The sequence below is a fragment of the Nelumbo lutea genome, chromosome 3, assembly GCF_056320005.1.
Source record: "Nelumbo lutea isolate HS-2025 chromosome 3, American lotus-T2T, whole genome shotgun sequence".
Classification (NCBI taxonomy): Eukaryota; Viridiplantae; Streptophyta; class Magnoliopsida; order Proteales; family Nelumbonaceae; genus Nelumbo; species Nelumbo lutea.
The window spans coordinates 93734193-93792873 of NC_142686.1; the positions used below are offsets into that span (position 1 = coordinate 93734193).

Genomic DNA, 58681 nt, shown 5'->3' on the forward strand with positions numbered 1-58681 from the left:
AATTTATTCCTATGGGCTTTAATTGAAGGACCATGAATAAAACCTAATAACCAATCCTCAAGAGCAAGAGGAGAGGATATTTTAAGAAAAAACAATATACCTCGAGTGAACCAAAAAGAGAGAAACAGGGATACCAAATTTCCAAAATACAACTATCCCTCCAATGCGCCCTTCAGGAGGAATTAAATAAGAGTTAGTGTAATGAAAACGATTAGCTAGATTTTGCATTATATTTGGTGGAATTTTGGTCTCACAAAGGAAAATAAAATCCAGATTATATTTTCTAACCAAAATTCCTAGACCTTGAACTGCCTTATGGCATTCTGCCCCATGATAGTTCCAACTCATAATCAACATTGGCAGTGTTGTGATTGTTTGGGGCTAGCCACCACTACCCATTTTAGTAAAAAAGAGTCAAAACTTAGACAGAGATAACTGACCAGTTCGGACGTGCTTGTAGAGGGATTCTATTAGTCTGATTACTTCTACATGAAGATTCAGGCCTATCGTAGAGGGGAAGATCAGGAGTATCTTCAATCTCAATATTTTCTAAGATCAGTCCTAGGACGTTTTGCCCTAGAGGATGAAGCACCTGGAGTGTTAGAAAATAGTAGGCTGGTGAGGTTGTTCTGGGGCTGTTGGGCTAGATGGTAGGTTTGTGGGGAGACTTTCATAGTGGAAGGATGGCTAGTGGAAGGGTTTGTGGTAGGATGGGATTGAGGTAACTCTAGCAAGGGTAGAATTGGGATTAGGAGTTGCATGGTGGGGTTGTGATGGGGGAGTAATGAGTTGTGAAGCCGCTGGGGGAGGTTGTTCATTGTCTAGTTGAGCAGGAATATGAACAAAGTCAAGGAAGGAGGGTCAACACCAATTATGTCGCATAGGAAGTTCTACTTTCATCCAAGGACCAGGAGGATGCATGGACCCTTGATTAAAATATTGTTCAAATGACTGACTAGAAATATGGGGAAGGGGTTGCGAACATCGCTAGTAATTAAAGATGACTAACACGACCACAAAGATAACAAGTTGAGGGGAGATCTTCATAACTAAAAGTAACCCAGTTGATAATACTATAGAAACATCCAGCTTTGAGAGATTGGTCAATAGTAATGTAAATTGTAGCTCGAATGTAGTTTTGAATGACCGAAATATGATAGGTGGGACCTATATGTTCAAAGATGGGTCTACCTATGTCTTTTAAAAGGATTTCATAAGGTAGATCATGCAATTGAACCCAAACTTTGATCTGATTGAGCTGCCATTCATATTGAGGTCTACTAGGCACCCAAGGTTTAAGAACAATCCATTGACCATTAAGCATCCAAGGTCCATTATCTCTAATCCGGATGAAGTCTTCCTCAAACCTAAATCTTAATATGAAATGGCCACGTGGAAAGGGTGCCATAAGGAGACGATTCGGATCTAAATTCCAGAGGGTGTAAAGGCCATGTTCGAGTCCATAGAATTGATCAGTAAGACGAGGAAATAAGCAGCAAATAAAAGAAAAGCTCCAACCATCTTGGAGATTTTTTAGGCAAATGTAGGCGGATATCAACAAGATCAATACCCAGAATATTATTGGCATGAAGCATGTTTTGAAAGAATTCATGGAGTGCATCTAACTCATCCATAGTTGATTGCAGGAAGTAGAAGGACAGGAGAGAAGGGAGAAGAAACAAATGGTGTAACTAGAATGTAATAGAGAGAAAGGAAGAAGGATTAATCGTCTGAAGAGTGATTCACTAAATCTTGAAATAATGACACCTACTCAAGTGGGATATCTTCATCCACCAGGTGGCAAAAAGTAACTAAGAGAAACAGATAGAGGTAAAATCAAATTAATGATCGAAAATGCGAAAGGACATTTAGAAAAAGACCGGAATAGACTGTAACTAAGACTTGAGAAAATTATAGTTTGATGTCAAAGATGAAAAGAAAGAAAACCAACTAACTAGTCAGAATGTAAGTAGAACATTAAGAGAAATATAGCAAAGAAAACTTACTAGTTTAACCAAATCTATATTACATGTCACAAGATTCATTATGTTCAATACTAACTAGAAATAAGCTAAACATTCATCAAATCAATAGATTTGGAAAGAAAGTGCTAAGCATAGATACTCCCTGGTATGTTAGTAATTCATAATGATGCAGTAGTTGATAGATTGCATGGAATCTAATATCTCAAAGAGCTCCGCTCCTATTGATTGGTGCTTCTCCTAGTGTTGGTGTTGCACCCATAGTTGTCAAGGCGATGCCTAGACGACAAGGTGCCCTTAGAGGCTTGCCTCGCCCAATCGCCAAGCAGTTTTGTGTACTAGGTTATAAAATACTTTTATATTTTTAAAATTTTGATATTATAATTATAAAATAGACATTATTAAACTAGAATATTCATTTTATGTGTTTATATACTAATTTCTTTTTATTATTTTCTTATTTTGTTAGGGTTTAATCAACACAAACATTGCTAATTGTTGTATTGAACCAATGGTTCAAAGTATCGATACACCTCTATGTATTGGCAGAGGTGTACGTGTATTGGTACTTATAACGATACCCCCCTATTTTTTATTTCTTTGGTTTTCGATTTCATATATATATATATTATTTAAAAAAATGGGTATCCAAAAACACCTGTAAACAGTTATCGGGACCCTCAAAGATACAATACAATACATCAAATACGGGATGTATCGTACGTATCAAAATTTTGATCCTCGATTGAACCCTTAAAAATTTCAAAACCTGAACCAATTAGCAAGTGAAGAACATAAAATTTTGTATAATCAACAGATTTTCTTCTTCCACATTTTCTTTTCTTCTTTCCAATAACAAAGTAGGGATGCATCCCTTATATTTTTTGAATTTTCTTTCCTTTATTCTTTTTTTTTCTCATAAAATATTGATTCTCTAGACTTAAACATGAAATTTATATTTCTTTTATAAAAATTATGAATAATTATTAAGGAAAGATGAATATAAAATCTAGAAATAATATATAATTTTACTTAAAGCCTAAATGTCCGCTTAAGCGAGTAGGCGACAAAACACCATCTATCGCCTTCGCGCCTGGTTGGACCACCATTTAAGCTGCCATGTGAAAATTCCTGAACGCTGTTCTTTATTTTAGTAAAGTAAATTATTTGGTCACATCAGTTGCGTTTTGTAATTGAATAATCCAAACAAAATAGTTTTGAGTACTCCTCATCCCACATCGTCTTCTGTCACTGCAAATACCCCGTCGGTTACCAATTTCATCTATTTGAACAGCAGTAGTGGCTGAGTTACTATGACCACCTCATTTTTCTCAATCATTCTCTCTCTCTCCCCTCTTTTTCTTCTTCCCTCAATTCCTTCCATTTGTAACCTGAAGCGATCCACCTCTTTGCTTCTACCAATCAATCCTCTGTTTTTCATCCGTCGACTAGTTTGAATCTCTAGACTCCCTCTTACCTTTTTCTTCATTATCTTTACATTTCTTTTTTTCATCTCCCCCTCTCTAGCATTTCTTTCTCTTTTATTTTATTCCCCTACCTCTCCACCATGCTTCCTCCTGTTGCTGAACGAAATTCTTAGTATCATCATTGGACGGGTACCGGGAATCGGAAAGCATCAACATCGGATGTGTTAATGGAAGAGATAATTAAGCCGTAAGCATTGGTAAGCACCATTTTCCCATCCCTATGCAGCGAAACTTTGGATCGATGATCATTGACGGGTCTATCTCGGTTGGCCATCCATACAATAGTCTTGTCCATTAAGTTGGTATACCAGATTGAGAAGTTGTATGGTTTGTGCCCGCCACCGGGTAGAACCCACAGATGAACCATTTGTTAGGGGAGATAAGAACGTTAATTTGAAGCAAAATCTTCGACCGATAGAGAGGAACATCTATTCAAATAACTCCTGGGGTTGAAAATGCAAAAGAAGAAGATACTGAACATAAGAGAAAAAAGGGATGACTGGACAACAAGGAATTGGGTGTCCCATAATTCGTCTGAAATAATAACGTAAAGGCCATTAGTGAAAGAGAACATAAAGAATACTCATCGGCTAATCGTCGTCAGAGGCTCATCTCTTTTTCTCTTCAAGGTTCATTGAATTCATTTTCATTGGAAGCGATCAGTGTTCGGCGAAACCTGTAGTTTTCTAGGAAAGTTAATGAAACTTCATCGGAATTGGCTATTACTGTCAATTTTTTAAAGCCACATGTGTAGATTCTGGAGGCAGTTCCGACAGTTCGTGACAGAAAACTCTTACAATTGCACATCTTCGCAAGTTTTGGAGGCACTTCCAACAATTCGTGACAGAAAACTCTTATAAGTGCACATCTTCACAAGTTCTGGAGGTAGTTCCAGCTAACAGAAAATGTTTAGAGTCGGTGAAGGCCAAGCTGGAGGATGGTGTCCTTACAATCTCCTTGGCCAAGCTGTCCCTGGACCAGATCAAGGGCCCTAGAGTGGTCGGAATTGAAGGTGGTGAGAGGGAGCAAGAAAAGCTGAGTGAGGCCAGCACTAGTTGTGTCAAAAGACAAGAAACACATTAACTAATTTAAAAAGGGTAAAATGGGTATTTAAAAACACTTGATGCATGGGTTTAACGTTTTCCGTTTGGATCAGTGAGAGTAGGAAGGTTTTTGTTGAGTTTTTTTTTTTTTTTTTTTTAATTTATGAAAGGTTTTTGTTAAAGTAAAAATATAGGGGAGGTTTTTATGATTATCAGAAACTTGAGGGGAGATTTTTGTATTTTAACCTGTAATTAAATTATCAGAAGTAGGGTACTTTGGCATGGTTTGTTTGTTTGCAGCATAATTTAGTGTAAATTCTAATTTAAGGGTATTTTGATAACAACTAAAGTAGGTGATTTCTGTCTCTTGAGATAGCAAACTCTTTAATGGTTGAAATTAAAGTTGGGTTTATTACTCTGCCTTTGAAAAATTAAAATTTTATTATTATTTAATTATGATAATAAAGATTTATATATTTGACCTAAAAAGGTTGGATTATTAGTTGGACATGCACAGGAAAAGAATTCTATTTTTTGGGTTGATTTTAAATCAGTATTTTATTTCTACTATCAATATAAACAATTATTCTTTGTCATAACTATATTATTAATATGGTCAATTAATACAATATTCAATGAAAGACTGAGAGTTAATACCATAAATATAAGACTTAATGAAAAGGAATTGATTGAGGAAAAATCTAGTAGTTCAAATTACATTTTGTGCCTTTATAATTAGAGAGACTAAATTCAAAGATATGAGTATTCTAGTCAAGAATAGGATTCAATGAATTTAACGGAAGTTAATACCTTAAATATGAATATATGATACTTAATGAGAGAGTTTTAAATAAGAAAAGTGGTTATTTAAATTACATTTCTTCCCTTATAATAAAAGAGAGACCAATGTAAAGTGCTTAATTTGTAGTATATATTGATAGTGACACCATGAAACATATCTCTATAAATACTATTAGGTTTATTAAGCCAAGGAAAATATTGTGGTTGAGGCAATCAATATGGTGTATTATGCCATTTTTTAGTGCTTGTACCATGAAAAGGATGGTGATGTGCACCTAATTTATTTTAGGCAAGTGGAAAAGATTTAAGCGCAAGGGGCAGATCAAGAAAGATTGAAGTAGTAAGAAATTTTTTTAACGCCAATAATTTAACAATGGCTATGGTATTATACAAATTGAAATGGTAAAGTGGGATTCATGTATCTCATTCATATAGTTGGGACTAGGCTTATATGATAATAATACACTAGTAGAAAATATTTTTAAAATGATTGTTGTATATTTGTAGACTTAATGTAGGGATCTATTGGGAGTTGAGATCTGCTCTTCACAGAGTGCGCCTCATACTGACCTCACAACACGTTTCAATCATGCATTAGGAACATCTTCCCATGAATAAATATATTCAAGTATGAAGACGTTTCAGATGCACAGTATGAACATGTTATGAGATCGGTGTGAGGCGTGCCCTGTGAGGAGCAGATTCGAACTCATCTATTGGACCAAAATCCAACTTGATTAATTGGATCACCTCTAACCGTCAAATTGATTGATGATTTTCCTAAGAATTTCATCCTTGTTTTTAACCTAATTGGCTTATTTCGATGTAAAATTCCCTAATATATAATCTAAATACCTGAATGCATGTTTCATATCAGTAAAAATCTAAGATGGCCACCCATTCACCTTACACACAAGGCAAGAAAAAACTTAAAAAGATTTTATAAACATATGAAGAGGCAAAAATTACAACATTGTAATCTGTTTTGTGTTCTACATCTATCTATATTTATTTTATATTCTACATTTATCTTTATAATTTATTTTTTTTAGTTGTTTTTTTTTCTAGGAGAAACAGGATATTTTCTTTTATTGATAAATAGGCATGTTAACATTACCCGAAACTCCATGGTCCGACATCTGATCCAATTATCTCGGAATCGGATGAACTATATGGATTATTGAATCGGATTCTAATGGAATGGAAAGAATCCAATTAAAATTCAGATAAATTTTGGATGGAGATGCACTCGATCCGATAAAAATCCGACTTGAATTATTCTGTTATTAGTTTTAATATATTATAAATAATATATTTATGGACAACCTATAACTCTCAACTTGGGGCCTATTCTAATTACTCATTGCAAAATATAAATGACAAAACAACCAAACGGGTTAAAACTAGGAACCTAAAGGCAGTGTTTGGTTGCAATGCAAATAAATAGAGGTGTAAATTGGGCCAGGTTGCCCGTAGTCTGGCATGAAATTGGACCGGCCTGACACGATAGCCCACGGGCCGTACTAGGCCTGGCACAATGGTCTGTGCTGTGTTGGGCCGAGGGTTCATAGTCCTCAAGCCGGAATAGCATGACACGACTATTGGTGCAGTGCCACCCGTAACCCGTGTGCCAGCACGACCCAGCCCACACCATGACACGTAGGGCCTGTAGCGGGCCTCACTTGGCCCATATTTCAATCATCCAAGTATGAAGTATGAAGTATCCAACCATTGTATATTTCAATATTTGTATACTTTGTAATTTATATCATTATTCATTCAAATTTAAATGAAATAAAATTCCTATTTGAATTGTTTTATACTTTTATTATTTATTTATTTTTTTGGGCAATCATAAATTCGTAATCCATAACCATATCCATATCCATTCAGTCTAGCCCGGTTCGGCCCAGGCCCAAGGCCCGCCCTGTAGCCCAGCCCGGCACGACCTACAGCCCGTGGCACGGCACGGGCCCAAACGGGCCTGGGCCGTGGGCCGTGTTGGGCCGACCCCCAAAATTTTCATAGGGGAGGGCAACATGGTCTGTAACGGCCTATGGGCTAGTACGATACGACTTGCACTTTGTGCGGGCCACCCACAGGCTGTGTCATATCGGCCCAACACGACCCACTTTACACCTCTACAAATAGATATGCACTAATGCAAAATTATGGCAATGCAAATGATTTGAGTATAAATTTTGACCTATTTTTGTTTCAAATTTTAGCTTATTTTGTTGGGTTCGACTATGATATAAAAAGATATGATATTTGAAAAACTTCTAACCAGTCAACTGGAATTATAAGCCTGGTAGCCAATCAGGTGTTATTCATCAAAATTAATGGGTGGGTTTTGATTGGTCAAAACTCTTCCTATACAATACATTTTCCGCATCATAAATTTTCCCTATTTTGTTTGATTGCAGTACAAAAGAAGTAAATTAAGACACAAAACATAATAAATTAAAGCCTAAAATAAAATTAAACGAGAATTTGCATTTTTTTTTCATTTGCACTCCCATGCGCATTTGTATTAGTGCAAATAAAATTGCACAGCAACCAAACACAGCCTAATGATCTAATAAACCATCGATTGCCTGCCCTGCTCTCAGTTTCAACAGATCCAACCATGGAATACAAATCTCTATTAGTTCTTTTCTTCATGATCCGTAGCCATTGATGAAAGTTCCGTTTTTAGGGAGAGGGAGGAAAGGCTGTTTTCCCGTTCACTTTAACATTTAGAAACAACAATCATCTGTTACAATCTCTCTTCTTGAATTTTGAATTTTGTTTCTCTTCTCATATATATTTTTTTGTTTAATTATGTCGAACTCAGGTGGAATCCGATATCTGATACATCCGGTCGAACTCGAACTCAGATTTATTTCTTATGCATCAGATCGGAGTTCGGATCGAATTCGGATGGGTGGTTTTCATTATGGAATCAAACTTGGATATATGTACATCTGATCCGATTATAGACCTATTGATAAACCACAAAAGTGTTTGAATAAAACAAGTTTTACAAATTTAGCCATTATATATTCTTCTATACTCATTCATATCTACACTAATGGTACAAACCATTCAACCCTTCTATTATTTGATTGTTTGCTTTTGTAATTATTTGAAATCTTATTTTAATTAGATATCAGGGGTATAAAATACAGATCAACACATGAGCAAAAGCTGCCATTTAGTCTAGTTTTTTGCTTGAATGTTCTCAAATCAGTGTTTTATGATCTAAAGAAATGCTAGTTTTTAGCGCAAAAAAGGTAATATATATCCCATGTTATAGTGGCTTATGGAATCCAATTCAAAGTCTATAGTGCTGGTTTTAATGTGTTTTTATATGTAGTTAAATTCTTATTCTGTTCTTAGATTTTGACTTCCACACTTGAGTAGAGACACTTATCTAGACTCTAGAGAGAGTTAAAATAGAATTATAGAATACTTTATATTTATACCTACATCCATCTATTTGTGAAATGGTTGCTTTGCTGGTTTAACCATTTCAGTGAATGGGCTACCTTCACTGTTATACCTCTGATTTGTTGGCAGACATATATTAGTTGTCATGGTCCCCAATCCACTAAAATAATAGAGAAACGTGAAAGAAAAGCTAGGACACTGTGAAACCATGCATTAATAATTTATTTTACTTATTTTGTTTGTTTGTCTATAGAGATAACCACTAAACTGGCAGGACCATCCCCCTCTCTCTCTCTCTCTCTCTCCTATTCTTCAAAACAAGTTGAAGGTATGGGAGAATTTGTGTTCATCTCTGCAACTGTAATCTTGTGTATTTTGATACTGTCATGGGTGTGGAGGATGTTGTATTTGATATGGTGGAGGCCCATGAAGCTGGAGAGGTATTTGAAAGAGCAAGGCATCAAGGGGCCTCCCTACAAACTTCTGGTTGGGAATCTGAAGGATGAATCGAGGTTGAGGAAAGAAGCACTATCCAAGCCCATGAATCTCTCCCACAACATCGCCCCAAGAGTTGCACCCTTTGTTCTTCAGACCATCCAGAATTATGGTATGTTTTTGCAAAAATTACTTGTATTTCATATCTTTGGTTGCTCTAATTAGTTGATAAGTTTGATGTCTGTTCATTTTAGCTTGCAGGTCTGTGTTCTGAGTGATAGATTGGTCCCAGATGGATTGAATAATCCCAGGAAACACGAGGAAAGGATTCTAACTCGACAGTCAATGCCTGGAGTTAATCTTCATCATCTACCCTATAAACTTTGATATTTATAGGGTAGATGATGAAGATTAACTCCAGGCATTGACTGTCGAGTTAGAATCCTTTTGACAGGAACTAACATCTGAATCTCCTAGGTGGAGGATAACCAAGAACTAAGATTCATCTTTTGACAGGAACCATGGCCATCTGGTCCAGTAGACTCTCGAGTGGGCATTTTTGTCAACACAACTATGATAAGGACAACAAATCAGAGAAACTTCTGGGGGTATTTCCCAATATGCATGCTGCCACATTAGAAATCAACAATTGTTTTATTACTGATGTGGCAGTTGTCATCTTTTCAAACAAAATCATGCATACTGGTGAATATCCCCATAGTTAATGAAGCGTCTCTGATGTGCTACATCAGAAAAAAATGTTTTCCAGTTATCATTTTTCCAAAAATTGTTTTTGCTGACGTGGCAATTTTCATCCTTTTCACAGTTGCACCCTGGCTTACATTTAAACAATATTTTGGCTCAATTCCTTCTGTTTCTCTGGTTAATTAAAAAATTTGGAATTTCTACATGTATTTATAAAATTTCTCTTAAATGAGTAGTTTCTACAAGACACGAGTTATCTATTCTTCCTTGTAAAGTATGGATTCTAAAGATGATTTCTTTTCATCTGCTCTAGCTTACACAACTGGTTGAAAAATGCAGGTAAAATGTCAGTATCGTGGTCTGGGAGAACTCCTAGGATTTATATTACAGACCCAGAACTGATAAAGGATATTCTGCTTTACAAGTTTGGACACTTTGAGAGGTCCAAACCAAATCCTTTTGCAAGGTCGTTAGCAAGTGGACTTGTAAGCTATGAGGGAGAAAAATGGGTTAAGCATAGAAGGATCATTAACCCTGCTTTCCATCTAGATAAGCTAAAGGTTGTTTTCTATTCTCTATCCTGTTTACATGCAGCTATGGATCCACACATTTTCTTACAGGGAAAGGGAAGGAAATACACTATAGACATTACCATAATTTCTTCTCCCATGACTTTGTTATATTGTTAATCTTTTGCTACTACAACAATGATCACTTCTGTTTTTCTTCCTTGGAATTGGGTACAGCGGCTGTTACCAGTGTTTTCTATTAGTTGTTGTGATCTGATAACAAGATGGGAAAAATTGGTTCCATCAGAAGGGTCATATGAAATGGATATATGGCCTGAACTCAAAAATTTATCTGGAGATATCATATCTAGGGCAGCATTTGGTAGCAGCTATGAAGAAGGGAGACGAATTTTTCAAATTCAAGAAGAACAGGCCAGCCTTATTATGCAGGATGCTATGTCCATTCATATCCCGGGTCTCAGGTAGGGAAAGCATTAATAGGGTTCAACTTATTTTTTCATTATACAAACTCTAGCTTCATTAATAGTGAACTCTTCTGGTTCTGGTATTGTTGCATTTAATTAATGTATTGGATTACAAAATTTCTTAAAGCTTTGTTGATTGCTGAGAAGCAGCAAAAACTAATCCCCATATTTTCTATAATGACCACTAGCATTGTGGATATGTTCTACATGCAGACAAATTTATAGATTCAATGGTAAGAAGAAGGATCATTAGGGGGAGTACATTTTTCTCAACAAAGAATTAAAGAGGGAAGAGGGGGGAGAGAGATAGGATTAAGATATTCAACTAAGCTCAATGATACTGTAACTTACAGTTCCATACTTTCTTGATAAGGATATTGCTCAAAGTCAAGTCAAATAAAGGATCATTCAGATTAATAAATGAGAATATTACTTCTATATTCATTTTCTTTGTATGTAGTATAAATGAGTCAATTTTATGACTACACCTTGAGTAGCCTTTACATGTGAGATTGTGAGATAAGATATCTTTTGCTGATGTATCCTGCATCTCTTTATTTGAGTGAAAGAGTGGTTGCACCAGATATGATAAAGGTCATGAAGTTGATTCCCACACAGTTTCTTTACATTCATCACTTGAATTTCTATGTAGGTTTCTACCCACAAAAAGGAACAACAGAATGAAAGAAATGGAAAGAGAAGTGAGAGCCCTACTGGAGGGAATCATCAGTAAAAGAGAAAAGGCTATGAGAATGGGAGAAGCCTGTACAAATGATTTATTGGGTTTGCTAATGGAGTTCAATTTTAAAGAGATCCAAGAGCATGGGAATTTAAAGAATGTTGGTATGAGTATCGATGAAGTGATCGGGGAGTGCAAACTATTTTACTTTGCAGGACGGGAGACCACTTCAATTTTGCTCACATGGACAATGCTTGTGTTGAGTATGCACTCTGAATGGCAATTGCGCGCAAGGGAAGAGGTCTTACAAGTATTTGGAAAAAATAAGCCAGATTTTAATGAGTTAAATCAACTCAAAATTGTGAGTACTTTCTTTACTTTACAGTTTTATTTGCACTAGCTAGTACAAATGCATGGGGGTGTAAATGAGAAAGTGTAGATTCTGGTTTACTTTTTCTTTAGGCTTTACTTCGATTCAGTTTTTATTTTACTTCCTCTGCACTATGGACAAACAAAACAAGTAAACCAGAATTTTCACTCCCATACTGTTGCACCAGTACAAATGTAATTTCAATGCAAACAATCAAGGCCAAGACTTTTCCAACACACATTTTAATGAAATGTCATTTGACCTTCAATGCAGGTGACCATGATTCTGTATGAAGTTCTAAGATTATATCCACCAGTGTTTAGAATTTCTCGGTGGACATACAAGAAGATCAAACTAGGGGAAATCTTCTTGCCACCTGGAGTAGAGCTTTCATTGCCAATAATTCTCCTTCACCACAGTATCGAATTTTGGGGTGATGATGCACAAGAGTTCAAACCAGAGAGATTTGCAGGAGGAGTTTCAAAAGCAACAAAGAATCAAGTCACCTTCTTCCCATTTAGTTGGGGCCCTCGAATTTGCATTGGACAGAATTTTGCACTGATGGTAGTAAAGATGGCTCTGGCAATGATTCTACAACGTTTTTCATTTGAGCTCTCACCAACCTACTGTCATGCCCCTTGCACAGTTTTAACTCTTCAACCCCAATATGGTGCTCAGATCCTCTTACATAAACTATGAGTTCTTCACCACACCATTGATTTATCAGATGTGGTAGAAAGTCCAGAGTGAAGACCTAACTCTTCTTGTAATCTAAGAATATTAGTTATGCAGTGGATTGAACTACATCTAACACTATATAGATACATTATGAGCTGGATGTCTTGGTCGTTTAAGCTACTGAAGCTTAAGCAGCAAATTCAAACTCTCACAAGTTGTCAGAGACTAGCTAACAACACTGATAAATCATGCATGAATGTGACAAAAAAAAAAGTTGCTTTAGAGGAGGGCTTTTAAACACATTTCTTAGATTTATGATTCAATAAAGTTAAATAAAGATCTAATCAATACAAGGGAATTATCTGAAAAGGAAAAATCTAAATTAAATATAATTTTTAATTTATCCATTTGTTTCTGCACCAAAAAGGGGTTGAGCCAGACCAAACAAAACTCAAACTGGGCTCAGCTTGGTAGGGTTTGTGGGCTTGATGTTTTTTCTTCCTAATATTTTTGCACTTTTATATTTCAATTTAGAGAGTACATTCCATTTTAAAAATTAATAAAAAGAAAAATATAGAATCTATTACATCCATATTTATGATGCACATAGTGTATGTTTGTTTTGCGTGTATGGGCCTGGGCAGTTAGGATGAATATACAACTTAACTACTTATGCACTTACAACCAGACTTGGGCTACTCATTGCTTTAATTCAAGCCCAACATGAGCTTAGTGAGGCCTAAGCTCAAAAGATTGGATTAATTGGATCCTTCCAAGCTCCACCTCTATGCAGAACTATTACTAATTCTTTATTTTCTTTGCTGTGGTTGTCTGCAACAAATTTGCACCTATTCTTGGAATCTTGTCCATACAAAGAAATGGTAGAACAGATGTGCCACTGTGGCACTGTGTACATGACATCAACTCTGGCATGGAGATGGGCTCTTGCTCAAAAGCTAGAACTGATATGTGATTCTTCCTTTAATTAGTGCCCGTTTGGAAGGGCTTTCATACAGCAGTTTCTGGCATTGCAAGGTAGGCTCCACATGGCAAGCTGTGAAGCCATGTTTGGCAAAAAACCCTAGAAAGCCAGAAATATGTCTGCATAGAGAAATCAACTTTTCTGTGAAGCTATTTTTGGTAGCTTCTCTGAAGCGGCTCAGTCAGTGCAACTCAATCATCATTGAATCCCTCCCAAATGGGCTCTAATTCTGTTGCAGGCACACTAGAGATCGGCCCCAAACTAGGGTCATCAGGACCAGCCTAGCACTGAAGCACATATCAAATGTTAAACAAGATGAAAACAAGGTTCAAAATTTTGATACCACATGCCCCGTGTCAGGCATATTTAGCAAACCCCGATACTCTAAAGACAGGGGTTTTGGGGTTTAGATCATTTTTAGGGGATAGGCAGACCTAGGACTAGGGATGCAAATGGATCCGAGATCTGATCCTATTTGGTTGAATTTGGATCGCCCTTGTTCAGATCTTCAGATCGGATTGGATTTGGATCACCCCCTATCCAATATATATATTTTTACAAAAAACATGTATATATATGACGAAAATAATTAAAAAATACTTGTATTTTTATTTAAATTGGTTTATTTTAATTTTCTTTTAATAATTTATTAATTTTTAAAGAAAACAAATTGAATCGGATCCGACTTCTCGATCGGATTCGAATTCAGATCTTTGCCTGTCAAATCTAGTCAGATCTGCCATGAACAATGCTGGACTGGATTTGGATATACCTTGATTCGAATTCGATCCAATCCATTTGCAACCCTACCTAAGACTAACCCCTGAAAAATCTGAAAAAAAAAATTAAATTAAAAGTATTATGTGCTATATGCAAATTATTACATTATGCATACGTATTGAGTGATGGAATCTTGGGTGAAATGAACTTACATCCTAAGGACCATTCAACCCATAGGAAGTGTGTACCCTCCATTAACAAGTTTTCATGTACATCTAAGTAGAAAAATGTGAAAGGGAAAATCTCTTAAATTGCCCCTAATTTTTAGGAAATTAACTTATTTACCTCTACTCTTTAGAAATTGCCTTAAAATTCCCCCCAAGTTACTAACGATTGACTAAACCCGCCCCTGGTGTTAGCGTCCATCAACGAAAAAGATGGAAAAGACTATTCTGCCTGTCATTATTCTTTAAATTTTCAAAATGAAGCATTAGAATAATACATTGCTTGTCTTCTATTCATGGCAGACTTTCTCCGTTGACAAAGTTTTCCAACGGATAGAGATGTCCAACTAAAACATATGCAACCCAAACACTAGATGGGATCATCTCCCTTCTCAATTACAGCTAAGACCTCTGAATAGGTGAACAGGAGGGATCAACTCCCAACCAAAAACTAGATTTTGAGGAGGCCATCTTAACTTTAGCTAAGATTGTAATTGAATTGAGCTTTATTCGAATAGTTTGGGCTCAAATTCGATTAGGCTTGGTTTGAATTTGATTAAGATCGAACTTGAATCGAGTTCAAACCTTGGAGTAAGCTCGAATAGTTATTTGAGCTCAAGCTCGACCAATAAAAAGTTTGGCTTAAAAGCTTGTGAGCTTGGCTCGATTAATACATACATACATACATACATACATACATACATACATAATATAAGAATATACTATATATAAATATATCATATATATATATATATAAAATACAAATATATTTATTTTTGAGACTTCGAGCCAAACTTGAGCTCATTAAATATTTAATTGAACTGAGCTTGAACCGAAAAACATAGTTCAAGCTGAGACATGCCAAAGTTCGGCCAAGATTTACTCGATTACACCCTAGCTCTAGCTAGCTCCATGTCCATCTACTTCAATATCACAGGAAACGGTGGAGAAATTCTCTTTTATGTTATTGACCTTCAACCAAGTAAATGTTGAGGCCTATGTTCTTGTTTGTAAGGTGGATGTTGAGTTTTATTTTGAAATGTTGAAAAATAATGGAGGGCAAAATCGACCATAAAAGGGCAATATTGAGTTTTAAAAAAAATTGTATACATCACTTAGTGTTATGTGTTTACATTGTGATGAAACGTTAATGATAGGGGAGGATTTTGTCAATTGTCATAAGTCTTCGTGGTATTTTAAGGCAGTTTATAAATAGTAAGGGTAGAGTTAATCAATTTCCTAAAACTTAGAAGGTTCGTTAAGAGATTTGCCCTTGTAGAAATGAACCGAGGAAGCCTTTTAACGGCAAGTCGGTAATTCTCAATAAGTGCTATTCAACAAAAGCAACCCTCACGAACAGAACAAGAATGTCTCTCCCCTTCTCCTCTTTTTCTCACTCTCTATCTCTCTATCTAATCTAAACCCTAATCTCTGAACCTCTTTGTAGTATTGTTCTTGAGTTACTACAGACCCCCTTTGAACCTCTTCTTTTCTATTGTTTATCTAAGAGACTCTACTATATCAACACCTTAAATCTCTTATACTGGCAACCTGAACAATAATGATGGGTTTCAACTAAAATCCTCCTCCCACACTTCCAACCTCAACCAACTTCTTTCCAAAATCAAAACCCAAACACTCACAGCGAATGGAACATCTATCCAACTCATGAACCCTCTTTAATATCTGAATAAAAAGTGAACAATATCTCTGAAGTTGTCCAATCCGGTATGTAGCTAAGGTGGACATGTAGTAGATAGTCTTGCCAACTTGGACAGAGCCGATGTGGAAGGTTGAGGTTGTGCACTGAGCAAATCTACAAGCAAGACAATGTTAGAGTCCCAAGGAAGAGGTCCCGAGGGAAGGCACTCCCATGCTTAAGTGAATAGAGAGTGGTGATGCTAGTCGGGTCGAGCTATTGAGGACGAGCTAGTCCATGCTAAGGAGGAGATATGGGAGAAAGAGAGTGAACCAAGAGATACCCAAACCTTTGAAGGGAGATGCCTTTAAGTAGCTGAGTGTCATGTTCTACTAGGGTACACGCCATGTCCTGTGCATTGTTCCCTGAAGAGGCCAAGGTCTGAAATCATTGAAGGTCTCACATGCTATGGCGCGAGTTGTCTTGGAACTTATCTATCCGAGGTCTTTGCGTAATAGCCTAATCATTTTCCCGATGCTAACTTAGAGTTGTTGACATAGCTGAACTCATCAGATGGACCCAGTTACCACGGTGTCCACACAACGAGTACTAATGACTAGGATACAGCTCCAACACCAGCCCTCTAGTTCCAAAGTCGAGGAAGAGGTGCTTGGACAAAGTCTGTAGATCGAGCTCTTCTAGTGTCCAACCGAGGCTGAGCTATCAAAGGAAGAGGTAGCAGCCTTAAGGTGGATCATGAGGGTGCATGTCCAATAGTACACCTCATTTTCCATGCTAATTTAAGTTGGGTTGATGCAACCCTTGACTGGTCGGTTCTGACTCAGTGAGAGCTCATGGTTCTCTCTTTTTGCTTCAGGTGTTTAGCTATCCTTCTTTGCCAAGTAGACATAGAAATGGCCGGCAGTAAGGAGATTATGAGGCATTTTTAGGTTGTGGCTTCGTCGTTGGGCGTGGCTCCTCTGCAATGTCGATCCATGGAGGCTACTCCTCGATAGTCAAAGAGGCCTAGGTTGATAGAAGGCGAGGTGGTGGAGCTAGACTTTGAAGAGGTGCTCTCCCAGCATGGCCATTCACAATTGACTACTTGAGGCATAGACCCCAATTTCCGGAGTGGGAGGGGGAGGGGGGGAGGCCACAGTATACTGGTCGATCTGGAACGTTCATCCTAGCGAAACTTTGGAGACAGAGGGCATGGCTGAATAGTTGGTAGGGAGACAACCAGCCATACAAGTGGGTCTCTAGAGAGCTTGGCCATATAGAGACTGAGGCGGTGAGAATCTCTTTGCTTCTCCCTTTTTTTTTGGTTTGGTTTGACACCTTGTCTTGCTAGGGCACTTGCTTGGTGGTCCACCTTGTCAATCGAATGCGTGTTATGTCCCAATTTATCGAAACCTTGGAAAGGAAGACAGAGGCCACGAGGGCCACCCTGGGCAAGGAGAGGGTGAAGTTGAAGGTAAAGGAGAAGAAGGCCCAAGCCTTGAAGGAACTAGACAAAGCGAAGGCCACGACAGACTTAGCCGATAAGAAAGCTCTTGTAGCTAAGGAGTCTTGAGACCGAGCGATTGAGGAAACTATGTTTTGGACGGTCAGGGAGTTTTGTGCATTGACCCAATATTAGTGGAAGTTGGATGACATTACCATCAACTCATATATCCTTGGATTCGAGCAGTGCAAGAAGAAGGTGGCAGACATGTTTCTTGAGATGGCCAAGGCCATCCTTGACCTTCAGCCCTTGGATCAGTAGCCTTCTCAAATGGATTAGGCCAAGGGAAGAGAAATCAGGTGAGACTATGAGGCCAAGGATCAACTTAGGTTGGATTGTCTAGCAAACCAGTAACTCTTGATTTGTTTCTTTTTGTCAGTCTTGTATGGCTCAATGTGACGAGCCTAAATGTCTTTTGTGGTTCCTTTTTACTTCTCTTTCTTTTCAATATAGTTCGGTATGTCAAGATAAAATACTTGTAAAAATTTTTCTGATAAATGAAAGTTATTTTGCCTCAACTCTTCAGATTCTACTATTGACTTGCACTATGTTTTTAGTGTGGCCTTGACCTTTACATGATTGAGGCCTTCACCGAGGTCTCAAGCCTTCCCCCTTACTCGCTTGTTCGAAGTGTGACCTTGGTCTTTGGTCAACCAAGGTCTTGGACTTCATTGCTTGGGCAATCCCCAAGCCGAGTTGGCTGAGGCACTTCCAAGTTCTCAAGTTCCTTAGGGAGCTCAGTGGTGCCTAGTCATTTAGGAGCTGGTTAGTATCTCCTTAACGAATCAGTCATGGTGCTCAGCCAACTCTTCCCTCAATTCTAGGCCGAGGATCTTGCCATGGGTCCTCGTCTCTGTAAGGCCATTACGATGTCATAGGGTGGTCTTCACTAGTTGTCCTCAAGCTATGAGTGGTGGGGACATCATTTTCTGTTTGCTTAGCTTGAGCTAGGAATCCCAAGTGTTCATGCTCAATCGTTAGAGTTCGGTTGGGTCATCGTGGAGGGGACTTGGTATGTGTAGTATGGAAAACACATATCATCAAAAGTAACTTTTATTGCTCAAAATTAGTTACAAGGAGTTTGGCTGGTTGGGGCTAGAGTCGTGCCACTTGAGGGGATCTCCTCTCCGAATGTTGCCTTGCCTGAGATGACAGTGATGACTCTGGATAAAGGTGGGCCCCAGTTGTTGGGTGTGTGAGCATGGCCTAAGTTGTCTCTTCTAGGAGCTCAATGATCAGCCACAAAGCCCCCAAAATACCCTCTCTGGATGAAGTCTTCTATGTGGTTGCGAAGGTCTCAATAGTCTTTGGTGTCGTGGCCATGGTCTCAATGAAACCCACCATACTTGCTCCTAGTCCTCTTGTTTCCTTGAGACTTCAACTTCTCCAACCATCGAACAAACTGATGGTTAAGAATCTGCATCATGTTGAGGGGTGTGAAGTTCTTGAAGATCGGGGGTGGAGTCCTTGGCTTGTAGTCTCGTTGATGTTTTGACCTCTTCTCATCATGATCAAATCAAATCATCACGATCTCAACTCGGTTCATTGTGTTTGAGCCTCTTCGACATTGATATGCTTTTGGGCTCGTGCAAGGAGCTCAGTCATGTTCTGTAGAGGCTTCTTTAGCAACAAAAAGCTAAAGCAAGAGGATTGCATGCCATGCACCAAACGGCCATGGCCATAGACTGGTCTAGGTTTTGAACTTGGATGGACTCAGTGTTAAACCTTGCCAAGTACTCTCGTAGAGACTCCTCGTCTTTCTACCTAATCTGCATGATACTGGCTGACATCTTCTAGTGTTGTAGCTATTGGTGAGCTATGCTAGGAACTTCTCTTCGAACTAGTCCCATGTGCTAATGGACCGCGGTGGTATTGTAGAATACCATTGCTGAAATGCTCCCTAGAGAGTGGAGGTGGAGATCTTGCATAGTAAGGTTTTGGAGGTGCCATGGAGGAGCATAGTGACCTTAAACCTTTCCAGGTGATCGATGGGGTTGGTGGTGACATTGCACTTATCGAATTGAGGAGGATGCCATCCCATAGAGGGGCTACTTGTCCATGATCCCCTACACAAAGACTGGCTCCTTAGTGGGGTGAGCTCCACTAGAAAGAACATTTTGGTTGAGGTAACTTCGTTTGAGTTTATTCAACCACTCCTGCATGTCTTTGATTTCAATGTCGAGGTCGAAATGCTTTACTAGTTTTTGTGGTGTTCGACAGTCTCTAATAGATCTTGACTCGATCTGGAGGCTTGTGGCTATTGGTGTTGTGATTGGGGTCCGAGGCACTCCTTGGTTGGGACCCAGGTGCTAGAATGTTGGGATGGAAAGTGAGCGTTGTGTGCTTGACTCTAGGCCTGAGTGTTAGATCTTTGATGTGACTAGGGTTGCTTGCACTCGGCCTTGGGCTTTAGGAGGTCTCTTGGGTGCCCTTTGGGGTCCTTGGCTTGAGGGTTGACCATAGTGAGCACTTAATGAGTTAGTGGTGCGATTGCAAGCTACGTCCAGACTACCCCAATGCCTCCATCATCACAACAAGTCGGTCAATTGTTGTCTACAAGGCATTGAACTCTTTGGGGGACACTTGCTTTGGTTGTCAAACTTCACAAGGACGGAAAGTATGTTGAGAGTGGGATCCCTGTGATGGGGATTGAGTGCTAGAGTGGTCAAAGGTGTTCTTAGGAGGCATGATTGCTAGTGCATAGGAAAAGAGAGTAACTTAAGGCTTTTTGTGTCGATTCTCATAGACGAAGCCAATCTGATGTTGTTTGATCCGAGTTGTAACCAAGGCAGACACATAGAAAATAGACCTGCCAACTTGGATGAAGCTGAGGTGGAAGGACGAGGTTGTGCACCAAGAAAATCTACAAGCAAGACAATGTCATATTCCCAAGGATAAGATCCCCTAGGCACTCCGCCGCTCAAGTTAATAGAGAGTGGTGACGTCGATCGGGTCTAGCTAATCCGAGTTGAGGAGGAGATATGAGAGCAAGAGAGTGAGCCAAGAGATACCCAAACCTTTGAAGGGAGATGCCTTTAAATAGCCGAGTGTCATGTCCTACTAGGGTACACCCCATGTCCTGTGCATCGTTTCCTTAGAGAGGTTGAGGTTCATAATCTTCAAGGTCTCGCGTGCTATAGTGTGAGTTGTTTGGAGCTTATCCATCTGGGGTCTTCGTGTGACAACCTAACTATTTGCCTAATGAGAGTTGCTGACATGGCCAAACTCATCAAATGGACTCAGTTACCATGGTGTCCATGTGACAAGTACTGATGGCTAGGATACAGCCCCAATAATCTCGTTGTTGGCCTTTCTCTTCTCCATCTTCCTCTATCTCTACATTTCTCATTCCTACTCTCCAACTCTCCTCAAAGACAAACTCTAGTTTTTGCTATCTAGTGCCATTATCCTCATTATTGCAGCTGATTCAAACCCAATAATGGTGTTTCCATTTACCAACAGAACCAATCCTTTATTTTCTAATGGAAAAGTTAAAATAAACTTCAGATCAATGGAGTGCATTATTGGTTGAGAAACTATCATCTTAAACTTGCACCAATTAATATAATAAACTAAATAGTGGCCGTACCTATCTTCACACTCCATTGAATATTTCCCAACAGTTGGATTGATTAGTTATCCAAAATGATCATCTTTCTAGCAACTTCAACAAATTGCTCCTTGTACTTGAAGGCTCTTTCTATGTAGACTAATAGTCTTGCAAGAGTTAACAATTTTCTATTCTCTCTCAATGATGTTTGTACTTACTCTAGTACTTGGCCCTCTTTCAACAATCTCCTTTATCTCAAAGAAAATTTGGTGGTGTTAGAAAAATGAAGGGGATTCTCTACTCTTAAAAGATTGGAAAAAGGGATGGACCCTATCCACCCTATTTTGTAGGTGGTTCCCTCATCAGTGTACCTTTAAGAATGGTAATGGGGTGGGTTTGGGGCAGGGATCATATTCCCTATCCTCGATTCTGATTCTAAAACAAATCCCCATCCCCCACTCCGATCCCCATTGGGGAGAAAAATTGTCCTCCATCTTTGATCTTCGATGGGGATAGGTTCCTTGTGGGGACCCGATCTCCAAAATTTTTTAGTTAACAATATTTTTTGCAAAATAAATTTACTTAAGATAAATATAAATACTATTTTAAATATATTTTGATATATAAATAATCTAAATAATATTATATATAATAATATATATATTTAACATGAATATATATATATATACATAATTTCCATCCTTAGGAACCTCGTCAAACAAGAGCCTTGTGAGAAACAAACACATCTCCTAATTTGCTTAGCCACTCCTCACTCTTTTTCTTATCGTTATCCTCCATAATTGAATTTTAAATTAAAGTTAGATAATAATAGAATGGTTGAGAGAGATTTTAGGGCCCAATAGTTTACCTTAGACTCAACCAAATGGAAGTTGGAAGTCGTTGACTGAGAAACCCTAATGACTACAACTATGGGCCACAATTTTATGGGTCCCACACACTAACACGCTAACATGCCAATGTTCCGTAGGGTTTGGAGAAAAAACAAACATAGATATTTATAAGTCGCTTGCATCGGTTTTGGGATGTCATGGCTTACGTATCCTACATCTTAGGTGTCACTTAGAGGTTTTCTGTTCATGACAACACCACAAATAATAGATAGAACAGTGGGGATTCCAGTCAACAATTGACCAGAAAAAGCTCTCTGGACTGTGGTTCTCCATCTTAAGAGAGGACGTGTTTATCTTCCTCAAGTAACTAGTTTGATTTTTCAAAGTTTAGACTTCCAAATAGTTGATGGATAAGACAAGCATACCTTGAAAACCGAATTGGCCCAACCAAAACCAAATGGTTTTATATATAGACCTGGTATGAACTAACATGCCAAAATTTGTTCTCACATGTCAATGGCATCACCCGGTTGCTCCACCGGTTGAACCAGTGCTGCAAACCGGGAACCTTTCCGGTGTAGACCTCTGGGTTCTTTCTAAGGTATATATTCAGAACCACCCCCTCCCATTCTCTCAATCTCTCAAACACACACACGCAGAGAAGAGAGAAGAGAGAGAAGCACATACAGACACAATTAATATGGGTATGGGTATGGGTATGGGAGAAATTAGCTTTATAGCCTTATGTGGTGTAATACTGACAGGGGCCTGGGTGTTTTACTAGATATGGTGGAGGCCCATGAAGGTGGAGAGGGGTTTGAAGGAGAAAGGCATCAGGGGACATCCCTATAGGTTGTTGTTCGGAAACAAGAAAGAGGAAGCGAGGTTGAGGAAGGAAGCACTGTCCAAGCCCGTCGACAGCCTCTCTCACAACATTGTGGGACGTGTCATCCCGTTTGTACATCATACTATTCAGACTTACGGTATGTTCTTTCCCCAACATTATTTATTTCAGTTTCTCTCTCTTTAGTATGCTTTAGATGTATGTTGAGGATATTTGGCCAATTATGGCGACATGTTGGATCTCTGTTTGATCTAATTCTAATTTTTATAGACAATAAAAGAGAGAGACAAAAAACTTATTTAGAGACCTCATCTAACAGTTTAAGTTTTGATATGGTATCAGAGCCTCCTTGATCAAGTGGTCCATTGTTTTGATTCTGATCCCTTATTATAATTAGATAAGAGATTTGAACACAGTTTTGATAAATAGAGTCAAAGGTATCATCAGTTTTTTAAATAGACTTAAATATATCTTGTGAATCAACTTTATTGGATTCAAACATACCCTCCATCAATGAAACAATAAATTTAAAAATTTTTAAATCTTATTTTGCCCTTTTATATGAGAAACAAAAGAAAGAGATGTCAGGTGGAAGAAGAAGAAGAAGAAGAAAACACTATTAATTATGTCTAAGGTTCACTAAGAAATAATATTAGCAAAGAAATTAATAAATAAAACAAGGGCACATGGCTAGAGAGAGAGAGGGGGGGGGGAATCTCCTTTTAGTATAGCCAAAAGCCAATACATAGAAGCTGACACAAACCAATACTCATCAACATTCTATGTCTTGGTTGCATCAAACCATCTAATTGGTAAACTTTTCTGGGTAGTCCATAAGCGGGCCGCCTATGGATGATTTAATTTTACTCGTAAAATTCCATTTCTGCCATCTAAAAAGCCTTTTTCAACTCTTAGGCTGTGTTTGGTTTGGAGGAAAAAGTAGGGAAAAGGAAGGGAAAGGCATGGATTTCTTGCCTTTCCCTTCCTTTCCCAACCTTTAGGCTTGTATAGGTTTCCCTACATTTTCCTTTCTTTCTCTACTTTTTCCTTCAAACCAAACACAATCTTAAGGAAATCCTTTCAATCTCTTATAATATCACATTTTAGAAGTTCCATTGTAATTTATCCACTTACTCCATTTCAGCCTTGTTTGCTTGTGGATTTTTTGTCTCTCTATTCTTGAAGGGATGAGAGATCCATCATATGGATGGCTGAACCCTGTAGGTAGGTTGGGCGAAATTTCAAAAATTTCTCTCTCTCATGTGGGAATCACATTTTTGAACCCTAAACCTGACCAGATCTGAAACCAAAATGTAGGAGAGGGATATACCTGATACAGAGTAGTAGTAATTCCCAATGAAGGTATTCACATCCAAGGAGATCACCAAAGACTGCTTCCACTAAAGATGACACAGCGTAGGGTGGAGCAGAATCAACAGGGGAGTTCTTTAGCAAGAACCTGATTCTTCACCAAGAATCTGATGGAGGGCGAGTGAGCATGACTTCAGATAAGTTTTTCTCAAAAAATTGATATCAAGAACCTTTCTTCATCGCTCTTATAGGTGGAGATTGAACTAGCAATGGCGGCAATAGCAAGAGAAGGCAAGAGCAGAAGATGGTGTCAGTCCAACTGTATGTTGTCTTCTCTCTTGTATCAGTAAGCTGAAGGATGAATTGGGGTTCACCCTCCTCCTCTATTTATAACTTTAAAGAGAGGTTCTCCTAATCCCATTAGGAGTTTCCTAATCCAAATCTTGCATTTGGATATGGATTCTCTTTAAGAGATAAGGATAATCCCTTATCTTATTTGTAGATAAAGATCAGCCCTGCTAATCTAATTAGGAGTTTCCTGATACAAATCTCTATTTGGATCTGTACTCTCTGAGTGGATAGAGATTATCTCTTATCCTATCTACTGATCTAAATCAGTTCGAATTGGGCTTTAGGCCCATTAAGTCCATGTGCTCACTTATTCTCCAAACTGCTGTCCAATTGGATATCCTTGTATGGCATGGGACCTAAACATTGATCTACACATCAGCCACATGGGTTCAGTCCAGCCTTTGTTACAAGGCCTGGTCGAATTCACTGTAGGATACAGTGAACCCCTGAGTCCATCACCATGGGCTCTTAATGGGCCCAACATTTACATTAAATGGTCCCTGGGTCAAGCCACCTTATAAAAACCCAAGGACTGTGGGCAGATGCAAGATTAGCCCATCAGATATTACCATCAATGGTCTTACACTTAACATCAGCCCATAATATATATATATATTATGTATGTATGTATGTATATATATCTCCATATAAATATATATTTTGCAAAACAAATTTCAATGGTTGAAATCGGTTGCCGACAGTTTTGGTTTCCATCAGAGAGAGTGCATCCCCGATCATTCACTTTGTCCGACAAAGGGGCTGATCCTTACACTATGATCACCCAATCAGATGAATTCTCGAACTGTCCCAACATACCCAGATTTTGACCCCCTCTAAGGGTCTCACTGATTGGCTTATCAAAGACAGCCCAATCCGACACCTAGTGTAGTATCATAATCGAGTCTAGGGGTCAGGTGTAACATTTCAGTTTTGCCCATCTATGTCCAAGGTCCAGGGCAATACTGGAATTCTGGTCCGGTTCAGGTTTTCAAGAAAACCTACACTAAATGTACCTTAGGTCTCACCCTGGCAGCTGAGACAAGTCACCCCAACCAACTTGGCGGCACATCAGTGTCAACCTTGGCAAGATAAATCTCCTCAAATCTATCCAACGGCTGTAAAGATTCTAAACTAACACGAGTCTCATATGTGTCCAGTTTAAGGGTATTACACAGAAACACACCATAATAACATGAATCAAATATGTATTTTAATCATTTACATTAAATGTCATAAGGTACATCATTCTGATTGGAGCTAAGGACATACACTGTCTAACAATTCTGTTATTACTAGCCATTCTTTCTTCCAAACCCAAGTGAGTATTCTTGCCTTTGTAGATCTAATCACCATTTCTGGTTTGAGTATTGTTTACTATTTTCAATCTATAATTTTCTTTTTTCATTCTCTCTCTATTTATCTAATTATTGTTTTTGATTTATGACTTTTGTTTATACTTTTCTAATAATGAGTTTGAAAAATTCAAGGTAGACTTTAAAAATTTGAAAAAAAATGAAGGGTAAAAGAGTCATAAGGTATTTTTAAGTCCTTTTGAAAAACTCAGGGTATATTTAAATCAATTTACGAAAATTCAAAATTCAGAGTATATTTAAGTCTATTACCCTTATAATTAATTAAATTTCAGCACAAGGAATGAGAGAGATTGTGCTTGCCTACACTTCAAATCACATGAAGGAGCTGTTAGAGAATAAAAACCTATTCAGGGACCTTAACTAACAGCTTAAACTTTTAGATTGAATGGTTCCTTGAGAGAGAGAGAGAGAAAAGAAAAATGTAGAGGGTCAATATCATTATATTAGATCATTTGGTTTCTAATAGGGCTGTAAATGGTATCCAATTGACAAATGTTTATACTAAATTGATATAAGTTCAGTTTTGAATTCATTTTGTTTATGAAATACAATATTAAACTTAGTCATTTTTGTTCATATTATTAATAATATATTAATAAGCTTGTAGCCCTAATTCCCCTGAGATAATAAACTTGTGCTTTTGAGCTTAATTTGGGCTGTGGAAAACAAAACTGAGGTAAAAAAATGGTTTTGAGTGCCGTTTGGTAAGAACTGCTTTTAAGAACATTGTAGTATGAAGCCAAAACACTTTCAAAAACCCGAAGCACACAGTCTATATAAGTTTTTTTTTTTTTGTAAACTATAGTTTCCTTTTAATTGTCACAGGTGAAATGTCGTTATCATGGAATGGGAGAACTCCCATTGTGTATGTTACGGATCCAGAATTAGTAAAGGACATTCTGTTTAACAAGTTTGGACACTTTGAGAGAGACAAATTAAATCCTCTCACCAAGTTATTGGTAAAAGGACTGATAAGCTACGATGAAGAAAAATGGGCTACACATAGAAGAATCATCAATCCCGCATTCCATGCAGAGAAGCTAAAGGTTGTCTTCTATTTATTATGGTTTTCTTCTTAATTTGAGTTATTTGAATACAACAAACCAACTAAAGATTTAGGGTCTGTTTGGTTTACAGTTAGAATTGGAATAGAATGATCATTCCCTCAAATGGGGGAATGCTAGCTATTTCACCAGGAATGGGAATTGGAATCCCATTCGATTCAACCAAATAACTAGAGTCATTCTTCCTGTGAACCAAATGGACCCTTACTAATATTGTTTACTAATTCACCTCTCTTTCTCTCAACTATGGTGGTTTTGTTTTGTTGTTATGTATAGGGAATGTTGCCAGCATTTTCTACCAGTTGCAGTGAGCTGATCACAAGATGGGAAAGGTTGGCTGCCTCAAAAGGGTCATGTGAAGTGGACATGTGTCCTGAACTCCAAATTTTGACTAGAGATGTCATCTCGAGGTCAGCATTTGGTAGCAGCTTTGAAGAAGGGAGACGAATATTTGAACTCCAATATGAACTGTCTCACCTTGTTGTCCAGGCTGCTATGTCTATTTATATCCCAGGTTTCAGGTAGGCTAAGTTTTTTATTTGGGTTCCACTTCTTTATTGTCACCATTTTCATCTAATAGCTAGCCTTATCCAATTATATGAAGTCAGCCTCATTCTCTAAACCCTAGTTACAATATTTGAATTATGGACATTATTGCATATGGTACACTTATTTGTAGTCTTATAAACCAATGAATGTTCTAATATCAGGTTGCTGAAAGCTGCAAATCATCAAATACCCACAACCTATTTTTTATCTGAAAAAAGACAAGTGTTCATATAAATTATGTTGTGGTTTCACTTGGGGAGTTTTTGGTGACATGTATAGTTGGGTTTTCACAAAACAAAAACAACTTTCATATGGGCCAAGAAAACAATATAATTATATTGATTTTGGTAATTGTTTTTGTTTTGAAAAACAAAGCCATATATATTGGTGAAAACCCCTTAGATTTTATGATCACATAAGGAGATACTATCTATTAAAATTTCTGTAGAGAACAAGTAGCATTTTTAGCACATATTGTTTTTTGTTTTTCTTGTGTCTAGAAAGTGTTACATCAACAAATTGTAAAATGCTTACTTCCATGTGTCTTTTCTGATAACAAAAGTGCAACTTTGATTAGAAAATTAAGCTATTAGCAAATGTATTTAAAAATGAAAACATGTTTTTTTTTTTTTTATTTCACTTCTATAGGATTGATATAAACTACTATTTTCTTTTGTCTGTGGCACAAGTACTGAGCATGTATGGGTATTGAAAAAGGAACATGGGTATTTTAGTTATAATGGAAACCAAAATTCCATTGACCAACTTTCTCCCTCTCAAAATCCAAAAAACAAACAGACCTAAGGAAAAAACAATTCACAAACTTATAATAAATCTTTAATTTGTGTATATTGTTTGACTATTATCATTTGATTTTCTTATAGGTTTCTTCCAACAAAAAAGAACAAGAGGATGAAAGAAATTGCAAGAGAAGTGAGAGCTCTATTGGAGGAAATGGTCAATAAAAGAGAAGAGATAATGAAAAAACGAGGGGGCAGTACAAATGATTTTCTTATAGGTTTCTCCGAATCTCTTTTAATCCCTTCTACTTGTAACAAATCACCTTTTTCCTAATAGGTTTTGTAGATGGTCTTCTATGCACATAAGCAAACCATCTTTGTCTACTTCTTCTCATTTTATCAAGTATTTGAGCTATTTTTAGGTTTTTTCGTATGACTTCATTTCTAACCCTATTCTTTCTGATTTACCACTCAACAATCTAAGCATTCACATATCTGCTACTAGGGGTGGCAATTGGGCGGGTTGGGTTGGGTTGGGTTTGGTTTGGGTTGAGCTTCAACCTAACCCATCTAACCCACCAACCCATTAATGACTCAGTTATATAAAATTAAATGGGTTGAGTTCAACCCAAACCCGCTTTAACCCAATCAAACTCACCCAAACCCATTAATCTTATATTTATGGACTTAAAAAATAAACTAACTCTATATTAACAAATAACTTTGTCATAGCTTGGTGGTAATTGTAGTTATTATTTACATAAGTGGTAAAAGTTCAAATCGCATTACATGCATGAAATTTTTACACAAGCGGCAAAGCCATTTGACTATGTTTGGATTTTGGGTTTGACCGAACCACTTAGGTTCAAAGTGGTCAGACCAACTTGAACCACTTAGGTTCAAGGGTGTTTGAACCGTTTAGATCTAGATCAGTCCGGTCAGACCGGATCGGATTGGTCTAGTCAATGGTGGATTGACTTGAATCGGACCATATCAGGTTTGTGCATGGGTTTGGGACCGGATCTGCTGACCCAAACTGGGTCGACGTAAGTATATCAGGTCGGTCTAGATTCGGGTCGGCTGTGTTGATATTGGTTGGACGGACGATCCAGGTCATGCAAATCATGTGGAGGCCGAATCATCTCGCCCAGAACTTTCCGGATTCGGATCGATCGGGATCGGCTTGCATCGATTCGGGTCAGGCAAGGTGAATATTGACTAGACCGGACGACCCAAATTGAACAAAGCAAGCAGCACCGAATCATCCTGGCCGGGGTCTATGTCGGATTTGGGTCGACCCGAATCTGTATATGTTGGATCGGGTCGGACCGCATTGAACTTGTTCGGACTCGGGTCAAATTGATTTGGATTTATGTTGGGTGAAGTTTATTGATTCAAGACAAAACTAAATTTAGTCAATAATTAATAAAAAATTAATGCATTAATTATAAATTATTTAATTCAAACAAAGAAAATTAAAAAAAAAGGCTAAGAAATTAATTTTGGGGGAAAATCCGGTTTTTGGGAAAAACAAAACTGGTCAACTGACTGATTCCCGGTTTTTTCGATCTGATCGTCCAATCTGGAAAAACCCATTGATTTTGTTAATCCAATGGTTATCCACAACCCAACCCAACCCATTTAAATGGGAAAATTGGGTGATGGGTTGATCACACAACTGAACCAGTCAGGGGTCTAGTTCCCAGGTCAAACGACAAAAAAATAAAAAATAAAAAACGGTCAAAATTGTTCGAATGGTTTGAATAATTAATTGCCCGGTTCAACGATTCATTGACCAAAATCAATGGTTTTGGGGGAAAATCCAATTTTTGGGGAAAAAAGAAGAAAACCATGAGAAGAATAGTATAAAACATTAAAGTATTTTTTATATGCGTTTGGAATTAACATAGGTGTAAAACTTCATGTGATAAGTGCTGGTTGGTACCGATAAGCAAGGATACCAACCGATATGGCAGCATCTTCGATTAAAAATGTCAAATTCCACGCTAATAAAATGATTTGAACCAAGACATTGCACATGTGACCGAACGCCTTAAACTCTCCATCAAACCACTTGACCATGCCATAATTTGCGATAATTAAGGAAATAACTTTTATTAATGCCTATCAAATAAATAATCATTATTATTTTTAACAACCCCAATTAAAAATTAAAATAAATAATATTTAAAATTAGTACTTTGTAAACAAATGGAATAAATAATCTATTAATTCTATATTTACATTAAAAGTACAAAAAAGTATTTATATCAAAAGATGATTTTAATCTCAAGAAATGTATACAAATAAAATATTAATAGTAGAATAATTACCTTACTACTTAAAATTTATAAATTTTCACATGATATATATCTAACAAATTTTATATATTTTTATAATTATTAATTAATATTTTAATTTACATTAAATGACAACATATTTATTATTTACCAAAAATGAAACTTTGTTTGCAAAATATTCAAAAATATAATATTAAATTGAATTTATCAAATTCATTAATCTACATTTATATGGAAAATTGATTTTTAATTTCAAAAAAAATTATACAAATAAAAATTTTAACAATGAAACAATTATTTTAATAAATAAAAATTATGAATTTGCATATGATATATATCTTATAAATTTTAACCAATTTTATATATTTTAAGTTAAAATTATATATTTTTATAAATTATTAAATGATAATTTAGTTTATATTTGAGAATTTAATATTTGATTAACTTTTTTGTTAATGTTAAAATGTAAAAATAATAAAATAGAAAATAATTGATATAATAATTACGATAAATATAATAATTCCATCTTGGACTCTTAATTAATGCATTGTATGATATATTTTTATGTACAATTTCTTATATATTTATACATTATTTATGGCTGTTTGACCATAAATTTAGTGTTATTAATGTATTTATGAAATTTACATGTGTTTTCCTAGTGTATCCAAGTTGTTCACATGTTTCATCCGTATCCATATGTTTTCAAAGCGTATTCGTATCTGTATTCATATCTAAGTTGTCCGATACGATAATCGATACCGATATTTTAATCCTTGTAGAAGAGACCATTTTCGCCATTGATGAAGCCTAGGTAGGCTCTAAAAACCTCATCAAGGATAGCATTTATTTGCTCATTTAATCCTAGGATTTTCGGCGACGACGAGATACACCATTTCTTGCCTATTGAGACCTCCATCTTTATTCATATTAAAATGCTGGAAATTCTTTTAACCTTCTTTACTCTGGTACCGCTTGAATCCATTTTTAGGTGTTTTTCTTCCTGTTGGTTCGAGCTCTCTATTTTCTTGACAATAATAGCGAAGAGAATATGAAGAAAGACAAATAAAATAAGAAATATTTATGAGTTTTTATCTAATAGGAGAAAAGCTTAATTGACTTCTCTTTTAGTGTAAAATATCCAATCCAATCCGGTTTGATACTCTCTCTAATATGTTATTATTATTTATCGTCAATTCTCTTTTCTTTTTCATTTTCCGGGAGGGAAAACTTTCAAGTTTCAATTCGAAATGGATCCGTGAAGAGGAGAAAAAGAAGAGATGGAGGTAGTGACGGTTTTGCTTTCCCTTTTTTTTCTTTTGAGAGGCTCTGGTCTTCTGGGTAGGCGTGAAGGAGTGGAAGAGATAAGAGAGAGAGAGAGGGAGGAAGTGGAAGAGAGAAGAGTGAGTCGGAAACGACGATAGAAACAGGAAACTTGACGGTGGAGGATGTCGGCAAAAGAAGCTCAGTGGTGACAGAGCAGGAGAATGAGCCATTTTTTACACAGAAAAGCGGTTCGATTAAGTTTTACATCGAAAAAATCGATCAATTTTATACATTGATTATCGATGCAAACATATTTCAAAATAAAGTTTTACACCGGCTTTCGGTGTTTTTTTACATCCCAACCAAAACCATAGAAAAGTGGACCACGATGTAAAACTACACCAAACTGGGATATACACCTATTCCAAACGCAGCCTTAATGTATTTAATACAAAATTGGGCTTTCAACAAGACAGCTTATATTGGTCTTAGAGTAAGTTGAGCAGAGTCAAATGAAATCCGAAATCCAAAAAGTAGGATCAGAATCGAACTCAGATGCATTGTTCATACATCCTATCATATTTCTGGTCAAGTTTGGATGCCATTAATTCTTGATCGGTCCGAACTCAGATTTAAATGAATTGGATTGAAATTTGATCCAATTACAGGCCCAAATGTAAGGCACCAACCATCCACACTTTCATCCCAACAAAATATCCTAATGAATTTTGATGAATATCACTTGATTGATTATAAGCTTTTCGGATATCATAGTTTGAAGTAATGTTTTCAAAACTAGATTGGATTGAAAAAAATGAAAATCGATCATCTGATCAGTTTTGTTTTATCTCAAAACCACTTTTTGATAAAAAATTGTTGATTTGGTCAACGAATCGTTGATTGAGGTAATCGATTTGTCTAACCATTTGACCCACGAATGGTTTTTGGCCATTTTTTGTATTTTTTTTTAATTTTTTGTCAGAACGGACCATCCATTTGAACCAGATGATCAGACTATTTGACCCAGTAACCAGACCCCAAACGGTTCCCTGTCCGATTCAGTTTTAACAACCTTGGCTTGAACCCATACAATTTTTTTTTTTTATATTTTTACCATTTTATCTTTATTTATAAGACAAAAATATTAATACAATTTGATTCAATCACTTCAACAGTTATGACAGCATACACAGCAATGCTGCGTATAATCGATGAAACTGTGAAAAGGTTTGTCAGATGTTAGATTTGGACTCGGTCAGCTCCGCCCCTAACCGGCTTTTCTTTTATACAACTCCGGATTTCCTGTTCACGATAATTCTGCCCACTCCTACCCATAATACACTATCCCCTGTGAATTGGGAACATCTCCCCCTGCATAATATAATGCAGAAGATGAGATGTTCTCCATCTATGACTGAGATAAACGTAGGCAGAGTTTTCATGGACAGGAGATCCAGAATCCTTTTATACTCCTTCCCTTATTTTCATGATTTTAAAAAGGTTTTTAACTACAAAAATGAAATAAGTTTTTAAAATAAGAAATGGCAAATGCAGCAGCTTATATTTTGGCTGTAATTCCGGTCCATTCACATCGCAGCTTGGTCTTTCACCATAAAAAATTCATCTTTTTTCCTATAATATACTTATAATATTATGATGTCCAAACGTGTCAATTTACCAAACTAACAACTTTAGAACCAAAATACAGGTATATTTGTCGATTATCATTAGGTCTTATTGGTCAAAACTGGTTCGGGTCAGGACTGGATCTGCCCCGACCCAGACCAGACCAAACCCATTGACAGCACATAAGTATACCAAGTGTGGATGCAACCACCTTACTCTGTATTTTGCACCAAGTAGCGACTTTGGTCTTCAAACTTTAAAATGCAACAATTCAGTATCTGAACTTTTAAAATGTGTCAATCTAGTAGTTGTGGTTAATCAGCCATTAAGTGGCATTTTAAAAGACACAAATGACCTTTGAGTGTCATCTAATTTTCTTTATTAACCATCCAAGTATTGACAAAAAAAAAATGAACAGTCTCAAAATTTTTGTGTTCCATCCAAGAAAGTTGGGGTCATGTCAAAATCAGACCGGAAAAAAATGAGAATCGGTGACCAGTTCCATTTTACCTCAGAACTATTATTTCTCCAAAATTCATTGATTTGGTCAGTAAATTGCTGATCTAGGCAGTCGAACCATTCAATAGTTTAGCTGTTTTTTTTTTCTTTTTTTTTTTTTTGTCAGATTGGATCGTTCATTCAATTCGAACGATTAGACCGTTCGACCCAAAAATCGGATCCTAACTAGTTCGTTGTCCGATTCGATTTTAAAAGCCTTAGAGAAATAACAATAGAACAAAACACAACCCTTATGTGTTAGATTGAGAAATCCTAAGCTTGGGCCTAAACCTATAGGCCTAAAATTATGTCCAAGTGCAATATAGAACTAGGTGGATTGGGCTAGCCCGTCGGTTACATGGCCATGAACAGATCTACTGGAGACAAAATTTTATCCGGACCCTGATAACTTGCCACGTGTCCCACAGTATGATAGATCTACGAAAGATCATTTGGAGTAAAATCAGCCTCCATAGGGGATTACAACTCTTCCATTTTAATGCATTTAGTTGGATGTGGGAGAGAAAAAAATAAATAAAAACTTTGTTTTGGTGTTAAAAGTTAACCAGATATATATGATTAGGTGGAAATGTTTGGCTCAAATCACCAGTAACTAAAATGGGAGTCCGAATATGATTAGATGTCATTGTTTGTTTGTAGTGCAATTCTATTTACATTGTTGCAATGTAAATAAATTTGTATTGATGCAAAACTTAACCATGTTCTGACTTATTTTTGTTTTAAATTTTAACTTGTTTTGTTTGATTGCATACAAATAAAGTAAATTAAGACATGAAACAGAATAAAGTACAACCTAAAATTTTTTTCATTTGTACTCTCATGCATTTGTACTAGTGCAAATACAAATATATACAGTGCAAAGCCTTGTATTTTATATTTTTAAACCTGTATTTGCATTGTATATATTTGTATTTATACTACTTCCAAACTAAGCCGAGAGTGCAAATAAGAAGAATGCAAATGCTGGTTCATTTTTGTTTTAGCTTTTATTTTAGTTTTGTTTTCAGTTCTTATTTTACTTCATCTTCCATGCTAACCCCCCGGTGCCTTAAGCATTAAAGTGATCTGATCATGTTATTGTGAACATTTGTTGGTTTCTTGATCATACAAAAATTTTATATGTGGAAAAAATTCTCTAATTGCCTTATTTATTTAGGATCTGTTTGTTTCTGGAACTGTATAAATTTTGCACCCAGTTTAGTTTTGCATCTGTTTGCTTATAATTATGATTTGCACACCTATGTGATAAGAAATTTGTACTTTTTTGTCTTATTTGCACCCAATGGCAATGCAAATTTTGCATCTCAAAAACTAATGCAAAATTTGCATCACCTTTCTACCACCTCAATTCTCTCTCTTATAAAGAGAGAACCCCATCATCTTGCTTCATATCTCATTCCCAAACAAATAACTATCCTCCCTCCATTTTTTTTCATATAAGGTGGGCGCTATATTATTTTTCTTCTTATTTTACTTTTCATAAACAAATAACACAGTCAAATATAAAGCAAAAGTGAACCACAATTTGTACTCTGCCTATTTACACTCCTATACATTTACATTATTGGAAATGAAATTTGCACTTCAAACAAACAAATTCTTTAGCATCCATTCATATTTTGAATAGTATACTCTATTACTACTAAATAGAGCTTCTATTGATTAAAAAATGCAGGCAAGGCATCTGTTAATTGGATTGGAACATTTCCAAGAGTGACCATCGCTGACCCAACTCTAATGAAGGGTATTGTATCTAGAAATTTTGGGCATTTTCAGAAGCCCAAAGCCAGCCTGCAAGTCCCGTTTGACGTGTCTTCGGTGCAGTCTTTTGGCTGTTTAGAAGCCGAGCAAACTGTCCCATGGCCTTTTTTTCGTTTGGTTTGTAGCAAATGTAGACGCTAAAATTTGGTGCGTCGAAAAAATACGAGAAGTCTATTTTAGGCTGATTTCAGAAAGCTTCAAATGGAGTTTTTCACGTCTTTCTCACTTTATTTTTACATGGAAAGACATGAAAAATTGCACAATAGCCAAACTAGTTTCAGGTTGTTCAGATCTTCATGCAAAAGCACAATACATCTTTTGATTGTCAAACGACCCGAAGTTGTTAACAACAGGCATTCTATATTACCAGGGTGAAAAATAGGCCAAACACAGTAGGATTATCAAACCTGCCTTCCATCAAGGGAAGCTGAAGGTTGCTTCTATTTCAGTTTTCCCTTGTAGGGTTGCTCATCCTGGTGACGTAGTCCCCAAGCAAGTGGGCTAGGGAAACCTAGCTGGTCATCGAGCCACTAGGAGTATCCATGATTTGACCCTTTTTTTTTAAATGGGTAACTAGGGCGGGCTCACCGGTAGGGGCAGATTCGAGCTCAAGTTGCTGAAATTGTGTTAGACGAAAGCTCAAGCTTGACTTGGTTCAAAGCTTACAAGTTCGAGTTCGGCTCGTGTCAAGCGTAACTGTAAGTTAGGTTTGTTTTTTCTAAAAAACAAAAATTATTCATATGAAATTATTTTTTGTTTTACATACAAAAAAAAATATTTTATATATATTATATATATTTATATATTTATATGTATATGTATGTATATATGTATATAATAAAAATTATTTATTTATTATACTAGACTTGATTAGGCTTGCAAGCCTTACGAGCCAAGTTTCACTCGATTCGAGCTTGGCTCGATTAGAAAAAGAAACCTATATATCATACTTGAGTTCGATTCGAAGCTCGATTTAAACCAAGCCCAGCCAAATTCAAATAACTCGTAAAAAGCTCGGTTCGTAACCACCCCTACTCACTGGGAACTGGACTTATTTTCGTTCAAAGTCCAATTCAACGTGGTCTGAAGCAGGGATGTAGGTTTGGCACATAGGGCTATAAATTGGGTTGCCCAATTTGAAGAATGACAATATACATGTAGTTTGGTTAGGATTCGGGCCCATTAAAAATTTAACAAATTCTCAATCCAACCCGATCCAAGTTGCACCTCTAATGTCTTATAGGGAACTTAACCATGAACAAAAAGTAGGATCCCTTCAAAGCTGAAAGTCTAATATCCACTCTAACCTTGACAAAAGACTCTTTTCTTATTCATCATGTTAAAGGGGTTTCACCACATCGATAAAAAAAGTTAAAAACAATCTGATTTTGCTGGTGCTGCATGTTGTTTTTTTAAAATACAAAATTGCCAAACACCCCTATGTTTCCTTTTTTATCTGACACGGACCACCCTTTGATATGAGAGCATCCGTTGGTCAGCATGAGGAAAAACTCGAGTTTGGATGGGCTTCCCTCAAAACGCGCACCCCATAAGCACATCCATATTTTATAAGGGGGAGATGTTCCAAATGCATGGGAGATGCATAAGCCTATGGTGCACGTGTGAGTTGGTTAGTAGATGGGAGAAATTGGCTACACCACAAGGGTCTTGTGAATTGGATGTAAGGGTGCCAATGGACCGGTTTTGGATTGGGCTCCGTCCAGTCCAAAATCATATTGGATGGATTGGATGGACCAACAAGACATTTTGGATTGGACTAATCCGGTCCAATATATTTATTAGATTGGATTAGACTTGGTCCATCCGTAAAAAATTTATATTGGATTGGGTTGAATTAAGTCAATATCTGATTCATTGATATAAGATAAGAATATATGTGTTAATGGACCGGGTTTAGGTTGAAACCAATCTAAATCAAAATAAATTTGAATAGATTAGATGGTCCAAACATTAAATTGGACCGATCCAAATTGATGCAAAACATTCATTGGACTGGATTGGACCTGATCCATTTATAATGGACTCACATTGAACTGGATCGGAATAGACCAAATCTAGTCCAATTGACACCCCAAGTTGGATGTATGGCCTGAGCTCCAGAATATAAGTGGGGATGTCTTATACTCTTATCTCGGGCAGTTTTAATTAATTTGGGAGCAACTATGAAGAAGGCAGACAGATATTCCACCTCCAAATTGAGCAATCTGATCATCTTATTTTCCAATCTTTTCAGTCTGCATTAATCTCAGGTCTTAGGTATATATATAACTACTATTTACATTTTCTGTTTCGATTTGCTGATAAATTTTAGGATAGATTATAGATGGCCACCTTGTACTTGGTGGCGATAACAATTAGGCCCCCTAAACTTCGCTTTGTGACAAAGATCCCCTCCCCAAACTTTAGGTTCTAGCACTTCACCCCTGACCAGTTAGTTAATGGGGTTGACAGTGAAAGTAAAATTAGTAAATTGTTTGGGCTGATAGTAACAAATGGCAAAATGATGAAAATAAGCATTCAAAAGCTCAAATCATTCTCAAGAAGTTGATGATGAACCCATTATTCTCAAGGCATTCTCGATCAACTTTGTTGAAAGAAAGTCGAGAGAAATATGTAAGAAGGAAGAAAGAATGAAGATAGAATAGGGAGAGAAGTAAAGAAGAGAGAAAATTATAGTTTAGTTTAAAGTTTACAATGATACTCTTGTTAGGTGGGTTGATGACCCAGTAGTGTAGATGGTAACATACATGGCACCCCCCTCCATTAGCAGGCACACAAGCTAGGGCTGTAAACAGATCAATTCAGATTAGATCCAACTACATTCATATCCCATCTCATTTATCAAATCTTTGGATCTGAATCTAATCCGAAATCCAATATGTCAGATTTGGGTCTAAATATTAAAAATAAAAATTTAAATATATCAATTATAAAATTTATATGATTGTATATAATATCTCTCTATATATAGACAAAATTATACTACATAATCGGATTCAGTCAAATTGTGTATTAAACCCATTGTCAACCCTAACACAAACTCCCGATCGAAAATATGGAAATGGGCCTCACGTGCACCATGTTCTGCCCCACCCCCAATTCCCTTCTACCAAAAGCAAATGAATAAAAAAATAAATAAGCTCACACACCCCCACTAAACAAGCATAAAATAAAAATTATAAGATAGTCCCAACATTAAGCGCATCCAATAACATTGCTCCAAGAAGCCCAGATTGGTCCACATTGCTGAGTGAAGTTTGCAACATCTATGAAATTAAGCGCATCCATAAATTATGGTTTTGTTATGCTAAGTGAAGTTTACAGCATCAGTTGCAAGAGCTTTGAACAAAAATTATGGTTGAAGAAATGGGGGAAGTTACTATAGGTTGCGAAAATAGCATGGACAAGGTGTTGCAAGAGGAGGAAGGGGAGGGAGAGTCACGGGAGGACAAGAAACAAAACATCTCTAAAACTGCTATTAAATGGGAGATAATTTTTCGTCTTTTCTTCCTCTACTTTTACTACTTATTTTGTTATTTCTTTTCTTCCTTTTTGAGTTGTGGTGGTTCGAAAATGATTCAGAATTTAAGGTGGGTATTTATTTAATTCTTTTTTGGGTTTTGTAATCTTTACTCGAATTATCCTTTTTATTTTCTTCCATTTTATTTCTAAAGATTTTGATGTAGTGCGATTTCACTGTTCCCTGCTGGAGGTGATTTGGCTTCCAGTCGGACGACGGACTAGGTTGATCTGCAAGAGAGTGAATCAGGGAACCTGGGGTTGCTAGCCCGGCGAGGTCGCTCCGATGCTTTAGTAAGGTTGTTGTGAGCTAAGAATTGCTTTGAGAATGTAGAGAGCTAGAGAGTAGAGAAATCATGCGTACCTTGAGCCACCGGGGGTGGAGCCTTTATATAGTTGAGTCATTGTGGGTTTCGCAGATCAGTTCCGAAATCTTCATCACAATGAGATTCGTTTCCGCGTTAATTGAGGGATAACGTTGTCAACTGATAAGGCTTATCAATTCCGCCCGGATTGGGCGGGGAGGAGATAATGCTAGCTGTTACACGGCGTGATCCCATGAGGTTCAGAATCCATTGGAGGGATTTTCGAGGTCACCACGTAGTGATCTGAAGTTGGTATCCCCGAGTTGATGCTTTTAGGTTCCAAACTAAGTTGAATGCCGAAGTGCCTTGGGATCAAAGAGATCCTATTGCGATTTGGTACCGAGGTGATCTTGTTCCGAGGTGACCTTGTCTCGAGGCCACCTTATCTCGAGGTGGTTGAATATCCGAACTTGATCTATTGCACACTAGTCGTGTTAGGCTGAGTTGTCATCTCATGGTCAAGTTGTGTCCACATGTCCCTTCTTTAATAGGTCGGGCCAAATCACCCTTCATCGATTTCCCCCCACTCCCCGAGCCAGGGGTCCTGACCCGGTGAGGGGAGTACATGACGAGTCCAAGTGGATTTGGCCCGAGGTCCAAGCAGCTTGTCGGGCGAATCGTTGGTTGGACCAGTTCGGCTACCCGACTCAACCAGAAATAACCCAGGTCGCGTCTAGTCTATGCGCGGACGTCACATGATCTATAAACTCTATGGATGTCAAAAAACACGCTAATCCTTTCAATAAAGAAGAGCACCTCATGTGTCCTACCCGAGCACAGGCAGACTTATTACCTATTTCCTCGTCTGGGCTATAAGCTTTTACACGAGCTCCCAAACAAGGTCCCAACCTGGAAAAGGGGCTACTTCGTGGTCCATAACACTAAGGGATGACCCTTACCGACCCACTGGAGGGCGGCCATTCAGGATCCCAGTGTCAGACTAGACCTGAAGACAAGGGAAGTGCTCTGATCTTGGGCGAAGCTTGGCCTCAAGTTTGCGGACTACGTGACCGAAGACAATCTTGTGCAGGCCGGTCTGAGTCCTGGTAGGTCATCACATTTTGTGTTGCCTTTGTTTTATTTCGATGTTGTTTCTGACATTTTTTCTTTTGTTACAGCAACCATGAAAATCCCTACGAACGAACTCCTTGGTAGAATGAAGGGGAAGAAGAAGCGAGCTGCCAAAAGAGTTCGCATCGAGTCTCCACAGGCTACCGTCCCTAAGCCCGAGCAGCCCTCCACCGTGCAACCTTCAGTGATCGATCTGGTCGAGGAGGAACCAGGAAAGGTCTCCCCGTCCCGTGCGCCCGAGGAGTTAACATCTTCGAAGCCCGCCCCTGCGGCTGCCGCTTCTTCGAGCAGCGATGAGGCAGTTCGGAGCATCCTGACTCTGAAGTACAACATTCTCAAGAGCAAGAGCACAATATACACTGAGGAGGTTGCTAACTGGGCCAAGCTATCGATCACTCAGCTCGGAGCTCGAGCTACCCATTGTATGGTGGTAAGTTCTGTCTTGACTTCTTCAATTTTGCACTTGAAACTTTTCTCGTACTAACTACTGTTCTTCTCTTGGAAGGTGAACTTTGTTGTACATGCTCTGACATACCAGTCTGAACTGCACTTGAAGTGAGCTCTTGCAGTTGAGTCCTCGTCTCACGAGGCTCACACCGAGCTAAACTTGGCCCGCAACGAAAATAACCAGTTGAAGAAAGATGCATGGGCTCAAAAGGAGTTGATTACACTACTGATGTCTAAGAAGGAGGAGCTCACGGGGCAAAAGGCGGCGTTGAAGAGGGAGGTAGAGAATCTCAAGGCCCTCGTAAAGGAGCGAACTGAGATACTCCTTCAAGCAGTGGAGGAGGCCAAGACCAAGGTCTCGATCTCGAGGTTGCCGATGTTTGGCAATCATAGGTAGTATCATCTCAGGTTGCTGATGTTCCACGCTCGAGGTACTTGTTTCTTCCAAGGTCTCAAACTCGTACGTACCTTCCCCGAGTACCCGTCTTACCCGGTACGGACTTTCCCAGTTTGGTCCGAGCTTACTGACACCGGGCTCAGGTACCATAACCTTCCAAAGAACCAGGTCATCGACATGGAAGTGTCATTTTTTTACTTGGGTGTTATAGTACCAAGCCACTCTCTGCTGGTAGGCTGTAGTCCGAATGTATGATAGGTCTCGTACTTCTTCCACCAAGTCGAGGTTGGTACGGAGCTTGTCATCATTTGTATCCTCGTTGTAGGCCTCCAAGCGTAGTGTTGGCACTTTGATCTCTGCTGGGATCACTACTTCTGTGCCGTAAGTGAGGTTGAAGGGGGTCTCACCCATGGCGGACTTGACAGTAGTTTGGTAGGCCCATAACACACTAGGCAACTTGTCTACCCACAGTTCTTTGGCTCGGGCTAAGCGAGAATTCAGTCCACAGAGTATGGCTCTGTTGGTGACTTCTGCTTGCCCATTTTCCTGGGAGTGTGCCACTGAGGTGAAGTTTTGTTGTATTCCCATCTCGACGCACCAATTCTGGAACTTAATGTCCTCGAACTGCTTTCCGTTGTTAGAGATGAGTACCCGAGGTAACCCGAAGCAACATACTATATTCCTCCAGAAGAAATTTTGTATGTTGCAGGCTGTGATCGTCGTTAGGGGTTCCACTTCCACCCACTTTGTGAAATAATCCACTGCCACCACCAAGAATCTCCTTTGTCTTGTCGCTGACGGGAATGAGCCAAGAATGTCGATTCCCCACTATACGAAGGGCCACGGGCTGGTGAGGTATTTGAGGTCAGCGGTAGGTCGGTGGTGGATGTTGGTGTGCCTTTGACACTTGTCGCACTTCTTAACAAACTCGAGTGCATCTACCTTCATTGTGGGCCAGTAGTACCCTTGTCGCAGCACTTTTTAGGCGAGAGCCCTATCCCCCAAGTGTTCGCCACACAAGTCCTCATGGGTGTCGCGGAGAACAAGCTCAGCCTCTGAGGGTCGCAAACAGCGCAAGTAGGGGAGCGTGAAAGATCTCCGGTACAACTGTCTGTCTATAATGACGTACTTAGCTGACTAGCACTCTACCCTTCAGGCCGCATTGTAATCTGCAGGGAGGGTCCCGTGAAGCAGATAGCTCGCGTGTGGGTCAATCTAGCTCAGCTCAACTCGTATTACAAGAGCGACCTCTCCTGCCCCCCGAGAATGCTAGGCCGAGGTAGGTCCTCTATGTATACAGTCCGCATGGTGTTGCTACTTGTGCTAGCTAACCGGGATAAGGCATCGGCCTCAGCATTCTCAAACCTCAAGATCTGCCTGATGAAATAAGATTGGAATCTACATAGAACTTCTCTGACCTTGGCCAAATAAGCAGCCATGGTGGGGTCGCGGGCTTCATACTCACCGCTGACCTGGTTGACCACGAGCTAAGAGTCGCTGCAGATGATGAGGTGTTTAGCCTTTACTTCCTTCGCTAAGGTGAGTCTGGCTACTAATGCCCCGTACTCTGCTTCGATATTGGACACTGTGAACTCGAACCGGAGTGTGTATTCCAATTTCACCACACTTAGATTGTATAGAATTATGCCCGCTCCGCTTCCTTGCTGATTGGTCAAGCCGTTGACGTGGAGGATCCAGGGTTCCTCGCCCTAGGTCAGACTTGCTCGAACTGGGATTGGCGCCATGCTGGTTGAAGCTTCTTCCATGTGCCCAAGCTCAGCCAGTTCGGGGGTTGCGGTGCTTAACGTGCACTCTGCCATGAAATCGGCTAAGGCTTGGGCCTTAATCGCCGTCGAGGTTCGTACTGGATGTTGTACTCACTAAATTCGATGGCCCATTTCGCTAGTTTTCTGAACACTTCGGACTTGAGCAGGATCTGCCTCAGAGGCTTGTTGATAAGGATGACGACGGTGTGGGCTTGGAAGTAGGGACGAAGCTTCCAAGCTACTATGACTAGCGCGTACGCCAGCTTCTCGATCTCCGGATACCTTGTCTCAGCATCCTACAAAACCTTGCTAACATAGTAGATGGGTCGTTGGACCCGATCTACCTCTTTTATTAGTACCGAGCTGACTACCTCGTCACTCGCGAAGAGGTACAGCTTTAAAATATCTCTCTCCTCGAGTCAGGTCAGAACCAGGATACTAGCTAGGTATTTTTTCAACTCATCGAAGGAGAGCTGACACTTCGCAGTCCATTCGAAGTCCTTGCTTTTCTTTATGGACTTAAAGCAAGGTAGGCAGCGATCTACCTACTTAAACATGAAGCGACTCAGAGTGGCTATCCTATTGTTCAATCTCTAAACCTCTATTAGTTTGCGAGGTGGTCTCATATCTAAGATGGCCTTTATTTTCTCGAGGTTGGCTTCGATGCCACATCGGTTGACTATGTAGCCTAGGAATTTACCCGAGGTGACACCAAATACGCACTTGTTAGGATTTAATTTCATGTTATATTTACACAAATTTTCAAAGACACTTTGCAAATCATCCAATAAAAATTTTGAAAATTGGGTCTTAACGACCATATCGGCTACATAGCATTCAACTCTGTTGCTGATTAACGGCTCAAAAATCCTATTTACAAGTCTTTGAAAGGTTGCCCCAACATTTTTTAGTCCGAAGGGAATAACCTTATAAAAATACAGTCCGAGCTCGGTTATGAAGGCCATTTTTTCTTCATCGGCAAGGTCAATCCTAATCTGGTTGTATCCCGAGTACGCATCCAGAAATCTCAGCAACTCATGCCCTGAGGTCACGTCCACTAGGTGGTTGATCTTGGGCAGCGAGAAACCATACTTTGGGTAGGCTCAATTCAGTCGGTATAATCGACGCACATGCGCCATTTACCATTGGCTTTTTTTACTAGAACTGGGTTAGCTATCCAACTCGGGTAATCGACCTCCCTGATGAAATCGGCCGCTAAGAGTTTCCCGACCTCCTCGTCAGCTATCCTCCAGCGCTCCGGGGTGAGGTTACATTTTTTCTGTCTAACGAGCCTAACTAAGGGATCAATATTTAGCTTGTGAGTTAGAACTTTAGAATCTATGTCGAGCATTTCTACTGCGGACCATGCAAATACATCTAAATTTTTAAGTAAAAAAATTACCAGCTGAGAGCGGAATGGTTCCTTGATCAAAGCGCCGATCTGGAGAGTCTTAGTTGGATCTTCTGTTGAGACTGGGATGTGAACCATCTCTTTTGTTGGTGTAGCTCGCTCCTCAGCATACTCCGTAGGTTCCTCGAGCTCGATGTCAAACTCTATCTTGGCTTTCCCCTTGAGGGAAACAATGTAGCATTTGCGAGACTCGAGCTAGTCACCTCGCACAACCCCTACTCCACAGTTCGTAGGGAACTTCATCGTCAAGTAGTAGGTAGATACTACCACATGTAGGGCGTGTGTAATGGGCCGACCTACTATGGCGTTGTACGAGGATGGAGTCGCGACCACTAAGAAAGTGTGCTCGAACCTTAAAATATTGGGCCACATGTCGACCTCTACAGGTACTGAGACTCGCCCTAGCGGTCTGACCTCTTCGCCGCAAAAGCCTACCAAGGGTGTATTTGTCGACTTGAGATCGCTTTCTTAGAGTTGGAGCTTGTCGAAGACGTCCTTGAATAGAATGTCGGCTGATCTGCCCGAATTCACTAGGACGCACTTGACTTCGAAGTCATTTATCCTCATATTTATTACCAAGGCATCATCGTGAAGATATTGGATCTCGCACGCATCATCTTCTATGAAGTAGATGGGGTCTTCGAGCCTGGGTCGCTTCGGTAGATTTTGATCCTCGTTCTCTAGTTCACAAACTAAAGCTCGACCTGCTGCCGAGGTGCAGCCCACGATCATGGATCTGCCAATAATCATGTTGATTACTCCGCGGATCGGCCTTTCTTCTAGCAACTGCCTTGACGGCTGCTCACTTTTTCTGTTGCTGGACTCAGGAGCATTTCTTCTTTGCTCCCCCTGCCGGTCTGTTTGGCGATCTACTTGGTTCATGTCTTCTTTTTGTATAAAGTTTTTTAGATATCCACGACGGATAAGCTCTTCGATCTCATCGCGGAGATTTCTACAACTTTCAGTACTATGACCGTGGTTTTTGTGAAAATGACAATACACATTCCTATTTCTGGTGGCAAGGTCCCCCCTCAACCGAGGTGGCCACTTGACATAGGATGAGTCCTTGATCACTATAAGGATTTCTCCTAGCTTTGCGTTGAGAGGTGTGTAGCCTGTCCTTTCAACTGGCAGAGTTCTGGAATGCCGACCTGACTTATGAGATTGTGAAGGAGATCGGCTCCCAAACTTGTTTCCTCCCCTGGTCAGGGACTTGTTTTTTCTTCGTTTTATTGCCAACGTTACTTGTGTTGCCACCTTCTCTTTTTCTCTTTTCTTCTGGATTTTCAGTCTTTTGATTCATCTCCTCCTCAGTCCCGATGAACTAATCGGAGAGCTTGAGGAATTCGGTGATGTCTTTGTTGGAGAAAAAGAGAAGGTCAGGGATACCTTTCTTCACTGTTGTGAGCCTCATTGTTGGATCTAGGTCAGGGATCTGTAAGCAGGTGTCATTGAAGCGTTTGAAATAGCTTATGATAGACTCCCCTTCTCTTTGAACTATGTTGAGGAGGCTTTCTTGGGACCTCGGGCACTTCTTGTTGGTGATGAAGTGCGATGTGAACAACTCTACGAACTACGCCCAACTTCTGATTGCTCCTGATGCAATGTTCTGATACCATGTGCGAGCTACTCCTTTGAATGTTGTGGAGAAAGCCACGGAGAAAGCCACACACATGCAGGACTCGTCAGCCCCAACTAGGTGCATCTAGGACTGAAAGGAGTCTACATGGTCATTCGGATTAAAGGATCCGTCATACTTATCGAGAGGAGTCATTTTAAAGTCCTTCGGCATCGAGGTTGCCAGGAGCTCAGAGGACAAAGGGGATGACCCGAAGAGGGGAGGAGCGGTCTTTGTGGTTGTTGAGCTCGCCTCCTCTTTACCCTTTACTTGCTCTAGCGGGCTGGGCCTGGCGAGCTGGCTTTTTTGAACTGTGGTTCAGCGTGCCTTGCGTCGCTTTCACTGTTGCTTCTTCGTCGGCTCCGCATTAGTGCTGCTGACCTCTATGTGGTCGGGTACTGTTCTGGCATGGGGTGGCTCTGGATGCTGAGGCTGATTGCCATGGATGGAAGGGCCTTGCCTTGAGTTCGCGACCAGAACCCCAAACCGGTTTCTTACGAGCAAACCTTCTTGATGCGAAGGCCGAGGTAAAATAGCCCTGGCGGGCTGAGTATCTCCTGATCTGCTTCCAACGTTGCCCCGTGAAGTGGGGTGAAACCTGGCTCCCAAGAGGAAGTGGAACCTAGGAAGTCTTGCCTCGATGGCGAGAGCGAGTGTTCTGCAGACGAGGTTAATTTTGCTATACTACAAGGTGCCAAGGTGGAACTGGCTGCTGATTTTTCTATAGTGGAGGGAATTGTTGTTGATACTATTGCTGGTAGAACTAGTGGAGGACTTGCTACTGATAGTGCTAGAACTGTTGGACCTGTTGCATTTGGACCTGAATGGCCCGCACGTAGTGTACCAGGTCATCGAACTGGGATTGCTTGACTTTAGGGGGAACCATAGACAGTTCAACGAAGGTCGCGCCAACTACAAGAGGGAGTGGCGCGTTTACCTGTGTAGTCGCTTGGGGCATGGTCAACGTTGGGACCCCAGCCGCAGTAAGCGGTTTGGTGACCTGACCAATACAGACGGAGGTTGCCCCCCGGAGATGTTCATTTCAGTGTTTTGTCCGATGTTGCTGGAAGATGTCATGGATTTTTGGGTTATTGTTAATAGTGGAAAATGCTTTTTGGTAGTGGTTCCCACAAACAATGCCAAATGATGTAGCGTGATCTGACTGCCCCCTGCTGGAGGTGATCTGGCTTCTAGTCGGACGGTGGACTAGGTTGATCTACAAGAGAGTGAATCAGAGAACCCGGGGTTTCTAGCCCGGTGAGGTCGCTCCAATGCTTAAGTTAGTAAGCTTGTTGCGAGCTAAGAATTGCTTTGAGAATGTAGAGAGCTAGAGAGCAGAGAAATCACACGTACCTTGAGCCACCGGGTGGAGCCTTTATATAGTTGAGTCCTCGTGGGTTTTGCGGATCAGTTCCGGGATCTTCGTCACGATGAGATAATGCTAGCTGATCAATTCCGTCCGGATCGGGTGGGGAGGAGATAATGCTAGCTGTTACACAGCGTGATCCCGTGAGGTTCAAAATCCGTTGGAGGGATTTCTGGGGTCACCACGATCTGAAGTTGGTATCCCCAAGCCGATGCTTTTAGGTTCCGAACTGAGTTGAATGCCGAAGTGCCTTGGGATCGAAGTGATCCTATTGCGATATGGTACCAAGGTGACCTTGTCCCGAGGTCACCTTATCCAGAGGTGGTTGAATATCCGAGCTCGATCTATTACGGACTGATCGTGTTAAGCTGAGTTGTCATCTCTTGGTCAGGTCGTGTCCACGTGTCCCCTCTTTACTAGGTCGGGCCAAATCACCCTTCATCAGATTTGATCAATAGCCTTCTAATACGTTCTTCCATGTTTTTTTTTTTTTTTAATCCTCCTAGTTCCGATGGAGGCGATGGTAGTTTTTCCTTAAAATCTATTGTTTGTTGTGGCAAAACTTTTTTCATCCTATGAAGGATTTAGCATTTTATGCATAGTCACATTTGACTAGCATGGATCTGCTCCTCTTATTGGGTTCCTATACGAGCTTCTTATGTGAGCTACTTACCTTCATTGCAACAATCGTATGTAGCAATGAGGTTGTATAGTCCTGCAAACTTATTTTAGTGAATATTGAAAACCAGTTCAAAAAAGCATTTCTCAAACACTTCCAACCTGTAGCACGTTCATGAGATGAACTTGTTGCCTCTCTAGTTGCGTCAAATGTTTTTGGATAATTAACAGTTTCTTTTGTTTGTTGCGAGCGACGATGGTTGTGAAATCGCCGCTGGCCGGAGAGAGGGGGAGGAGAGATGTCTCGTCAGCAAAAGGAGAGGCGAGGAGAGGAGTGTTTTACTTAACTTAAACTAATGACGATGCACACTTAGGGAGCTGAAGAATCATCGCATGCTTAAACCATTCACATGATTCCGAGAGGCATGACGCGTCCTCCGATTGCACGAACTCATTATATGACATGATTTTCGTTTTTTTTTTTTTTTCTGTTTTGAAAATTGTTACACCATCCAACAAATTAAAAGAAGCAAAAATAACTTTTTTTCAAAAAAACAATAATAAAAATTTCATGAAAAAATGCTCTTTAAACCAGAAATTTAAAAATTGATATTTTCGGATTCTGCTTTGGAAACAAAAAAAAAAAACATTTCGGCTGCATTTGGAAACAGGGTAAATACCGGTTCGGTGCATTATTGCACTCCGGTCCACATTTTCATGTGTTTGGAAACAGTGTAAATACACCTTTATAATCGACGTAAATTTGCAAACTATGTGTTATCAAACATAAAAAAAAAAAAAAACTCGTTTCCCTAGTTTAAGTATCAATTAACAAACACAAAAAGTGATGTAAGATGAAAGAATTAAACATCAACCATGGTTTTTAAAACCGGACCAGATGGTTGGATCGGAAAAACTAAGAACCTGTCAGGTGATCGGTTATAATTTTCTCCAAAACCAAAAATTTGTCCAAAACCGTTGATTTTGATCAGCAAACCGCTGACCCAGACGGTTAACTATTTGAACGATTCGGTTTGAATGGTCGGACCATTCGATCCAGTAACCGAACCCCTGACCGGTTCGGTCTCCGGGTTGGTTTTAAAAACCATGAGACCAACATTACAATGAAAGCAACATCAAATAGCATAATAAAAAGGACCCAACATCTAGCATTTTTTATGCAAAAGTGTCTAATCTGAGGCTCAAAGCCATGTTCTTAAACTTGTCACAGCATTTTACCATTATATCAAGAATGCCTCAAGTATAGGGAGACGAATCCAATTCTGTTAATGCAAGAGGGAGATCAGAGAAACAGCGTTTGTATGTTTGATAAATCAAGAATGGTAAAATGAATGGAGCCCCTATTCTGTTGAATGCAACATAAATATGAAAGAGAGTGTGTACAGATGTGTTTAATTACAAAGAAAAAAATGGAAGGGGCGGAACCTCTATTCTGGTAAAAGCTAAAAGGATAATATAGTAACTAGTTTGTTACAAAGAAGGGGACAAAGATAGTAAATAAATTGCCTTGGGCAGAAATGTAATTAAAAACAAAATGGAAGCCTGGCCCTTGGTTGGGAAACAGGTCCAATCCATACAACTTACTGATCTACCCATCAGGAAAAATATCACAAGAATGCATAGGTACAGATTTAAGATTTTGATAGGTCTAAGCCCATGGACAAGGATGGGTTCAAGTTTTGAGTAGGTCCACTCTATAGACAAGGGTCGGTTCTAAGTTTTAGGCAAGATTTTGATAGGCTTTAGCTTTATTCATGGCATCTTGTCCAATAGCTGAGTCTTTAGCCAGCATGCTTGCAACAACATCCTGAGCTTTACTGACATATATCCATCCATTTCTAGAATTGCTTTTAGTTAGTGACAGAGATAGAAATATACATTCACAAGATTAACAGCAAAGACAAAAAAGAAAAGCAAGAAAATCAAGGTGCTCATGTTGGGCATGTATCATGTCTGGTATAGGTGTCATGCCACCACAAAACAGTCCTTACAGTTTATTCCCACATGCAAAATGAATATAGACTTTAATTGTTGAGCACAAGCAAAATCTGTATAGGAATTTTATTGGTACCTCAGCATTTGGTACAGGGTTTCCCTCTGAAGCTACAGTTGCAGTACTGTCCAAAGTATGGCCAGGTTTTAGGAGTTGCAGTACTGTCCACTGTTTTATCTTTCCCCTTACTGAGAGTGACTACCCAATGTTAAAACATTAAAAGCCTAGAGATGGTTTCTACCACTCAAGTATATATTTTCACCACCATTATTATTAAAGCCAATCTATATAAGTTCTCCATACCTAAATCTATATAAGCTCTAGTTAGCCACTCATCTTTCTTACAAATTCCCCTCTTAGGGAATCAGACCCCAGAAAAGCTGATTTCTAGTTTCTCCTTGTTTTGCAAGTCCGTCAGCCATGTTATTGGCAGATTTAGGAACCCAGAGAAGCTTGATAATTAGATAAGAATGGTCAATATTAGTTACTGATTGATCAGGGGTTTAAATACAAGGCTGGTGGATTACATGATAAGTACATTGGCTAGGATAACTCTATCTGAGATAAAGTTTGTGATAAACAATAACTCTAGAGGATATCCTTATCATCAACTACAACTCATGCATGATCCATGCAAAGGTGACGTGAGTGCGTGAGATTCTAAATCGCCCCCTTAAGCGATGCCGTGCTAGCCATGGAGAGCTTGTCACGTAGGAAAGAGAAGCGTCGAACATGAAGGGACGTGGTGAAAACATCTGTCGTTTGATCAACGGTGGAGAGGAATCTGATCTCAAGGAGCCAATGTTGAATTTTGTCCTATACAAAGTGATAATCTAGCTCGACATGCTTGCTACGAGAGTGTTGAACAGGATTGGAGGCTAGGTAGGTGGCACCGATATTGTCACACCACAAGGCTGGAGAAGATGTGGATGAGAAGCCCATTTCATGAAGGAGCATCTGAATCCATACCAGTTCGGCTCCAAGGATGGCAAGGGACATGTACTCCGCTTCAGTGCTGGATCTGGAGACTGTGGAGTGCTTCTTGGAGGACCAAGATATGAGGTTGGGCCCATAGTAGATGCAATAACTGTTGTGAGACCGTCAGTCATCAACGGACCTGGCCCAATTCGAATCACTATAGCCATGAAGCCGAGTCGAGGGAGAGCAACGAATATGAAGCCCAAGGGTGTAGGTGTGCTTGAGGTAGCGTAGGATATGCTTGGCAGCAGCCCAATGGTTGACCATGGGTGGACATGAACTGGACCACCTTGTTCACAGAGAAAGCTAGGTCCGGCCGAGTTACGATCAGGTATTGTAAAGCGCCAACCGTGCTTTGGTACAGCGTTGGATCATCAAAGATGTCCGAATCGTCAAGGGAGAATTTAGTAGTAGCTGCCATAGGAGTCGTGCATGGTTTAGCATCTGCCATGTGAGTGCAATGAAGAAGATCTAAGGCATACTTGGACTGAGAGAGAATCATGCCATCGGCAGTGGGTTGAGACTCAAAAGCAAGAGCCTGAATGAACTGATCAACAAGAGCGGGGCTGGAGCTAGTGATGATGATATCATCAATGTAGACGAGCACCAAAGTGATGTCACGAGGGGTGTGATGAATGAACAGTGAGGCTTCAGCCTGGGACTCAATGAAATCATGAGTGACTAAAAAATTGTGGAGCCGAGTGAACCAGGCCCGTGGAGCTTGCCATAAGTCGTATAGAGAGCGATGTAATCTGCAGACATGATCAGAGTAAGATGGATGCTGAAGACCGGGTGGCTGACTCATGTAGGCTTCTTTGGTTAAGTAGCCATGAAGGAACGCGTTGTTGAAATCCAACTGACAGATAGACCAGGACTTGGATGTGGCAATGGAGAGAACCAACCTGATTGTGCACGGTTTAGCAATCGGGCTGAAAGTGTCTGAAAAGTCAATCCCCCCTTGTTGATGATACCCTTTGGCAACGAGACGTGCTTTGTATCGTTCAATGGTACCATCAATGCGAAGCTTAATTTTGAAGACCCAATGGCAACCCACAATATTTTTGTCTTGTGGCGGAGGAACAAGAGACCAAGTTTGGTTCTGAACCAGTGCAGAGAACTTGGTATTCATGGCATCACGCCACTTCGGATCACGTGCAGCTTGAGTAAAGCAAGTGGGCTCAACGTTAGTGGTAACCAAAGTGAGAGTGTATCTGGGATTCGGTTTGAACACCCCAGATTTTGAGCGGGTCTGCATACCATGAGTAGGAGCGGAAGTAGAGGCCAAGGAATCCGTCGGATCTAGATCTAGAGGTGCAGAAGGAGCGGCGGTGCTGGACTACATCATGGAAGACTCGAGGGAGTCCATAGGAGTGTGGGCCGAGGGAGAGAGAATGGGCCGGTGAAGAGACTGTAGTGAGTTGAGAGATTAGCGGTGTTGTAGTAGTAGTGATCTGATGGCATGGGGCCAGAACGGGTGGTGGACCCAATATAGAGGGCATGTCTTGAGAGCATGAAGCCATGTAGTGTGGAGAGGACCCATTGCTGTAAGAGAAAGACGTCTCATTGAAGACCACATCATCATAAATGTAGAGACAACCAGTAGATTTGTGCACGCATAGATAACCCTTGTGACGAGAGCTGTACCCAAGGAAAGTGCAGTGGAGAATACGGAAATCAAACTTGGTTCGGTTGTAGGGGCATAGGTTTGGGTAGCAATCACACCCAAAAATTTTGAAGCGACTGTAATCCGGAGGATGTCCAAAGAGCAGCTTGTGTGGAGACTTGTGGCCAAGAAACGGGGTTGGAAGGCAGTTGATCAAGAAAATTGATGTGGCAAAGGCTTCACTCCAAAAAATGTCGGGGGAGCTTGGCATTGTCAAGGAGTGTCAGCCCGGTATCTACAATGTGGCGGTGTTTACGCTTAGCGACGCCATTTTGAGCGTGAGTATGGGGGAAACTGCAACGGTGTACAATTTCGTGTTCCTATAAATAAGCATGAAATTTGTGGTATTCGCCCCCTTCATCAATGTGTAAGATTTTGATGGGTTGATTCAGTTGTTTCTCGATCATGGTTCAAAATCGAATGAAAATAGACAAAACTTCAAATTTTGTATGCAAGGGAAAAATCCAAGTGAATCGAGTAAAAGCATCAATAAATTCAATGCAGTAACGGTGACCATTATTAGAGGGCACAGGAGAAGGCCCCCATAAGTCAGAATAGATAGCATCCAAAGGAGCAAACTCACTAATTGATGAAGGTGGGTGAGGGAGGCGATGAGACTTTCCATGAACTACACAATGTTGAGGATGCCCGAGGCGTCGATGCCAGCCATTGGCAATAGTACATACCCCCAGCATGGCCGCAAGTTCCTTATTTGAGCTACAAGAATAAGAAACAGAGAGATGATAGAGGCCTTCCTTAATCGGCCCTAAAAGGATTGGTGTCCCCCGATTTTTGTTATTCACAACAAAACCAAAATCATCAAACTCAAAGAGTACAATATTATCTTGGAAAAACTGATGAACCGATATCATATTTTTGGTGATGCCAGGTACATGAAGGATATTATTTAAGTGCAGTATACAGGAAGTGGTATGAAGAGAGGTATGTCTAATGTGTTTGATATCCAAACTTGTCCCGTTACCTATGGCTATCTTGTCATTGTCATTGTAATCAGATCGAAGAGAGATTGCCAAGGTAGGTTGTGAGGTGATTTGTGGCACCGGTGTCCGGATACCTATCTCCATCAGATGATTCCGTGGTATTGGATGAAACAATAGCCTTAGATGGTGGATTACTTCCAAATGCCTAAAAACTGAGATCAAAGAGGTGGAAGCAAGAAAGAGTAGAATGGCCAACTTTGTCGCAGACCTGGCAAGTGACCTTAGATTGAGGCGGGGTTGTGTTATTGTAATGACCCTTACCTCTACCACCACATGAAGAGGGGTTGCCACCGCAACCACCCTGGTGAGAGTTGGGTGGGTGAGCTCCAGGTTTATGAACAGATGAATTGGTGGAGAGCCGAGTGTCAGTGAGGGCAGAGCATTGGCGGTTGAGTTGGAGCTCGAACTGATGTAAAAGACTATGAAGTTCTTTGAGAGAGAGAGAGAGGGTTTGTTTTATCACCTTCAATGAAAGTTGCAAGCAACCAGCTGAGTAATAGCTTGTCTTGGATCTGCCAAGAGGTGAACGATGATGCATTCACAGTTTTGATGTCGGAGGTGTCTGTCTTATCACATAGGAACTGAGGGGGACATTGGGTGGAACCATTGAGATAGTTGAGCAGGCCCAATCCTTCAAGCATGGGTTGGTACTGGGCCTTCCACAACAGGTAGTTGTACTTATCTAGTTTTATTGAAATCAGATAGGCAAGATTGCCGAAGGGGAAAGGGAAGGAAGAGAAGGAAGATGGATTGGCAGCAATGGCTCTGATACCAAGTGAAAGAGGATAATTAAATAAAAATGGTCAATATTAATTACCGATTGATCAAGGGTTTAAATACAAGCTGGTGGATTACATGATAAGTACATTGGTTAGGATAACTCTATCTGACATAAAGTTTGTGATAAACAATTAACTCTAGAGAATAGTCTCCCTAAGGATATCCTTATCATGAATTACAACTCATGCATGATCCATGCAAAGGTGACGTGGGTGCATGAGATTCTAACTCGTAGTTACATGCCTAATTTCTAACATAGGATATCCATATGTGCAAGAACCAGTGCTTTTCTCCTTCAGCCACTTTACCATTGTCTGAGAGCCTCTTTGCAGTAAGCTAGTAATAGATATTTGAAATTTTAAACCATTCTAGTTCTCATCATTGAATACATACTCATACAAGTTGGGATGTAAGACACATGTCATTGGGCCAATGATCAGCTTAAATGAGATTGCAAACTAATGCGGTCTTCAGGTGAAAACCGTCCAAGACAAACCATGTAGCCTGGATACTATTGTGAGCTTCATGTGAGAAAAGGGTCCATGCGAGTAAATAGTCATTAGTCAAAAAGGTCATTGACACATGTTCAATGGAACAATCCACAATCAAACAAATGGTCAATTATTTTTTACATTGGTGTAAGTTTCCAAATCGGACATGCAAAGGCAAACCAGTTTGCATTTTCCAAAACCGGTGGAATGTTGCAATTTTGTATTTTGAATCAGATGGTTTTTGAAACTCACTACAAGAAGAAGAAAAGCAAATCACATTATTTAATTCGCAGAAGATGTATTACAGATGATTTCTGAAGTTGATAAGAAATTGAAGTTTGTAAGATTATACCCCACCACTGGTTTCAATGCCCAGTCTATTTATAAAGATAACAAAATAAGGGAACTCTCTCTGCCACCAAGAGTGGAGTTGGCACTTCTCACAATTTTTGTCCATCATGATCATGAGCTTTTCGGGTGAAGATGCACAATTTTTGTCCATCAGGTAGAGTTGCGGTACCGTCAAGCCTCATTTTGTTTTTTACTTGATCAATACCCGAATCGGGCTATAGAGCAAAATACGCAAACATGACCATTTGTTATAACCGAAATTTAGCTTGTTCAAGCGATGGGTCACATCATTGATAAAAGGGTCATCATTATTTCTACCATTTGTTCTTTCCTTTTATCTCTTTGTCCGGCGATCGTTTCTCTTCTTGTTATATAATATATATATATATATATATATATATATATATATATATATAAATTGATGAGGGATGATTTGGCCTGACTAATAAGTAAGGGACACGTGGATGCGGCCTGCCAGTTAGACGACGAATCAGCATATGGTGCCACGATAGTAGATCACAGGACCTTGGGAGCTTGGTCATTTCAAAACCAGAGCACCTTAGAGCCAAAGCACCTCGATACCGGAGCACCTCGGAACTAGGGCACCTCGGTACCCACACGTGCCGAGGTGCCACATAACCGAACTTGAAGTTTGCCAGTTATCTCTAAACTTTTCGGGATCACACCACATAACTGTAGGCCTTATCCTCATCCCGCCCGCATCGGAAGGAAAGGGTGAGCCTTATTAATTGGTACGTCACCCACCTTCCACAGCGGAACGGATCCCTACGTCATGAGCCAAAGATTCTGGTAGCGTTTCGTGAGACCCACGGCATCCCAACTATATAAGTGCATCAACCCCCAAGACTCAAGTACGCGTGATTATTTCCTCACTAGCACTCTAGCACTCAAGCTTTCAGCTCACAACCATAATACAGTACTGACTTAAGCATCGGAGCGACCTCACCTAGTTAGCCACCCTGAATTCTCTGATCCTCTGTCTTGCAACTTGGTCCAGCTCGCCAAACAACTAAGGTCCAAGTCATCTCCTAGCTAGGAGCTTCTAGATCGTGCACGATCAATTGGCGTCATCTGTGGTAAACAATCGAAAGGTCAAGTGCTACATCTCATCAACCACCGCATTCTTTCTCAATGGCATCTTCCAGCAACACTAGTAAGGGTATTGACATAAACGTCACTAGGGGCAAGATCACCAAACGTCACTCCCTCAAGGCCTCTCAGTGACTATCGGGCAGTTTACCATCCCCTTGACTGCTTCAAGGATCCCCTCTCCATTAGTGCCACTAACAACTCAGCAAATAAATGTCCTGTTGCCTCAGGTGAGCACCACCTTTTCGGAGCCTTCTATGATCCCTCTTGGAGTCAGGCATTCTTAGTTCGAAGACCTTGTTCAAAGTGTCAGCACAATGTAGATCCAAATGCAACAGATTCATCAACTTCAGCAATTCCAATAGTACTATTTTTACCAGCAATACTAACAATAGTTTCCACCACTAGAGCCAAGCTAGCAATAGTTTCCACCGCAGCAAATAGGTCAATGTCGAGTACAGAACCAGAACCAGAATCAATACAGGGCCCACTAGAATGTCCACCAATCTCCCCATCATGATGAGAGAACCTCACAGGTACTAGTCCCTCCTAGGGGTCGGACCCACCTCGGGGCAGATCGGACAGGTAGCACACTCCCCCAGTTTCTCAAAGGGAAAATCTGAAGGAAGGCCCAAAGTCAGCCAGCCCGAGAGGAATAGTCAGCAGCAACTTTCACAGTAGGAGAACAATGGATCGCGATGCGATAATCGTTAGCTTGGGGCCTGAGGTGTGGGCTCAAGACGAGACCCCTCGGTACCTTGCAACATTCAGCACTGGTCTCAAGATCAAGAAGACATAGCAAGAAGGAACTTCGGTCCACCTTGTGACAGTGTTTAGGAGCGAGAGCAAACCAGAATTGATGTGCCTAACCATACAGAATTCAGCAGCACCAATTTTGAGCTAGTAAAGAAGCAACAGTGGCGACGTCGCAAGATTCACCGTTCTTCAGCCAGGAACAGCCTGCCAACGAAGAACAACCAACCGTTGGAACAAAGCAAGGAAAGGGAAGAGGTAAGCTCAGTGGCTACACAAATGGCTCCAACTTTGTTGAGTTGGCAATCCCCCTGTCACCCGAGCGATAGATCCTACAACCCCAGCGACCATGTAGCAGTTTCAATGCTGAAAGATTTCAAGGTACCTCCATTGGACAAGTACGACGGATCCTACAACCCCAGCGACCATGTAGACGCATTCCAGTCTCAAATGCATCTCACTGGGGCAGACGAAGAATGTATGTGTGTGGCTTTCTACACCACTTTCAAGGGATTAGCCCGACCTTGGTATAGGAATCTTGCGCCAGGGTCCATCAGAAGTTGGAGACAATTCGTAGACATGTACACAACCCACTTCATCACTAGTAAGAAGTGCCTAAAGTCATAAGAGAGCCTTCTGAACGTGGTGCAGAGGAAAGGCGAGTCGATCCGAAGGTACATCAAACATTTCAATGAAACATGCTTACAGATACCGAAGCTTGACCCAATAGTACACCTCATCACAGCTCGGAAAGGAGTCACACACAAGGAGTTCAGGTGGTACGTAGGAGTGAATCAGTCGAAGACTATTATAGAGTTTCCCGCGTTAGCCAAGAGATTCATAAGCACCGAAGAAGAGCTTAGTCAAAAACTAGAAAACAAACAAGGCAAGAAGAGAAAGAGAGAAGAAGGTACGAGCAACAACAAACACAAAAGGAAGAAGAGAAAGTCACCAAGGAGAAGAAGTAAGTCACCTCGCTCGAGGAGTAAGTCCCCCTCCTGAAGCTACAGGTTGGGTCAGCGATCCAGAACCCCTCATATAGAAAGAACCAACTACACTCCCCTCGACGAAAAGCAAAGAGAGATCCTGATGGCAATTAAGGACTCTTCCTTCGTCAAATGGCCATACAGGCTACGGGGAGACCCAACAACCAGGAACCCG

General features: G+C 39.7%; 3 protein-coding genes across 3 annotated transcripts; 2 read left to right on the forward strand and 1 right to left on the reverse strand.

Moving 5' to 3' along the window:
* Window positions 1–8005: 8005 nt before the first annotated feature.
* On the forward strand, window positions 8006–12805 carry LOC148866931 (cytochrome P450 CYP72A616-like). The gene is made up of 5 exons (XM_088981218.1): window positions 8006–9352; window positions 10225–10445; window positions 10632–10876; window positions 11532–11919; window positions 12202–12805. The coding sequence occupies exons 1-5, from the start codon at window positions 9076–9078 to the stop codon at window positions 12625–12627; spliced, it is 1557 nt and encodes a 518-aa protein (XP_088837344.1). The 5' UTR covers window positions 8006–9075; the 3' UTR covers window positions 12628–12805.
* A 9761-nt stretch (window positions 12806–22566) lies between these two features.
* LOC148866932 (cytochrome P450 CYP72A616-like) lies at window positions 22567–41600 on the forward strand. Its single transcript, XM_088976441.1, has 7 exons — window positions 22567–22677; window positions 22861–23059; window positions 26781–27001; window positions 27296–27540; window positions 28453–28586; window positions 40804–41178; window positions 41326–41600. Exons 1-7 carry the CDS (start codon window positions 22567–22569, stop codon window positions 41598–41600), a joined length of 1560 nt encoding a protein of 519 aa, XP_088832567.1.
* Window positions 41601–41786: 186 nt separating this feature from the next.
* LOC148866933 (uncharacterized) lies at window positions 41787–42188 on the reverse strand. The gene has a single exon (XM_088976442.1). It carries the CDS (start codon window positions 42186–42188, stop codon window positions 41787–41789), a length of 402 nt encoding a protein of 133 aa, XP_088832568.1.
* Window positions 42189–58681: the final 16493 nt, after the last annotated feature.

What these genes read in the sequence shown, in the direction of transcription:
- LOC148866931 (XM_088981218.1), top strand. Translation starts at nt 9,076, where the DNA reads ATGGGAGAATTTGTGTTCATCTCTGCAACTGTAATCTTGTGTATTTTG. An exon ending in TCAGACCATCCAGAATTATG is followed by an intron (nt 9,353 to 10,224) that starts GTATGTTTTTGC and finishes TGAAAAATGCAG; the next exon opens with GTAAAATGTCAGTATCGTGG. An exon ending in TCCATCTAGATAAGCTAAAG is followed by an intron (nt 10,446 to 10,631) that starts GTTGTTTTCTAT and finishes AATTGGGTACAG; the next exon opens with CGGCTGTTACCAGTGTTTTC.
- LOC148866932 (XM_088976441.1), top strand. Translation starts at nt 22,567, where the DNA reads ATGCCAAAATTTGTTCTCACATGTCAATGGCATCACCCGGTTGCTCCA. An exon ending in ACCTCTGGGTTCTTTCTAAG is followed by an intron (nt 22,678 to 22,860) that starts GTATATATTCAG and finishes GTGTTTTACTAG; the next exon opens with ATATGGTGGAGGCCCATGAA. An exon ending in TCATACTATTCAGACTTACG is followed by an intron (nt 23,060 to 26,780) that starts GTATGTTCTTTC and finishes TAATTGTCACAG; the next exon opens with GTGAAATGTCGTTATCATGG.
- LOC148866933 (XM_088976442.1), bottom strand. Translation starts at nt 42,188, where the DNA reads ATGGGAATACAACAAAACTTCACCTCAGTGGCACACTCCCAGGAAAAT.